Source organism: Orcinus orca, chromosome 21, assembly GCF_937001465.1.
Source record: "Orcinus orca chromosome 21, mOrcOrc1.1, whole genome shotgun sequence".
Lineage (NCBI taxonomy): Eukaryota > Metazoa > Chordata > Mammalia > Artiodactyla > Delphinidae > Orcinus > Orcinus orca.
In genome coordinates, this window is record NC_064579.1 from 23510895 (window position 1) to 23573189 (window position 62295).

At 41.7% G+C, this 62295-nt stretch overlaps 1 protein-coding gene, 1 long non-coding RNA gene and 1 pseudogene across 5 annotated transcripts; 2 read left to right on the plus strand and 1 right to left on the minus strand.

Moving 5' to 3' along the window:
- The first annotated feature begins 823 nt into the window (after positions 1 to 823).
- ZNF596 (zinc finger protein 596) lies at positions 824 to 14379 on the plus strand. 4 transcript variants are annotated; one of them, XM_004281747.4, is made up of 7 exons: positions 824 to 880; positions 7089 to 7321; positions 8855 to 8937; positions 10493 to 10619; positions 11340 to 11435; positions 12304 to 12395; positions 12865 to 14379. In XM_004281747.4, the coding sequence occupies exons 3-7, from the start codon at positions 8926 to 8928 to the stop codon at positions 14128 to 14130; spliced, it is 1593 nt and encodes a 530-aa protein (XP_004281795.2). In that variant the 5' UTR covers positions 824 to 880; positions 7089 to 7321; positions 8855 to 8925; the 3' UTR covers positions 14131 to 14379. The 4 variants fall into 4 exon arrangements, with proteins under 4 accessions (XP_004281795.2, XP_049560266.1, XP_033265099.1 ...); XM_049704309.1 differs by lacking the exon at positions 824 to 880 and adding an exon at positions 1876 to 2641 and having other exon boundaries at positions 12868 to 14379; XM_033409208.2 differs by lacking the exon at positions 824 to 880 and adding an exon at positions 1877 to 2641.
- A 1796-nt stretch (positions 14380 to 16175) lies between these two features.
- LOC117197407 (uncharacterized) lies at positions 16176 to 30594 on the plus strand. Its single transcript, XR_007474677.1, has 3 exons — positions 16176 to 17266; positions 18414 to 22949; positions 29463 to 30594. It is a non-coding gene; the product is annotated as an uncharacterized LOC117197407 (long non-coding RNA).
- Positions 30595 to 58050: 27456 nt separating this feature from the next.
- LOC101274378 (ubiquitin carboxyl-terminal hydrolase 17-like protein 6) lies at positions 58051 to 58995 on the minus strand (annotated as a pseudogene).
- Positions 58996 to 62295: the final 3300 nt, after the last annotated feature.

Genomic DNA, 62295 nt, shown 5'->3' on the forward strand with positions numbered 1-62295 from the left:
AGGAGCTCTGGTTAACACGTAATGCAGATGCACACAGCACGTTATGGAGGGAGGAGGTCCAAACACAGAAAATTTTATGTTTAATTTTTTTCTTGTCCCGCCTTAAAATATAAATTTATTTCATCAGCTTTAACAAGTATTACTGAAGTTTTTTCTTTAACACTAACATTCTTTCGGATAGCTGTGGGAATATAGATAAGGAAAATCGGAAAATATTTAGAAATTAACAACAAATTATGTGATGCCATCCACGCTTGGCCCCATGAAGTCCCCGATACTGAGCCCAGGGCTGCGTCTCTGGTGAACCGGGAGCAGAAATGGAAATCATGGTCGCTCTGGTTTCCATCGCCAGCACAGACAATTCCAGCCCTTACTAAACTGAATAACCCATTCCAAGCGCAGGAACCACAGACGTTGTTCGGGATCCCACCACGGCCCACTTGGACCCAGCGAGGTCCCCGCCCGAGGCCGAGTCGCGCCCCGAGCACTCGCAGGACACGAGTCTCCAGGCGCGAAAGGGGATTTCGACCTAAACCGTTTGCAACATGTTACCAGGGAAACATCCCAGCATTCACCACGAAAGGGCTCACAGCTCTAAGCTCGTACCTAGAGTTGTCCGAAACACTTAACTTGAAGCCCCGAGGAAGCAGCCCGGCTCCCCGGACACCAGCCGAATCAAACGCACCCAAACGCTGAGGATGGAGGTGTGTTCGGCCGGGGTAGGGGCTGACCCGGAAACGGCCGGGAGCTGGGCGGGAAGGCTCAGGCCTCGCCCACGCCCACGCTGCTCCGCCCCGCCTCTCCCCGACTAAGGCCCCGCCCTGATTGCGTAATTTCCTGCCGACGCGGAAGCGGATTTCGGGAGCGAAGGTCCCCTCGGGTGAGTGAGCCCCTCGGCTCTGAGAATCAGAGCCGCGCTCCACAGCCCCCTCCCGACCGCATCCTTCACACGCAGGTTCTGGGGGTCCCCGTTCTTGCCTCTCCGGCCTGCGTCGCCCTGAGAGTCGGGATGCGGGGCGCTCGGCTGCCGGGTCCGAGTCCGCGTCCGTTTCCGGTCAAAATCGCTCCGAGGCCGTCCCCGTCAGGCCTTTCTGCCTTCGGCCTCTTCACCGTCTCTAGGCCCGACCCGCATCGTGTCAGGTCCCCACTCGCGACGTGGACTCTCGCCCTTCGCGCCCGCATCGCCCCTCTCGGCCCCTCGGGGCAGCCCGGGACGCCGCGCCCTCCCGCGGCCCTGGGACTCCACAGACCCCTGTGTTCTCCTGAGACCACCTGCCCATCCTGGGCCTCCTGCGGCCTGGCCGTGCCAATCGCTGCGCTTCGCGGTCACCGCCTCAGAAAGGCCCTAGAGCCCCGGGCTGGGGGCAGGGGATCAGTCCTGTGAAGTGACACCCCGTGTCCTTCTGTCCCAAATCCTATCAGCTGGCGATACCGACCAACGTGTGTCCACATTCCCGATGTCTCACGGGAAAGTGTGCTCTTCTGGGCAGAGCATCTTTGTTCCACCCCTGTGGATGGCGAGTGGGCGGGGGAGGATGAGACAGAACAAGGAGACAACTTTTTAATTTATTGGTCTGTGAGCTAGTTTCCAACTAAGTATATGCTCTTTTCAAATTCCCTTTGTTTTTGTGTTTGTTTTGCAAATATTGAATGATAGGCTGGATGGTTCTAGAACTTTGTTCTCACAGACCTCATTTGTTTATGATGAATACATTATTCAGAGCTATTTCCACAGCTGAACTTTTGTGTTTTCCAATGCCGATAATTAAGTGTTCTTAATGTTATATTTTTTGATATACTCATGGAAATGTATATTTTGATATTTATTATGGAAAAGAGAAATTATTTTAATCAGTATGAGTAAAAACATGACAGAGAACTTGCTCTTGCTCGGGAGAATTAAATATGATCTGGAATCTTTAGGGGCAGGGGTGAGAATGGTAAACCTTGCCACTATCCAGTCCAGACCACCCCATGCCTGTGAGGCCAGTAATGGTTACTCTCTCCTGTTCACATCTCTTTCTGCCCCCAAACATACACACATAGTACAAAGGCAGCTGGTAGGGAAAGACCAAGAGTTTTTAAACTAAGCACAGAGCAAAGTTATTTCTCCAATGAGGAGATGACACTTGGCTCTGGGAAGGGAGCTGGAGGAGAAAGGGCAATGCAGTTTGGATGTTAAGGAATGGAAGAGAGCCTGGGAAGCTCAGGAATAGGAGAAAAGGAGACCTCTGCCCATCCTTACTTGGGGGTCCTTTGTCTAGCAGGTACTAGAAGACACTGTGAGGATGGTGACTTGAAAGGTAGGGTCACACCAACTCACATTCCCATATCTGCCATGTGATGTGTGGGCTTTACAGGGTAGAAGGGTGTATGGAGTAAAGGGCAGAGAAACTTAGCTGTTGGTCTCCATGTAGGAGTTTATCGTCCCTGCTCCCTGATAGTTCAGCAGACAGCAGAGGACTATTTTTTCCAAATGTTGAATTTCTCCCTACATATGTGGTTGTGGCCAGGAAGGGGATAAGTTATTTGAAGACCTGAATGGCACATTCTCAACACTCAGGAGTGACATCTTGCCTGAGAGAGACACTCGGAGGAGGAAGAAGATGAGGAGTCAGGAATAAATCTTTATCTGGAAAAGGTCATCTTATCTGTTGATTGTTCTGTCCTCTCCTTCCTGAAATGCTGTTTTTAGGATGTGCTAAAATTTGACTCTCAGATATCCTGCCTAACACATTTACTCACTCACTGATGGCCTCTCCTATCTCCAGACCAATTCTATCTCACTGTCAACCAGTGACATGGAACTTGTGAAGTGGCTCCATTTGGGGGATCGTTATGAGAAATGCTGCATACCCAGACATTGATTAGAGACAAGGACTGGGCATCATAGTGTCAGTAAGATTTGCCAGTAGGGATTGCATAGTGACCAGATCTGGATGTACTATAGACCAAGATTAAAGAAACTGCACACATTAGTACTGAATTAATGTCAGGAATACCTAAAAAATCATGGAGAAGAGGAAATTTGTTCTACCTGATTTTGTAATATATCTGAAGCTTAACAAAGTGAATCTGTGTATTTGGCCTCAAAATATTAATGATTTGCAATAGAAGGGAGAGATTAGAAACTTAGCCATGACAAATTAAGGTGGCATTTCATCCACATAATGTGTATATTTTATTCCGTAATTGTTTAAAAATAGAATCAACCCAAATGTTTAACAGTAAGAGGATTTTAACACTGTTCACATCACATCCGTCCCAGGGAGACTTTGGTGTTCATGGATTTGTAAAGAATTGACTTTTCTACAGATATTTGAGGGTTCCTCCTCTTTGGGTATTTGGGGTTTCATTGCTGGGCCAAGAGATGGTACGTTTCATTTTGTAATAGATTCTGGCACGATTCCCCAAACACACATAATACACAACAAGAAATCCTCATCCATCATCAACTCCTGAGGTTAACCAGGAGTTAACCAGGATTCATTTTAAATGTATTTATTTATTTATTTTTTGATTTATTTTTGGCTGCGTTGGGTCTTCATTGCTGTGTGCGGGCTTTCTCTAGTTGCGGCGAGCGGGGGCTACTCTTTGTTGCACTGCGCGGGCTTCTCATTGTGGTGGCTTCTCTCGTTGCGGAGCACAGGCTCTGGGAGCACGGGCTTCAGTAGTTGCGGCACAGAGGCTCAGTAGTTGTGGCTTATGGGCTCTAGACGCAGGCTCAGTAGTTGTAGTGCACGGGATTAGTTGCTCCGCGGCATGTGGGATCTTCCCAGACCAGGGCTCAAACCCGTGTCCCCTGCATTGGCAGGCGGATTCTTAACCACTGCGCCACCAGGGAAGCTCCTCATTTTATATATATATATATATATATACATATATTTCTTTATATACATATATATATATGGTTATAGATTTGGATAAAATGACAACTCTGTTTTTAATTTCCATTTTACTAATTACTTAAGAGACTGAATGATTGTTGCTTTTTATAGACATATATACGTAAAATGAATTTTTCTACTTATTTTCTGCTTATATTTTATAGTTTATAGTTTAATTATACACACACACATATGTGCACACTCTGGTCTGATAACATTGATGAAGTGAAACCAAAATCCTTCCTTCATGTCCTTTGCTTTTTTTCTTTCCTTTGCAAGGTGTCACCTATTTCATAGTATAAAATATTATGTTCATTTAGTCATAATATATTGTTCGTTTCAACTATTTAATTTGAATTATTTTAAAGTTTCACATAATATAGGTTCAGATGTAATTTGACCTGTCTCTATTTTTTTTTCCCTTTTCACAATTATTTTGGCTGTATCCTCATCCCAAATCAAAATTGAGACAAAATTGACTTTTAGGATAATTCTCATTTTTTAATGTGAAATATCACATATGACTTTGGGGGTGGTGTATACTTGATTTACAATGTTGTGTTTCAGATGTACAGGAAAGCGGTTCAGTTATACATATACATTCTTTTTTAGATTCTGCACATATACATTCTTTTTTAGATTCTGCATATGACTTTTAAATTTGAGTTGCACCAAATTTCTGCAGTTATTGAGACTTTTTTTGTCACCATGTCCTCTAGTCTAAGAATTTGGTTTGGCAGGCTTTATTCATGTCGTATTTATGTCCTCAAAAAGTTTTAAAATTTCTTTACATGGGTTTGCAAATTTATTTCAAGTGAGAGTCATAATATTTTGCTGTTGTACATAGAGACTGGCTTTTGTGTGTTTACTTAGTTTTTAAATTATTGTTACTAAACAGGAAATATTGATTTCAGTATATTAAGATTGGATTTGTTCTCTTTAAAAAATATTAGGTATGATAGTTAAAATGGATTCCCCAATTCCTTTTTTTGTTTAAAATCATATCTTCTGAGAATCAATACAGTTTCAGCTCTTTGATGCTGTTTTTGAATTTCCTCTCCTTTCCCCTCTTTTCTTGGCTCTGATTCAAGCACCCAGTGCACTGATTTCTAGGATACTTCCTACTTCTATTTCCTTCTGATAATAAGTTTAGTTCTCTGGTAACCTGTCTTTAGGTTTATATAGAAACACCGTATTGTAACTTAATATTTATGTTTATTAAATTGTAAATGCATTAAGTGGAGGCAATAATCATGTCATTGTTTTGCTTTACTGTATGCCCAGCCCGTAGCACTAAGTCTGACTTGTAATTGGTGCCCAACAGTATCTGAGAAACAACAAAAAATCGTTTTGTTTATGTTTCCTTTTCTTTTTGTCTCATATCCTTCCACCTCCCCCACCATAATTTCACTACCCACACCCTGTGCCAGACAAACATCATCCAGTTCTTAAAACTCATTAAACCTTTCTGAATTACTTAACTCCATTCTTCAACAAAAGGCTCATTTACAAACACAAGTCTTCCTGTCACTTTCTTGCTTTCATTTCTCCAGTGAATTCCCATTAGCTTTAGAAGAAGGACCAATCCAATTACAGTGGCCTTTGGGCCCTGAAATCTACTTGCCTGACACCCTCTCCAGGTCTTCCTGTCACTCACCTGCCTTCCAATGTGTTCTCATTTCCTGGGGTACAGCACATTCTATGATGTGTCCATGATTTTATACTTGTTCCTAAATCAGAAAGAAAAAACAAACTTCTGAACCTATTTCCATTTCTGCAAAACTGCCTCAAACTTTTTGCCCAACTGAATTTTTAAGGTGTCATAAATAATGTGTGCATTTCTAGAGAGCTTCCCCACCTCCACAAATGAAACACTTTAGTATATGTTCACAGAGTATCCTTGTCATTATTTCTTTTTTTTTCTTATTTCTTTAATCTGTTCTAAGCTAGTATTTTAACTCCATAAGGACAAGTGATCTCTCTGCTTTATTCATCAGTATGATTTCACTCCCTGCTATGGTCTTGGCTCTGAGTTGACATGAAACATTCATTTTTGGCAAAGGGAGATCATCACTTACCTCAAATATGTTGCAGTAAATGGGCTGAAAAGACATAGACCATCTCAGAAATACATGAAAATCAAATGGTTGATAAAAAGTAATACATACTAAATCCTTTTTTTTACTGTCAGAAGAGTATAATTTTAAAAAAGAAAATTACAAAGAATTTCTTATGGGATCAAGTATTTCTTATGCCTATATCTAAAATGAAAATATATTGCTTGATTTTCCTTCAGAAATAATATCCTTCTATAAAGTAATGTCTTAAGATTTTTAAGTGTTTAATTTCCTTTTTAATATCAGTTTTTTTTAAAATATGCTACTTAGATGAGAATTCCTGGTGGTCTAGTGGTTAGAATTCAGGCTCTCACTGCCATGGTCCGGGTTCAATCCCTGGTCGGGGAACTGAGATCCTGCAAGTCCCACAGCACAGCCCCACCCCCCAAAACAAATCCTATTTAGAGACAGAAAGTAGAATGGTGGTTTCCAGGCATTGGGAGGAGGGGGGAATAGGGAGTAGTTGTTTAATGGGTAGAGAGTTTCCATTTTACAAGATGAAGAGAGTGTTGGAGATGGATGGCAGTGATGGTTGCACAATATTATGAATGTATTTAACACCACTGAACTATACACTTAAAAATGACTAAGATGGTAAATGTTATGTGTATTTTACCACAATAAAAATAATTAAATTTTGTCTACAATAAAATCAGTCCTGAAACTGATCATTTATTCTGGAAATCCTTAATATTATGAGGATTGTAGGGTTTTGCAGTTTTTAGGACATGAGCTAGATCTGACTTGAAGAGACCTAACACTGGATGAGCTTTTTCTCACTTGGTAGTAAAAACGAAAGATATTTTCCTTCGGTAGATATTTGTTCAGCACAAACACTTACACTTCTGTAGAGTCACACTTATGTCCACAGCCTGAGAAAATGATGGTAGATTACAAATCCTCCTACAAATAAAAATAAAGAGCAGGAAGGGGTCTCTTGGCTGCAGATTCTTAGTACTGACCAGAACAACCAAAATCCATAAAACCCTGAAATCTCTGAGGAAAGGCATGAAGTTTGCTTTTGAGACTTTTAGAAGAAGCAGAATTAAAGGATATAATTTGTTGTCCTTAATTTCATCTACAGGGTTTATCTAAAGAGGCATTTCTTGATACATTTATCTTGATTGGGACCCAAGTTAATCAGATTTGTCCTTTGGATTACAACACTGATGAGGTTGCCAACTGCATTAAAAGAGAGTTCACCATCAAAATGATGCATTTTCTAGAAAGAGAAAGAAGCTCTGAACTCTGGAATGTTGTGTCAGCATCCTTGATAAATATTTGGTTTCACTGGATTTTCCATCTGTTTGGGTTCTGGTGAGTACTGGAGATCATTTTCACTAGGAGGGATAGTCCTCCTTTATTTTGTAAATGATTTTTTGTGAAGAGAAGTGTTCATTTTGGTAAGAATTCAGTGACAGGATCTCTGAGGAACTGACATTCAAACAGATTGAAGGAAATAAGTATGGGGTAGGAAATTGTGTTTGTGGATCTGAGTAGAAATGAAGGATAATAGTGAACAGTGTAGAAGTAGTACCAATGCTAAATTGTATTTGTGATGTTCTGAGAGAGCATATAAAATGTCAACCCAGGCTTCCCCAGTGGCGCAGGGCTTCCCTGGTGGCGCAGTGGTTGAGAGTCCCCCTGCCGATGCAGGGGACACAGGTTCGTGCCCCAGTCTGGGAAGATTCCACATGCCACAGAGCGGCTGGGCCTGTGAGCCATGGCCGCTGAGCCTATGCGTCTGGAGCCTGTGCTCCACAACAGGAGAGGCCACAACAGTAAGAGGCCCACGTACCGCAAAAAAAAAAAAAAAAGTCAACCCTTGGATGTCTGATGGAGACATTGAAAAGTTTAGAGACTAGATAAAGAGTAATATTTGGGGAAAGTGGGAGATAATGTCCTGAGATCTATTTCCTTTCTAGTGTATGTTAGTTTCAAAAAAAAAAAGCAAACTCAGAAATGGAATTCAGATATGAGTTTTGTCACTTTCAATTTAGAAAAAGTAATGGAAGAAATTGAAGCAATTGAATAAATATGTGGGCATACCTGGGCAGTGTACGTAAGTAGAGAAGGATGAAGGAGTAGGATGGAGTCTTGAGGTCTTTCAACAATATTGTTTGAGAAGTTCTTGGCAAGTGATAAGGAGTTAGAATGACAAGATTCCTTTGAAGACTGTAGACTGAGATGTTAGAGAAACCTAGGAAAAAGTATATTCCCAAAAAGAGGTCATGTTATACTTTTTATTAAGCTCTAGGTAAAAGCCTGAGGCACATACGTTGGATTTATTTATGCAGATATTATCGGTACGATAAGTCAAGTGGTGACTGGGATGTGAGGATTTGGCAACTGCACCGTCATCTTTTAGTTTGATTGTAAAGGCAAGAAGGGAAAAGTAGGGATGGATTGAGGCACCAGAGGGCTGGAACGGAGCTGGAGAAACTGCTAGTGCACAGAGTAAGAATGATTCAACCTAAGAAGTTCCACAGTGGTTACTAGAGGTGGGGACACATGTGACATGAATCAGGGATCCCTATGGTTCGGAATTCGGAGGGGATTGGACAGTTCTGAACACCAGGGTTTAATTAGCATACAAAACTCAATGGTTTTTCACATTCTGCTCTCTAAATTGAAGGTATTTATATCTTCTTTACTAGCAACAATAGTCATAGCCTTCTTGCGTTTGATCCTGGTAGAGGAGAGCTCTAGCCCTATTTCTCTTAGAGCACATTGCATGTTTCTTGTGGTTGTCCAGGGGGCTACTTCCAGGTGAAGCATTGGGGCTTCATGACAAGTGAATATGGAGGTTGTGAACAGCTAGAGTCTAATGACTTTTTTCTTCTTCCTCAGCCTTGCCTCCTGTTGCTTGGGCTGTGTGTAAGTGAAAACCCAGAAGTCAGCTGGCAGCTGAGCTAGTTACGATGGAATCACAGGTAAGTAGGAAATTACTCTTTCTACTGAAATTGCATCTCTATTTTCAGTATATGGACATATTTCTCCTACAGGCACACATGTTCTAAGCACACTCGAGAGATTTTTCAAGGATCTGAGCTTCAGTTAAGTTTCCCCAGAATTCTGGAATGGTCATGTTGGATCAAGGACTCATCAAGTGGTAACTCCTTCCCAACATCACACTAAGATATTCCAGTCTCTACTAATGCTGTGTATTCATAGAAGAGATGAGAGAGGTTTTCTTTTTCTCATCAAGACCATGGCCTAGTTGGCAAAAAAAACAAAAGTTAGTCATTAACCACTTTATTAACTGTAATGAACTTAGGATTGAAGTGAATACTGGTGATGAAGATGAGTGAGGAGGAAAACATTACAAACCAATAGAGAGTCAGATGTTTCCACAGGTGAGGTCAGTCAATCCAGTGTTACAGGTGCTGGGGGGAGTCTCAGAGCCTCTGGCTTGAGCTGCTGAATCAGTTATCCTTTATAATGAACACCTAAGTTCTGTAGTGATAAAAGCCTACACCTGCTGATCCCAAGACCTGTATGAATTCTAGTCAGTTGTGCAGAATCCTGGATGTTGCTTCAGTATTCTCTGCCATTTCATGAATAATAAACCTAAAAGTTATATTTAAGAAATATTTGCTAGATAGTTAGTACTTTACACATTTGCTCATTAGATCTTTCAAAACTCATGAAGATTATTAAACCATTTCACTGATGAAGAAACTGAGACCATAAAGGGGAATAATCTAACCATAGCCATGCTTTTTTTTTTTTAATATATTTTTGGCTGTGTTGGATCTTCGTTGCTGCACATGGGCTTTCTCTAGTTGCAGCGAGCAGGGGCCACTCTTCATTGTGGTGCGCGGGCTTCTCATTGCAGTGGCTACTCTTGTTGTAGAGCATGGGTTCTAGGTGCACAGGCTTCAGTAGTTGTGGCATGCAGGCTCAGTAGTTGTGGCACACGGGCTCTAGAGCACAGGCTCAGTAGTTGTGGCGCACGGGCTAGGTTGCTCCGCAGCATGTGGGATCTTCCCAGACCAGGAATCAAACCTGTGTCCCTTGCATTGGCAAGCAGATTCTTAACCACTGCGCCACCAGGGAAATCCCACCATAGTTGTGCTTTAAAAGTGGCATATCGTGGATACTTCATCCCTTGTGAGAAGCCTTTAAAAGATTTACTTGAAATTGGTTGAGAAGACGGTTTTCGATACAAGTTTTCAAGTGGAAATGTTATAATCACGATCTGGAAGCTGTAATCACAAATTTATTGGGAAATCTCCAGGGTATATTACACCACACATCATGTGTTATCTCTTTATAATGAAGTTTTATGTATCTAGAGTGTGTATGTATCTGTAGGTATATCCGAAAGTCAGATGTTCATGTCAACACTGAGAATGATGTGATTGGACCCAAAATACCGTTTGAGATTTCTGTACACTCGACCCTCACCTCCTTAGTGCTTGACATCTGTACCATCCTTCCCTGGCAGAGATGGCCCTATCTGAAACAATGTCCGTAATATTTTAGGAATCAGTGACCTTCAAGGATGTAGCTGTAGACTTCACCCAGGAAGAGTGGGCCCTACTGGACACATCCCAGAGGAAACTATTCAGAGATGTGATGCTAGAGAACATCAGTCATCTGGTCTCAGTTGGTGAGTCTCTTACTCTTTATTATGTATGTATTCATTCATTCAACAATTATGCAGAAAAACTTTCCCATTTCTTACTCTAAACTCTGTCTTGATCCTTTCATAACTCTCACAACTACCTTATCACAGTTTTCTTTACTTCTTACTTACATTTAGTTTGACAATCCCACTACAGTATTATCTTCCTAACATAATTTTGTGTCTTTCTTGCTACTCAATCTCTAATGCTCAAACAGTGGTGGGAATTATTTTTGTATGGGTGAGTAAATGTATTGATTTTTTAAAATGTATTTCACAGCAAGGACTGGTTTGATCAGATCACAGTGTTAAAAATAACAGATATATTGTTTTCCACACAGAACTTAGAATTTTGTGGTGTATTTATTGGAAGTTGTATTTATTGGATTGTTTTTGGAGGCTGTATTTTTTGAATTCTTTTTGAATATAATATTAAAACACCATAGAATGAAAATATTGCAGATTCCACAATCTGTCTTTGAACTTGGGCATGGGCATTAACTGTGATAGGTTCTTAATGTCCTTGGGAACAAGTTCAAGAGCTATCATTTTGCTGCTCAAAGAGTATACATGTTGTTTTCAACGTACTCTTCTCTGTGCTGACCCTCAGAGGTTATTAAATTCTTCCTCATTAGTCTGCCCTGTACTGATGCACTGTTAATGAGCACAGAACTCAAAATCCACATATCTTTCTCCTACAAACAGGCAATCAGCTCTACAAATCAGATGTGATTTCCCATTTGGAGCAAGGAGAGCAACTTTCAAGAGAAGAGTTAGGTTTTCTGCAAGGCCAGAGTCCAGGTGAGATCCAAGAAGCTGTGCTTCAATAGGAGGAGGAGCCTGGTCAGTGAGTGAATAGGCCCTAAGAAATATCACATGAAGATATCTAAGTTTAGTGATATTTTTAAAATTTAGACAATATCATAGAAAAATTTTTCAGATGATGTCATACCTTGCAGGTATCAATTTTCTATTCACGTGTTTTTCTGCCTTTGCCTTTGGCTTTAGGCAAGGTGAAATTTATATACTCACTGGAGCTAATAAACATTCACAGAAAGTCCCTTTTCATGGTCCTGTTTTATGAATAGGATCTTCTCTTTTCCTCCTCAACTTGCCATCTTCTTTTTTTTTCTTCCTCTTAAGTGTTTGTTTATTTATTGGCTGCCCTGGGTCTTCGTTGTGGCACATGAGCTCTTCATTGTGGTGTGTGGGCTTCTCTAGTTGTGGCACATGGGCTCAGTAGTTGTGGCTCCCAGGCTCTCTAGTTGTAGTGTGGGCTCTAGAGTGCGTGGGCTCAGTAGTTGCAGCACACAGGCTTAGTTGCCCTGTGGCATGTGAGATCTTAGTTCCCCAACCAGGGATCAAACCTGCATCCCCTGCGTTGGAAGGCAGATTCTTAACCACTGGACCACAAGGGAAGTCCCCACCATCTTCATTTTATTTTTCTCATATTTCAGTCCTGAGAATGACAATTGTTATAGTCCTATAATGTGTTTCTTGTCTTTAGAATATTCCTTAATTTGATGTGCTTTCGTTTTTTTCTTTTCAGACTATTCCTTAATTTGACAATGTCATCTGTGTGTCAGTATTTGAAACATACACAAATGGGCATTGGGTCTCTTCACCATTTTAATTCCTAATACCACTATAGAGATTTATTTTTTTCCAGTCATTTCAGGTAGAGAAGATGATCTGAGAAAACAGGAAATGATATCCATGCAACATATCTACAAGAAAGACACATCTGTAATCAGTGCAATGGTAAGCTTCACGGGTGTAAATGTGTTCTTCCAAATGAAGACCTAGGAATTGAATAAGTTGGGAATTTGGCACACTTACCTGATTTAATTAAAGTTGGGATCATGGGCTCCCACAGGAGAAAATTTTAGTTAGTTTGGTTTTAGGGAAGAAACATTAACCTGTAGTCAAAACCATAACTTGAGGTCTTATATAAACAGACAATTATGTAATCATGGTTTATATTCCTAATCACTGAAACATAATAATGTCTTAAACATCCGTATAAACAGATGTCTCTGCAGTTGGGTTACTACAAAAGATAAAATCTATGCTTGCAAGAGAGTAATAGCCCATGTTTATGTAAATAACATAGGGACAATTTTAACTGGAGTCTGTCACTGAATGATTAGAATTTGTATGTAGAGGAATGAATGAAGGAATGAATAAATGTGGGCAAACCTGTAACAGTCTCTCATTTCCTTTCAAAAAGCAGAGATCTCACAGTCAAGAGGATCTTTTGGAATGCAATGATTTCAGAGAAAAATTTACTGAAATCTTAACATTGACTCAATATGTGATACCTCAAGTGGGAAAGAAACCTTTTATCAGCCAAGATTTTGGAAAAGCCATCAGTTACTTGTCATCCTTTAATATACATAAGCAAATTCATGCTAGAAGTAAATCATATGAATGTCATCAACGTACGAATGCCTTTATTCAGAGTTCTGCCCTTAGGCAGCACGATAATACTCAAACTGGAGAGAAAACATTTGAATGTCATGTATGTAGGAAAGCCTTCAGTAAAAGTTCTAACCTTAGACGACATGAGATGATTCATACTGGAGTGAAACCACATGGATGTCATCTGTGTGGGAAATCCTTTACTCATTGTTCTGACCTTAGAAAACATGAAAGAATTCACACTGGAGAGAAATTATATGGATGTCATCTGTGTGGGAAAGCCTTCAGTAAAAGTTATAACCTTAGGCGACATGAGATAATTCACACTAGAGAGAAACCAAATGAATGTCATGTGTGTGGGAAAGCCTTCACTCATTGCTCTGACCTTAGAAAACATGAGAGAACTCACTTTGGAGAGAAACCATATGGATGCCATCTATGTGGGAAGACATTCAGTAAAACTTCTTACCTTAGACAACATGAGAGAACTCACAATGGAGAGAAACCGTATGAATGTCATCTATGTGGGAAGGCCTTCACTCATTGTTCTCACCTTAGAAAACATGAGAGAACTCACACTGGAGAGAAACCATATGAATGTCATCTGTGTGGAAAAGCCTTCACTGAGTCTTCTGTCCTTAGACGACATGAGAGAACTCACACTGGAGAGAAACCATATGAATGTCATCTGTGTTGGAAAGCCTTCACTGATTCCTCTGTCCTTAAGCGACATGAGAGAACTCACACTGGAGAAAAACCATATGAATGTCACCTATGTGGGAAAGCCTTCAATCACTCTTCTGTCCTTAGACGACATGAAAGAACTCACACTGGTGAGAAGCCATATGAATGCAATATATGTGGTAAAGCCTTCAATAGAAGTTATAACTTTAGATTGCATAAGAGAATTCACACTGGAGAGAAACCGCATAAATGTTATCTATGTGGGAAAGCCTTCAGTAAATATTTTAACCTTAGACAACACGAGAGAACTCATGCTGTAAAGGTAGTAAACGTGGAAGATTCACCACCCATAGCTTCAAAGTATAAACACTATTGTGGACTCCCACAGTGAAGAAATACTATGTTTATATTCAGTGTATAAGAGCCTTTATTCATCCTTATTACTCCACTCAAAGTTAATACAAAGTGGAGAGAATCCATATGTATGTTACCTATGTAACAAAACATTTAGCAGTGGACCCAGGTGGGAGAACTGAAACTGCAAATGGAATGAATGTGGGAGAATCTTTATCCTCAGCTGTAACTGTTAAACTAAATGGATAAATCACATGTCAGAGAAATTCTATGTCTGTAATCAGTGTGGAAATGCCTTGAGTTATAAATTATCCTTTAAATAAATAAGTAAACTGCACAAGAGAGAAATTCTAGACCTGTAATCACTGTGCACTCTCGTTTAACTTAGCACCACCCTTAGCATTCATGAGAAGATTCAGTGTCGGGTAACTGCTAAGAAAAGAAATAAGTGGAAATAAATTAGTACATGAAGGAGATTGAAGACATTTGGAATATCCCATTTCTGGAATGCCTAACATGTTTACACTTATTGATGTAATGACAAAGTACTGCCCCTCCTAGTGATTCATAAAACACCCAGAAAGCTGGGAGAGCAGAAAGAAGCCAAGATAATCTGATCTTGCCCATATTCCCCTGTTACAACAGCCATGAATCCACAAATCACCAACTGGGAATGATACCCATGAGTCCCAGCCCCTCCCATATACAAATACAGAAGGCTAAGAGAGAAAAAGTTGGAGCTTCTCTGCTGCCAGGGTAACAGAAGGGCTGGTTCTTGGTATTCATTTGAACATGACTAATATTCGTGTTTCACAGGTGGCAAAACTGAGAACACAGATGCTTATAATTCATTTATCCTATGTTTTTCTGGGGGATACATATGGACTCAAAGTGAAGGGATGGGAAAACATATTCCACATAAATGGAAATCATAAAAGCAGAGCTAGCTACACTTTTATCAGACAGAATGGACTAATTCAAAAACTGAGTTCATGAAGAGGATGTAACATTTGTAAATATGTTATACAATATAATACCAAGACTAAGTGCACAAAATATTTTATAACGATGGAATAGAGGAGGTCTTCCAAAATAAAAGGAGACAACATGAAGGAAAGATTTATATTTTATCATATAAAAATTATAACTAAAATGGATCAAAGTGCAGGCATGTGTACATGTATAAGTCTGTGTGTGCACAATGAAACTACAGAATATAAAAAAGTATGTAAAATTACATGAAAAATTGGCCAAGTAAGAAATTTGACTTACATGTACATGTCTATGAAATAAAATGCATTGATAAATTTTATTCAGTAATCAGTGATGTGGAAAGAGACAAACAATACTCATTTTTCCACATACATAAAAAAATAATGTAGTATCAAGTCCTATTTAAAGCTGAGTGAAAAGCCCACATTCTGGTTGTGGGTGAGGATATTGCAGCTTTAGGTAGGGGGTAGCTTGCCAAAATCTGTCAAAATATGAATGCACCATAACTTGAACCAGCAACCAAACTCCAACTTGCCCAAATCAGGGAACACTCTGACATCTGCAGATAAGTCATTATGCTCAGAAACAGCCACAAAAAAATTCTTTACAAATCAAGGAACATCAAGGTCTCCTTAGGATAGATGTAGTGTGAGCTATTTTAGACATTTAGGTTGATTGAATTTTTAAAAAGCAGGGAATAAAACCCACCCCATCATGTGGATAAAATGCAGTCTTAATTTTCACTGTTACCAGTTTCTGAATTCTCCATTTTATTCTAAACAATATTTTGTGGCCAAATTCACACTGATTCACGTTGTTAAGGGTGGGATGTGTTATAAATTTAGGTAGATCAAGTTTTCCATTATCAATCTTGTTTTCCATCTATTCCTGCAGATTAATAAAAAGTTTGCAGTTCCTTTAATACCTTATCCATAGAGAATTGACAGTGCATCCAGATGTGACCCCTGCTGTGCTATCTCATTTAAACTATAGTGCTCATTCCCCATTCAGGTCACTTCTGAGTGTGAAGTCCTTCCTATGATTATTCCCCAAATGGAGCCAGTTCACAAGTCATGGTAAGATAGAATCTATCCTGAGATGGAAGAGGGCTCAGGGAAGGCCATGAGTGACTGTGAGCAAATGTGTTGGTAAGATACATGAGAGAGATTAGCAGGTACTGGAGAAAAAAAAAAAAAGTGTTTTAGGAAGAGAAGGTAACAACCAACAGAGAGGATGATTCCTAAGAAGCATTCCTGACTCCTCATTTCAAACGAGCTTTCTAAGGCAAGATCTAAGTCACTCCTGGGTGTTTGAAAATATGCCTTTCAGCATACCCCCTTCCTGTGACACAACCATACAGATAAGGAGGAATTCACTTGTGGATATGACAGTCGTCTGCTGTCCACTAAAACACTGGGAATTCAGGGTCAGTAAGCTATGTGGAGCCTGCAGTTTGGTTTTCCCATCCTTCAGAAAGTCCTCCTATCCTGATGAAACCCACATATTTCTTGGCATATTTCTTGGCATATATTCTTGGAGGGACTGACCTACCCTTGAAGTTGGAGACATCGAAGACACTTCTAGTACCTGATGACCATAGGATTTCCAGGAAAGGATGGGCAAAGATTTTCATTTATCCTAATTCTAAGCTTCCCAGTGTCCCACCCATTCCTAGCTCCTTCATCCCCTATAGCATTCTTTTCATTCTCCAAGCTCAGTTCACATAGCCACGTGTCCCTTCCAAATGGGAGAGGTATTTATGTTCTATGCTTAGTTTTAAAAGTCTTGGTCCTCCCCTACCCAACTGACCAGGAACTCTGTGCATGTGTTGGACAGGCAAGCAAGTCAGTGGGAGAAGCCAGTAGAATGTAGAAACCACTAGCCTCAGAGGAATAATGTAGCCTGAACAGAATAGGGCAAGGTTTACTTTATCACTCCTACATCTAAAGATTATAGACCATATTTCATACTCTCAAACAAGAGTAATTTCTATGGTTTTAATCATAATTATCTCAAGTATTTAACATCTCTTTTCTAGAACATTACATTAAACTATCAGAAAATATACAATTAAGAACAAACTACCATCACTGGAAATCAAGAAGGAAAGTCAGCTATGTAAACACCTCTATGCAGTGTATTCATCCTGAACAGATGGGCGTTGTTGGAACAAAATTCAGGTACAATTCAGTCAGTCTTTGAACATTTACAAAGAAAGGATAAAGGGCGCTTACAGACTTAGTGGGAAACTTTAGTTTACAGACCACTAAGTTAAAAGATCGCATAAGGGAATTGATGAAAATTATTATTAGACAAATTGGTTAAACAAGATTTTGACTGTTAATACAAAAAAAGTTTTGTCGATACGCTTACCAAGTGCATATTGAAATAGAATAATATTTAGTAAGCTCAAAAGAATATTTTCAGCATACAATAAAGAGTGGAAAATGATTGACATAATCTGAAAGTGACACAATAAATTTAAGAGAAATAATTTTTAAAACACTGTAATGAATTTGAGATCTATCATTCTTTTACTCTCTTCCTATTCTGTCTTACTCCATCTCTCTGCTGATAACCCTTTTTGTCTGTTTTCATTTAACACACTGCCTCTGGCCCAGGTCACCGTCTGACTCTTCTCGTATCTAGAAAGTCCATCGGACCAACCTGTTCCTCCATCTTCTATGTTACCCTCTCATTTTCTCCCTCCCTGACTCACTGTCTCCCTGGTTCTCCCTTTGTCTCTCTTCCCCCTTCCCCCTCCCCTGCCCTTCACCTCCACATTCACAAGGATGGAATAAAGATGCCACCTGTGCAGGAAGAGTTCACATCAGGAATGTAAACATACCCTGGCAGGCACTGCCAGTGAGATGGGATCTGGGACAGAGGACACGGGTGTCACAGGACAGGACCAGTCACCTTTCCTAGCCAGGGCTCAGGAGTGCCAACTAAAAATTGGCACATGTCATCTGCCTCTATAAGGACTAAGTCACAGACCTCTACAGCTGCTGACCTTCAACACCCCCTGAAAGGAGATCAGGATGGAGATGAGGAAGAAGGCACTCTGTGTTCTGGGGAAAACTGGCAGAACAGGTCTTCAGATAGCTGTTCCGCTCCTCGTGATGAGCAGCGAGCCGCTGCCAGAAGGTGTGCTTGACTGCACATACCGCCTTCACTGCAATCCTTTATAACACTGACCTTCCCCTACTTCTCTGGAGCGGTTTCTCAGAGCTATCTGAAGTGCTGTCTCCCGGGCTATTGTCCTAATTTTGCCCCAAATAACACAGCTCACAACTCTCACCTTGTGCATTTTTTTTCAGTCGACAGGGGCTACCCAGAGGCAGTGACCACAAAGGGGAGACCTGTGGAGGTACAGGGCCCAGCTCCATGAAGACAAGGAGGATGAGGTTAGTCCTCTCCCAAGGACTGAGGTCTGCAGAATCCCAGGGCCAGGGAGGGCGTGGCATCCTGGGGCTGCGTTGAGGGCCAGGATGGGTGATGGGAGGCGAAGGGTGAGAGTCCACGTCCTGAGTGGGGACCTGTCACAGCACGAGGCAGGAGACGGTAAAGAGACCAAATGCGGAAAGGTTGGCAGGGACCTTTGAGTGCTTTTAAGCAGGAAAGGAAATGACCCAAACTCTGCTGCCTGGCCTCCGTGCGTTTCAGGATGAGGCATTCTCCCTGAGGGCGGGACAAGGGGGTGCAGTGCCTGTGACAACTGCAGGGACCCACAGACCCAGGGGTTAGACACTTCAGACACGCCTCTTGTCATAGGAGTCAAGCAGTATACTTCTGCCTCTACAAATTGTCCATTCCCCCAACCCGCCTGCCATGTCAAAGCTCCTGTGTTCATGTTTACATGCAGTGGGTGTCTGAGTGACGACAGTGTCTCCCCACCACATCTCTGAGACTCTATTTCCTTATGTGGGAATAAAGTCCAATGAAAGCTGAAGGGTAAAAGGAAGTGACAGTGCTTTGAAGTATAATTTAATTGGTTTTCTTTACTGTTACTAGAATTAAATTTTTTTTCCAGGTATTCCTTTGCAAAGCCCCCTCATTAAAGAACTACTCCTTTGTAGGGAGAGATTCAGCCATACCTAACACATCTTGGTGAGAGTCAGTCGGATGGCCTGAAAAAGATACGGCCTCTCTAAAACATAATTCAGTGCACATAAGGGAACCTATTTCCACATTCCTGGGGTGGCGGGGGAACTTTCCTCCTCAAGGTACCCCTGGTCCTAGTACATGTGACCATCAAGTGACCTGAGGGTACTCACATGTTAGGGACCCTCAGCTTGAGATGTTTGCTGTGAGTTAAAGTACAGAACCCTGGTGAAATGAAGCAGTTCATATGTTTGGTTTAGACAGATACAATAAGGGAGATTCCAATTCCCCTTCATGGGGACATGAGCACATTAGGGGAGTTAGTGAATAGGGTGTTTCCCAGTGTTGAAAATGTTTGCAAGGCTTTTGTCCTACTGAGATTCTGCTGAGATCATCAGGATGCTTATGCAGCAACTCTTGTCTCATTTTTTTCATGATGAATTGTATGTTTATTTTAATATTCTAACGATGCCATGTTGGAAGTGAAGAAAACACAGCCATCCAGGAGTGGAAAGTGGGGAATGAAGAACATAAACACAATGAGTGTTGGCTGATAACCTTCACATCCAGCCTCAGATACACACTTTAGAGGTCCCAGAGCTCCCATCATAGGGAATCCCAAGTCATTTCCAAAGACAGACCTTCATGAACAGGGCAACACAGAAATACCCACATACCCCATATTGCTGTGGTTCTCCACCACCACATCTGTCCAGGGGTCTCTGAGAAAGGATCAGAATGTCTAGTTCTTTGTGAGGGAAGTTCACAGTCAATATTTGAAGTTGGCTCCTTCATACTCAATCAGGAGCCCTTTCCTTCTACTATTCGTAGAGGAAGAATGAGTTTTCCAGATGAAGGAAAGAATGGTGGATGGCTTTTGAGTCATCTTAAGTGTCATAATTCCAAAAAGCATGTACTGGGTTCTGAGTCTTTCCTGTTGTGGATGTTAGGCCACTGTTTCTCATAAGATGCCTTCCTGTCAGAATGAGTACTGAGGACTAAGGGCAGCTGGGGGTGTGGGGATCAACAGGCCCTGAGAGCCGAGTCTTTAGTAACCTCACCTTTACTCAAGGTCCCTGCAGCGCCCACTCCTGTGCACAGGGTACCAACTTGCCTCCACAGAACCAGACACTACCCCAGAGACAGGCTCCCCACAGCACCTGTCTGACTGCGGTTCCTGCTCAACAGGCTGCACACGTGGGGAGGATCTCCAATTAGCACTCTCCCCTCACAGGTTCAGTATCTGCAGCAGCAACCTGGTTCTTTCCCTGACTCTAGACTCTAGACCCCTGGACCAGTGACAAGGTCTCAGAACACAGCAGAATTTGTAGCACAGTATCATTCTTCCACCAACTCTGAAATTTCCCCTAGATGTCCTTGCTTGCCTTCCACCCCCCATTTCCACTTCTTCCTTCCTTGCATGCAATGAATATTACTAACTGCCAGGATGTTGAGGATTAAATTACATAATGTATCGAGGTCCCCAGCACAGTGCCTTGTACACATTGGAGCCTAACAAACCTGAGAGCACACAGGAGATGCTCAGTAAAGCTTGTTTTAGTGAATTGATGCATGTTGTTTCTCAAATACTGTCTTGCTCAGACACTGCTGATTTCTCTGTTCTCTCAATTTGATAAGGTCAACAAATAATATAATTTGGGGGAGGGGGAGGTAATGGGTGATATTGCTGGAACCAAATCTGTTTGTGCTTAGAAATGATGTTGTGACCCAGCATTTCCATTTTTAAGTTAAAAATAAAATTTTGGGGGTTTCCCTGGTGACGCAGTGGTTAAGAATCCGCCTGCCAATGCAGGGGACACGGGTTCGAGCCCAGGTCCGGGAAGATCCCACATGCCGCAGAGCAACCAAGCCCATGTGCCAGAACTACTGAGCCTGCGCTCTAGAGCCCACCAGCCACAACTGCTGAGCCTACATGCCACAACTACTTAAGCCCGCACACCTAGAGCCCATGCTCCGCAACAAGAGAAGCCACTGCAATGAGAAGTGGGCACCGCAACAAAGAGTAGCCCCCGCTCGCCACAACTAGAGAAAGCCCTCATGCAGCAACGAAGACCCAACGCAGCCAAAAATAAATTTATAAAATAAAATAAAATTTCATCGGTCCCTCCCAAACTTCCTGAATCATAATTTCCTAATGTTGAACCCCTGATCTCCAAGAGATTTGCATGTATATTACAGCTTAAAAATCAATATTGACTTAAATAATTCTCAACACTGCTTTCCCATTGGGAAACCTTAGGTAATTGTAAGAAATACCATCACTCCAGAAATTATTTCAGTTGTTCTGAGGATGAGCCTAGCATCAATACTATTTTAACAAAACCTTCATGACCCCTTTATTTGCAGATCAAAGAACATTTATTAACCCTCAGGTGATTCAAATATCAGGTTGCTATCTATATTAGATCTTAAAATTCTTTGACTCTTGTGGTCATCAGAGGATTCCAGAAAGGAGAAGTTTTTCTGTGCTTCTCTAGACTTTCAATTGCCAGAAATTAAGACCCACGACACTCTGTTTCTGTTGTCGTTGTTTCAAAATTCATGACACAGTGATGAGGCAGGAGTACCGCTATCGCCACTGCTGGAAATGAAGATGCAAAAAGGTTGTCTTAGGCTGCTCTGAGCCCCTGACTCTAAGCTAAATCCCCAAGGATGTCCCGGAACAGGTGGTACTAGAATGGAAAGCAGGAAGACAGCAACACACCAGCAGGAACAAACGTAAAATTTTCTCAACACACCAGCAGGAACAAACGTAAAATTTTCTAAGTCCTCCAGGAAGCCCTGCAAGGTTCGTGTAGGCATGTGTTACCCTCTGCTGGCCTGGGCACATTGAAAATGGGATCTACCAACAGCCCCTCTGAGATATGAAAACCAAGATGTCAGACCTCAAAGGAGCTGATCAGAGCAGAAGGTAGAAGGGCACCCAGATGGCAAGGGCTGAGACTGTGCTGGACATATAAGGTATGTTGTAGGTGAGGCTTCTCCTTGCTGGGTACGGATCTGGTTCCTGTCTTTGTAGAGGTTGGCGTAACTCCAGTGTCCAGGGATGGGCAAACCCTGGACCAAGGCCTCTTTTCCTCTCTCTGGTAGTTCTCTTCTCCTAAGTGTCTCACAAGTTCCCAGGTTCTCCCATGCTCTCCTCAGGTTGGTTTTCTTTTCCCTCCTGATGTTCGTCTTTGCCTTGCAGAGCAAGTTTCCTAGCACAAACCTAGAACTAAGACTTCAAACTACCCAATGGGCCCAATGTCATTATCTTGTTATTCAGTTAGAGATGTCTGTATTCTTTTATCTCCTTAGGTGTATTATTATTATACTTCCTCATATTAATGTCATAAGGATAATAATCACTATAGTTATTTATTATTAAGTTTCTTATTATGGATTTTCGTGTGTGGTTATAGCTACACAGCATTGACTAGTGATTCTCTACTTAAGAAAGATGTCTGATTTTCAGAAGATGATTGCCAAGGGTTCTCAAACAGACACACATTCACAGTCTCCCATGCTCCTTGCCATACCACTTAGTATCTTTTCAATAAGCAAAACCCTTATTTTTCAATTCCAGCTCCAGAAGCAGGGACAAACCTGTGAGTAGGTGAGTTCCAGATGAGGATTCCATTGATCTTAGTGAGGCCCTGCTCACTTTACAACAGCTCTTCAGGGACCAGGAATCTCTTTTTCCATCTGAAGAGACCCAGGGAAGTAGTCCTTGACCTGCTAGAGAAACCACAAAGATTTGTAAGTCAACTCAGGGATGCAGAAACCATTTTTATCTTCCTGAAAATGTTGTAGAAGGTATCTCAACCTGACAGAGCATTGTCAGAATTTTCTGTCACTTCAGGAGGTCCAAAGTACCATTGCTGAAAACTGAAGAGCACAGAGGATGAGCCACACCTGCCAGAGCCTCTGCAAATATTCTAAGTCCTCTTGGGTGCCCAGAAAAGCCAGGGGCTGAAATGGAAGGCAGGGAGAGTGAAACACACCAGAACAATCAATTGAAGAACTTTATAAGTTCTATGTGGCTACAAGGAACCTCTAGTGCCTGCTCGTGTCACACCTTGCCAGCTGGGAGCTCCAATAGTAACATCCTCCAAGAGCCCCAGAATGATATATATGAACACAGATGTCTGGACCTCAAGGGGCCTGGGTTGATCAGATGGCAGAAAGAAAGCTAGGCACTGAGAACTGAGATAGCACTGGGAGCTTAATGTATGTTACTGGTGGGGTTACTGTATCCTGGATGTAAATCTGGGGTCAAGTTTTATCAGCCCATTGACCTGAATCCTGATATCTGGTGGGAATACTTTTCTTTAAAGTATTTATTTATTTATATATTTGGCTGTGCTGGGTCTTAGTTGCGGCACGTGGGATCCTTGTTGCGACATGCAGGATCTTTTAGTTGCAGCATGCAGGATCTTTAGTTGCGGCATGCAGACACTTAGTTGCGGCATGTGGGATCTAGTTCCCTGACCAGGGATCGAACCCGGGCCCCCTGCATTGGGAGTGTGGAGTTTTAGCCCATGGACCACCAGGGAAGTCCCTCTGGTGGGAATCCTGTGACTGGTAGGCTCCAGACCTGCGTCCTCCACCTCTGCTGGGGAGATCCCTCTTCCCAGGGTTGGTACAGGAGATCCCTCATTGGCCCATATTCCCCTCCTTTGGTTTTTACTTCCCTCCTGTTCTCATCCATGACTTTCAAAACACATTTTATTGTGCAGACCTAGGGTTCCAACTCCAAAATATTCCATGATGTCCAATAACAGTATCTGGTCACTTAGGTAGGAGAGTCTGTATTCTAGTCTACAATCTCCCTAGGTTTCTAATTATTATCATTTTTATAGTTACTACTTTTATTATAATTAGGATAATCATCATCAATGTTGTTAATCATTATGATTTTTATTATTATGTTTTTTTATTATGCATTATTTTTGTGGTGGTAGTTATACAGCACTGAGCAGAGTTTCTCTTTTCACCTAGGTGTCAGGTTGACTGAAGATAAGGGAAGGTCCCTCAACATACCTACATACCTACACATTCACAGTTCTCCCAGGTTCCTGCAGTAGCCTTTTTTTTTTTTTAAGTGAAACACCTTCATCAGTTTGTTTTTAATAGTATTTTTAAATTAATTATTTTTGGTTGCATTGGGTCTTCATTGCTGTGCATGGGCTCTCTCTAGTTGCGCTGAGTGGGGGCTACTCTTCGTCACGGTACACGGGCCTCTCACTGCGGTGGCTTCTCTTGTTGCAGAGCAGGGGCTCCAGGTGCACGGGCTTCCGTAGTTGTGGCACGCAGGCTCAGTAGTTGTGGCTCACGGGCTCCAAAGCACAGGCTCAGCGCACGGGCTTAGTTGTTCCACGGCATGTGGGATCTTCCTGGACCAGGGATTGAACACATGTCCCCTGCATTGGCAGGCGGACTCCCAACCACTGTGCAGGCAGAGAAGTCCCCCTGCAGTAGCCCTTGAGGCCTGTTTGTCAGATGAGCCTTTTGAAATATTAGAAGTCTCCTTCCAGAGGCAAACCCCGCCTGGACATCTGGAAAATTTTACAAGTCTTATTGAGGGCCCCCAAACTGTTTTGCTGGCCTTAAGGACCCAGAAGGCTGTCTTAGACTAGCCAGAGCCTTCACATAATTTTCTAAGACAATTCAAAGGCACAGGAGGTGCTGTTACCTTCCTGGAAAAGCTGCAGAGAGCATCCTTGCCCACATGAGCCTCCTCAGAATTCTAAAAGTCAGCACAGAGGCTGGAAATCTGGCTTTAAAAACAACTGAGGCTCAAGGAAGGCATCCTAGGCCCCCCTGAACCTCTGGGAATGTTCTATATCCCCTTCAGTGTCCAAGAAAGGCTGGTGCTGGACTGGATGGCAAGGAGGGGACAAGCTGTCATGTGATCTACCATCAAATTTTCTAAATTACTCAGTGAACTCAGTAACAGCTCAGGCTGCTACTGTCGCCCCTGCTGGTTGAGGAGCACTGGCTGAGACATGTGAACTGAAATTTCTGGACCTGAAGAAGCTAGGTAAAGAACAAGAAAGGCAACCAGGCCATCATGAGGACTTAAAGTGCCTAGTAGAGGGGGCCTTTGAGCAGCAGGTGGATCTGGGCCCTGCCTTCTTTGCAGGGCCATCAGAAAATTGGCTCAACCCCTGAAATTCCATGAGGTTCCTGTGGCTGGTTGGTTCTAAAACAGGGTCTCTCTATGTCTGCCCTATAGGGATCTCTTCCTGGGGTTGGCACGGGAGTTCCCAAGATTGCCCATGTCCTGAATATTATTACAATAATTCCTTATCATTATTGTTGTTGTTGTTATAAAACATTGAATAAAGTTTCTTGATCCGTGAAGAACTGTCTCATTTCCTGAAGATGACAGAGGGTTCCCAAAGCACACACCACTGCTCTCTGGCTCCCAGGTTAGCTCCACAGTCACTTCCCCCAGGGAACTTCCAGAAACTTTCCAAATACACTGCCAGATGCCTGGACTGGCCTTCTTTTTTTTTTTTCCTCAGGAGAAACTCAGGGAGGGCATCTTGCCTGTCTGAGGCCCTGGAAAATATTCTAAGTCACCGTAGGTCCAGCTTTGAAGTGGTTGCCTATTTGAAGTGGATGCCTCAACCATCAAAGCTTAATTCAGGCACTTGTATTACAAAAAAGAAAAACCAACTGTCACAATATACATTACAGACATTTAAATGAACAAAAATAAGAGTTGTCTCGAATGACAGATTGTTTTCCAGATGAATATTTATGCCCTATCTTGCTTTTACTTATTTCAAAACCAGCATTTCAGAATAATGACTACATATAAATAACAGTGCATTTCATGTTTTAAATAAGAAAAATTAATATTGTTACTATGACTTAGTTGGATTATACAAGAAATCAACATGACTAGCTAGTCTAAAACATCATTCTTGAAATAAGCAATATTTACAATAAACAAAAAATACACCATTGGCAAACCATTAATTTAATTTAATTTAAACCTCAATTAACGGATATCTACATTAAATTTGATAGTTTCCTTACATTATTTCTCCTGTTTGACAGAAACTATTAGCTCAATGAAAGTGGGTTCTGCTGCCCCCCAGTGATCTCTTTCTGTCATAGAACCTCCAGATGTAGCATGGGCCTACTTACACCTTGGTTTTGATGTAGCATAAGTGATTTAGGACTTCCGGGTACAGAGTTGTAAGGGACTAATTTTGTGTTACTTTAAGTCACCGAGTCTGTGGTCATTTTAGAGTAACAGTAGGACATTATCCATGGAAGAATATCAATACAATCAACATTTAGATGGAATACAGTATGACCATGAGCAAGGCGCCTTGCTTTAAAACGGGTTAGGGAGCTACAAGCAGAATTGGGAAGAGCATAAACAAATAAATCAAATCACATACATTGCTCTCTTTATGTTTATTTGTTTCTGATTGTTACAGATTATGATTTTGATAAGAATAAATAAAGTAGTCCTTTAATAACTTGGTTCTATTTTAAAAAGTGTATTGGTGCAGACATCTTCTATCAGAATTACTGTATGTTATATTGTGTACAAGTTCACAGAAAATGAATTTGTCAAAACTCAGTTTACCAAATATAGCAAATTTCCCACTCACCAACCTCACTGATTTACCAAAACGTAATTTGTGTCAAACATAAATACATTTTAAGGAGATTTCTATTTGGAAGGGATGATTTTTTAACACAATTTAAGGTCAGCTAGGTATTTCATTTGACCAGTTACCACTGGATTTAATAGATCCAGTAAAATGAATTTGTTGAGTTTCAGTGTGGTTTAGTCTTCTAATGAGTTAACATTCATTTAGAGATGTATACATTAAGATGTTGTGTACATGTATACATACATTCACAATATTATTCAGCCTTTCAAAAGAAGGAAATATTGCCATTTCAACAATGTGGATGAACATAGCTGATGTTATGCTGAATGAAATAAGCCAGACACAGAAAGACAAATACTGCATAATATCACTTACATGTGGAATTTAAGAAAGTGGAACTTACAAAGACACAGAGTAAAATGATGGTTTTCGTGGGCTTGAGGTGGAGGAAATGTGGGACTTTTTTAGTTGTAAGATGAATAACTTTTGGAGGTCTAATGTAGAGCATAGTGATTATAGTTTAAAATACTGTATACATGAAATTTGCTAAATGAGTAGATCTCAACACACACAAAACAGTAAATCTGTGAGGTGATGGATAGGTTAATTAGCTTGATTGAGGGAATCATTTCACAATGTGTATGTATATCAGAACATCACATTGTACACTTTTAGTATATACAGTGTTTGTCAATCACACCTCAATAAAGGTGGAACAAATAGTTTGAAAAAAGGAAAAAAGGAAATAGAGAACAGTATGGATCCTCTTGCTGCAGATTCTGTGCTGTAGTAATAATAACAATGAAAAACCTCAAAAACAGTGAAACCTCTGGGAAAGAACAGGAAGTTTTCTTCTGAGACCTTTAGAAGACGTGCAGAAGTAAAGGACTTGGTCAGTTTTTAAAAGTTGTATCTACATGATTTACCTAAGCAGGGGGATATATTTTGTTACTGGGAATGCTTGATTGGATTTATCTTGACAGACACTCAAGTTATTTAGGGTGTGTCCTTTGGGTTACATGGTGAGAGAGGTTAGATGGTTGATGGGATTATAGTTTATGAGGTTATATGATTGATGAGGTTATCAACTGCATAAAAAGAGAACTCACATCAGAGCAGTGTTTTGTGTAGAGAAGTTCTGAGCTCTGGAGTGTGGTGACAGCAACCTCAGGAAAGACCTGGCTTCATTGGATTTTCCATCCATTTGATTTCTGGTAAATAATGAAGATAATTTTCACAAGAAGCGACAAATGTCATTTATTTTAAAAATGAATTTTAATTGAAAAATGATCACATAATCTGTCTACAAGAATTTGGGGTAGGCCCCTTGAGGGTTGGTTCGGTTGTTATGGACATGGAAGTTTTCTAGATTAATCATTTCTACGTCGTGGTCACAGGGAATTGTACCTAACCTTAGAATTCAGGTAATATTTTTTTGCAGTTATACCAGTGGAGAGCACAGTAAATAAATAAACAAGTTGCCTAAATGAATAGTAGAATTATATTTAACACAAAGGGGAGGGAAAGAGGAAGGCTAACTGTGGTTGAGAGTTAGAAAAGGGATCCTTGGGGAGTTAACATTTAAACCAAGACCAAAAGAAACCGTGTATGGTGTGAGGGTGTATGTGTGGATGAAGAATGCTAATAGGTCTCCGTGTAGGGATGAGAGCAATACCTAATTGTATTTGTGTGGTTCTCTGAGGGCATGTAAAAGATCAACCCCTTGGGCTTCCCTGGTGGTGCAGTGGTTGAGAGTCCGCCTGCCGATGCAGGGGACACGGGTTCGTGCCCTGGTCCGGGAAAATCCCACATGCCGCGGAGCGGCTGGGCCCGTGAGCCATGGCCGCTGAGCCTGCGCGTCCGGAGCCTGTGCTCCGCAACGGGAGAGGCCACAACAGTGAGAGGCCCGCGTAAAAAAAAAAAGATAAACCCCTAAATGTCTGGTAGAACCATTAATTAACAATGCCAAATAGAGGAGTCTGATTTACATCTTCGTTTCGGTAGGGGAGGTAATGTCCTAAGACATATTTAATTTTAGTAGCACATGACTATGCAATTAGAGTTGGTAGGTCAGGATTCCATAATCCCTGGATCAGTGTCTTGATCAGCAGAGATAGTAAAAGTTCAGACAGACATGAGAATCCCTGGTCTTTCTACTGAATTGAGTAAATGTGGATTAAACAGGCAGGTATAGCGAGGAAGGTGGGGCTGAATACAAAGTGGATAGGTGGACGGCAGGTTCCCAGGTGGTAGAACCTAGGTAGGGAGTGATTCTGTGAGATGAGCTGAAAGGGGAGAGGCTGGGATTCCAGGGTGGGGCCTCTGAGTCCTTCCCTGAGAGGTGATGATTCCTGGTGAAACCTAGGTATGGCATGTACCCCTCACGACAATCCTGCTGAGAAATTTGAGTTTGGAAACAGACCAAAATTGTAAGGCCAGATGACCCATTTCCAAGCCGTGCAATTTTGTCACGTTACTAAAGCTCTGTAAACCCCTGTTCACAACACTGGTTCCCTCAGTAAAGGATTCAAAATCAGCAGGGTTATCGTGAGGCTCAATGAAGCCTCTCTATGGAACTCTGCAAGCAGGGATCTCATTTAATAAAACTTTTCTTTTTCTTTTTCTCTAGACCTAGGAACAAGGAGGTGTGTTGAAACTCCTGCAGAGAGGACCATGAGAAGGGTGCACAGATCTCACACCCAGGCCTGAAAGATGGGGAACTGCCTCAAATCCAGCATCTTGGATGACAGCTCTGTTCCTGAGTCTCCATCCCGCTGGGTGGGCCCAGGCGGGAGGAGACGCTGGGATCAGGAACCACATCCGGAACAAGTTCCAAATCCCATCCATCTTCCAACACCCAGCTCGCTTCACCAAGCAGCACAGCTGATGGAAGAGGAACAAGTGAGGTTAGCTCAAAGAATCAGCTTTAAAGAGCACCTGCCTCAAGGAGTGTACAGAACAGATGGATTTGAAGAAAAGATCCAGGAGGAGTGTGTGATTTGTTGGTTGGAGTTTGTGCGTGGGGACTCCATCAGATTTCTGCCCTGCGCACACTTCTATCACCTGAACTGCATCAATGAGTGGTTGACCAGGTCCTTCACCTGCCCCTACTGTCGCAGGCCCATGGATGTCACACAGCCTTCATCCCAGGACATTAATTGAGCCAGGATCCCTTGTTTGATTTCAAGTGTCCCATCATTTTTAGTGATTTTGATATTTTGTCATCGTGTCTAAGTAGCCAGGGATTAGGAATTAAAATCATGCACAAAGATTTCCTAAAAATTCCTGTCATGTTGCAGATGATGGCAAACAATTTATAATGTTTTAGAAACTTAGGGAGATAATAGCATGTAAAGCCTTGACCAAGTGTTCAGAAGTGTAATTATATCTTAGCATTTTTCCAGTACATGGGATGTGTACCATGTTGCAGCAGCTATACATGTTGTATTGTGTCTGTTGAAGATTAGGGAAAAGAAAGTGGTTACTTTTCCTAAGTGATATAACTTTCTTCTCCCCAATCCAAACTGGCATTTGGACCAAGGTTTTATGAAAAACTACAATTTATACAACTGAACTAAAATGAAATCCAATTATATATGAGTGAATAAATGAAGAATCTTATTTTCAAATAACCCTCCTAAATGGTCTTATCTTTTTTTTCTCCATCATTTTGAGACATTTAACTTTTTGTCTTGTAAGTCCAACCAAGGGGAACAGTGTCCCAGGGAAGAACAGTCGTGAGTAGGTTTATTAGCTGTGTAATTACGGTGCGTTCATGTAATTTAGCTGTGTTTGTGTAAAGGGATAATAAAATAGTTTTCCATCTAAAAGTCAGAGTTGAGGGAGTGATATTGCTGGAGACCCCAGGTGGAGGAGGGCGTTAGAATGATTCAGGATGAGTGTATGCAGAGGTTTGACTTGGATTTGCAATCATGATTTGGAATCATGGAGTGAACTGAACTTCTGATCACTGTGGGCTAAAAAGCATACACACCTCCGTGTTTTCCACATTTTTATCTCTCAAATGGAGGTGTTCATATATTATTAATTAGCAATAATAGTCATAGTCATCTTCCTTGTGACCATAGGCAAGGAAAGCCCTCCCCTTCTTTCTCTTAGAGCATACTGCATGTTCCCAGTGATTAGGGCCACATCCTTATGAAGGACTGATGTTTATGAGATGTGGGTCTGGAAATTGGAAAACTGGGGTCCCATGGCTTCTTTGTCCTTCCTCAGCTTTGCCTTCTTGATGCTTGTACTGGCGACCCCTCCCCTTTCACCCTCTCTCCTAGTTCAGAAGAACTTGTGAGTCCCACCCAAACCACCCAGACCCAGGGTAAATGCCTGCCACAGCTCTCAGTGCTCCATCTTGTGCAAACTGGTCCCCTCAATTCTCTTCCTCCTCTCTCTTGGACCCCGACCCTGTGGAAGCAGAGGGAGGTTAGGTGACTAGACACCCACTGGGCACACAGAATCCTCTAGTCCACCCTGAGCCATATATGTGGGACATTCTCTCCACTGAGGCTGTCCAACCAGTGCTGAGAGTGAACAAGAGGAATCTGGCTCCAGGGGATAATTGCACGACTTTCTCAGACCTCCTAGGACTATAAGCCGTTTGTGATCTCCTGTTCCAAATACACCCAGACAAAGGCACTTTAGGTTTGATTTCCCATAGCAATCCTCCCAGGATCGGCACAAACATTACAACTCCCTATCCAATCTTTGGGGATAAATCTCTGATGACTGTGTACGGAGTGTCTTCTCTTTTCTCTTCTTTAAAATTTCTTTTTTCTTAATTTAACTATACTTGATTTACAATATTGTGTTAGTTTCAGATGTACAGCTTCACATTCTTTTCCATTATAGGTCATTACAAGATATTGAATATAGTTCCCTGTGCTATACAGTAAATCCTTGTTGTTTATCTATTTTACATATACTGTAGTGGTGTGGGTCCTCTACTCCTAATTTTATCCCATACTCCTAATTTATCACTCCCCCTCCCCTTTCCCCTTTGGTAACCATAAGCTTGTTTTCTATGTCTGAGGTTGTTTCTGTTTTGTAAATAAATTGATCTGTATTATTTTTTAGATTCCACATATAAGTGATATCATATAATATTTGTCTTTTTCTACCTGACTTAATTCACTTAGTATGATAATCTCTAGGTCCATCCATGTAGCTGCAAACTTCACTATTTCATTCTTTTTTATGGCTGAATTTTATTCCTTTGCATATATGTACCACATCTTATTTATCCATTCATCTGTTGATGGACACTGAGGTTGCTTCCATATCTTGGCTATTGTAAATAGTGCTGCTATGAATATTAGTGTGCATGTATCTTTTCAAATTAGTGGTTTGGGGTTTTTTGGACATATACACTAGAGTGGAATTGCCGGGTCATATGGTAGTCGTTAGTTTTTTGAGAAACTGCCATACTGTTTTCCACAGTGGCTGCACAAATTTACATTCCTACCAACAGTGTACTAGGGTTCCCTTTTCTCCACATCCTCGCCAACATTTGTTATTTGTGTTCCTTTAGATGAAAACCATTTTGATAGGTGTGAGGTGACATCTCATCGTGGGTTTGATTTGCATTTCCCTGATGATTAGCGATGTTGAGTAGCTTTTCTTGTGCCTGATGGCTATCTGTATGTCTTCTTTGGAAAAATGTCTATTCAGGTCTTCTGCCCACTTTTTAATCAAGTTGGGTATTTTTTTTGATGTTGAGTTCCATGAGCTGTTCATATATGTTGAATATTAACCCCTTATCAGACATATTATTTGCAAATGATTTTTCTCACTCAGTAGGTTGTCTTTCATTTTGTCGATGGTTTCCTTTCCTTGCAAAAGCTTTTAAGTTTACTTAGATCCCATTTGTTTACTTTTGCTTTTGTTTCCTTTGTTTTAGGAGGTATGATATGATATCAAAAACTGTAATTGTGAGGGGAGGAAAGTATATATGAAGGATTTTTTTTTTAAAGTCATAATGCTCATTTATTAAAGGATTATGATGTCAGGTTCTGTACAAGAATAGAAAGATAGACATAAAGCCCCAAATCTTAGTGGTTTAATACGATAGAAATTCATTTCTCACTCATGTGAAGTTTCCAGCAGTTATTCCCAGTTGGTTGGTAATCCTCCCATGATTATCCACAGAACTGGGCTTCTTGTGTCTCATAGCTCTGTTCTCTGAGTCCTCAGATGTCTCTGTATTGAGCCAACAGATGGAGAAAGAGTATGGAGGATCTCCAATGGGGAATCTGAAAAGGCCAGGCCTGGAAAGAGTACACATCATTTCTACTTACAGTTCATTGGCTAGAACTCAGTCATGTGGCAACATTTAACTTCAGCTCTCTGCCCAGGGAGAAGAGAAAATGGGTTTTGGTGAACAGATAGCAGTCAAATATATAGAGCTACCTTTGGGAAGAGTGTGTGTGTGTGTGTATACCTGTCTGCCTTCCTATCTATCTACCTACCTATTTTTCTATCATCTATCGATCTATCTATCTAAGTGGATTTTATTATTCTCATTTTACAGGTAAGAAAACTGGAACCTGGGAAGATTAAGTCACTTGCTGGGGTAAGTGCAGGTGCTTGAATGTGACCCACGATTGTCTGGGTTTACAGCTACCACACTATATTTGCTTATTAACCTGATTTATTCTACTATTACATTGTTCTCTATTTCCCCTGTCACCATTCTTTTTTTTTTTTTTTCATTTTAACATCTTTATTGGAGTATATTTGCTTTACAATGGTATGTTAGTTTCAGCTTCACAACAAAATGAATCATATATGAAGGATTTTAAAAATGCATTTGGAATTAAGAGATCAGCAACTTAAAATAATCACGAATATATATAGACTGATATCATATACCTATTATTTATTATCAGTATTATAATTATTTATATTTATACCATTCTGATTATTGTCAAGTAAAATCAAATCCAGAGTTCTATAGGGAGAGACTTTAAATAGAAAGAAAGGTTATTGCAGGAATTCCCTGGTGGTCCAGTGGTTAGGACCCTTCACTTTCACTGCCATGGCTCCTCAGGTTCAATCCCTGGTTGGGGAACTAAGATCTCGCAAGCTGTGCTGCACGGCCCAAAAAAGGGAAGAAAGAAAGAAAAGCTATTGCAATAGGGATAACTATCTGATTGCAGAGATCAGCAAGCATCTCAAAGTCAAACCAAAAAAAGATTTTCTTTCACATGGTAAAGGGGGTAAGTGGTAAGGGGAAGTTGGGCACTAGGCTGAGCTTAAGCCAACTGCGTGACCAGTGTGGTGTGGAGGGAAATATGTCTTGCCATAGCCCATCTATCCAGGCTTCCCATGTCTCCAACCCCCTCTTCTTGCTTTCCATGTCTGTCCTCAAGTATCTCTACCCACTGTGCCATAGTTTGGTTATAAGTTTGCCTACTGAAGGGCATCTTGGCTCCTCATTGATTTTGGTCATTGTGCATAACGCTGCTGAATATATTGCATGCTGTTTATTCTGTGGACACAAATTTTCAAACCAGTTGGGCAAATATACAGGGACACAAATGATGCATCGTATGCTGAGACCATGCTTACGTTTCTAGGAACCTACCAAAATGTCTTTCAAAGTGGCTGTACATTATGCATTCCCACCAGCAATGAATCAAATTTCCTGGTGTTCCCCATCCTCCTTTGTGACTCACATTATCAGTTTTTTCAGTGTTAGCTATTGTAGTAAGTGTGCAGGGTATCTTGTTGCTCTTTTAATTGGCTGTTTCCTAACGACAAGTAATATTGAGCATGATTTTGTATGTTTGTTTCCTATCTGTATATCTTGCATGATGACCTTTCTGTTCAGATACTCAACCATTTTTTAATTGGGTAGTTTGTTTTCTCTATGTTGAGTTTTACAAGTTCCTTGTATATTTTCGGTACAAGTCCTAAGCATTTATGTTTTGCAAATATTTTCTCCCAGTCTGGGACTTGTGTTTTCATTGCTTGAATTGTTTCTTTTGTAGAATGAAAAATTTTAACTTAATAAGGTCCATATTATCAATTTTTTTCTCATAGATTGTTTTGATTTTGTACATTAAGCTAATTAATGTATATTAAAATTCATGTATATTTTCTGTTTTCTTATGTCACTTTTTGTTTTAAATTTTACGTTTAAGTATATGAACTATTTTGAGTGAACATACATATAAGTTTTGTGTCTTTGTTCATTTCATTGCATATGGTCATCCACTTGTGCCATCATCTTTTGTTGAGAGACTGTATTTCCCATTGAGTTGCCTTTTCTTCTTTTACTATGATCATTTGACTGTATTTTCCTGGGTCTGTTTGTACACTCTCTGTTCTGTTCTTTTTATCTATCTGTCTATTATTTCTCCAATGTCAGGCACTCTTGTTTACTGAAGATTTATAATAAAGTTTGGATTAGGAAGTATGGTTCATCAACTTTGTTCTTCAATATTACCTAGTCTACTCCAAGTTTTAATAGAGTTAGCTGATAGCTTCAAAATAGCTTGATTTGTACTGGGATTGCACCGAATTTATAGGTCAAGTTGGGAATAATTAACATCATAACAATATTGTGTCTTTCAATCATGATCAAGGGATACCTCTCCCCTGATTTACATTTTCTTTGTGTTTTTTTTTCAACAATGTTTTTTTTTCTACACACAGACTTGTACATATTTTGTTGGAGTTATACTTGAGGATTATTTGGGGGGATGCATTGAAAATTGCATTGTTTTTCTTTCCAATTCCAATCATTAAGTGTTAGTGTATGGGAATGCAGTTGACATACTTTTCTTCTTGTTATCTCCGTCCATTCCAATCAAAGCACGGTGTGGTAGACTCCATTTGGTGTTAACTTTCAAAATCGTGGCCTTGAATAATCCAACACTGGATTTCAGTTACTCAGACAGAGACTAGGAGAGGGCGCCAGGAAGCACCGAACAGCGAGCTCCGCGCGTCTTCTACTGCCCCACGGCCCCTCAGACTGCAGGCGGCGCGAACCCTCCTGCGGGGACCCTCCTGGCGCGCGTGCGCATTCCGCCTGCTGACGTCACGGCGTCCTCGGTGAGGAAAGCTTTTCCTTCTCCGATGACTCACCAGAGCGCGCCGCCAACTTTCGGACGACATGGGACCGCGTCGCCGTGAGGAGAACGCTCCCTGTCCACGCCAAGGGCTAAAGGGGCTGTGGGCGCGTCTCCCCGACGACTTCCTTAAACTGCAGCAGAGCCCCTTGATTTCCTGGACGGTCCTGCGTGGTTTATTCTCTACTTTCGCAGGTAGTATTTCAGCAGGACTGACTCTTCAAAAACAAAACCCAAGAACAACCGTCGTTGAGAGTTTGGATGGATAATCACAGAATGCTGTGGTGTTTGCCATGGATTCAGGCTTGTTTTGAGGCAGGAGCCCCTACACAGATTCGGAGAGAGGGAAACACGTGGACACTCGTGACGGGAATACGCGAACTGTCGGGCCCTTCTGGGGGGACGAGGGTGCGGGCAGTGCGGGTCTGGCCGTGAGAGAAAGGGAAGTGGGGCGTCCACCCCCGGGCTTCTGTTAATTTTCAGTGGTTAGTTCCCCCACAACTGTAACGTACTTGAACAATATCAGACGGTTGCAGAGTGTATGTCTTCTAACGCTCACGTTATTTTAAGTCCATACGTTATTTATACCAAAACCATAACTTATCACACTTTGAAATGAGACTACTGTCAGCTGTCTTTCTCCCAGGTCTTTATGAGATGACGTAATTTGATACAAAGAGTGGAAATTTCGGGAGAAATCTTTTAAAATGGATCAGAAAGGGGTAGTGCTTTGTGACAGCGAGAATTAGAATACGCATACCCCTCTCGTATGATTCGAGGCTTTCTGAAAGTTGGGCCCTCTTCACATCTGCGGTGATCTTCCACCTCATTCTCTGAGGGAGCTCTGCATTTTGTGGCAAAGGCCAGTGGGAGAAGATTTTTAATATGACCCTTTGCCTGACCCACGATTCTGGGGTTGTTTACTCTCCAGGTAACCAAAACCTTCAGGACTGACCACATCATTTTAATATTAAGATACAGTGAACTTTAATTTGATTTTAAGTTTTGAGAGCAATAATGGCAATTTTTTTTTCTTCCTTACTAGATCTTTTTTTTTTTTTTTAACATCTTTATTGGAGTATAATTGCTTTACAATGGTGTGTTAGTTTCTGCTTTACAACAAAATGAATCAGTTATATATATACATATGTTCCCATATCTCTTCCCTCTTGTGTCTCCCTCCCTTCCACCCTCCCTATCCCACCCCTCCAGGCGGTCACAAAGCACCGAGCTGATCTCCCTGTGCTGTGCGGCTGCTTCCCACTAGCTATCTACCTTAGGTGACCGGGGGTGTCAGGTCCCCTGCGGGGCCCTTAGCATATGCAGGCCTCACATCTCCCTAGAGTTAAAACTAAGGAGCAGACTTCAGAGGATGCTGCCACAACTTTACTTTTTGTTTTTCGTTGAGGTATAACTAACATAGAACACGATATTAGTTTCAGGTGTACAACATAATGGTTCAGTGTTTGTATATTTTGTGAACTGATCACTATAAATCTAGTTAACATCCATCACCACACACAGTTACACAGATTTGTTTCTTGTGATGAGAACTTGTAAGACTTACTCTCTTAGCAACTTTCAAAGATGCAGCACAGTTTTAATAACTATAGTCACCATGCTGTGCATGACATCCCCGTGACTTATTTACTTTATAACAGACAGTTTGTAGCTTTTGAACCCCGTCACCCATTTTGTGCACCCCACACTCCCCACCTCTGGCAACTGCAGCTATTCTTGGTTATCTGTGAGCTAAATTTATTTATTTATTTATTTTTGGCTGCGTTGGGTCTTCGTTGCTGCACACAGGCTTTCTCTAGTTGCGGCGAGCGGGGGCTACTCTTCCTTGCGGTGCACGGGCTTCTCATTGCGGTGGCTTCTCGTTGCAGAGTACGGGCTCTAGGTGCACGAGCTTCAGTAGTTGTGGCACTCGGGCTCAGTAGTTGTGGCTCGAGGGCTGTAGAGCACAGGCTCATTAGTTGTGGCACACGGGCTTAGTTGCTCCGTGGCATGTGGGATCCTCCCGGACCAGGGCTTGAACCCACGTCCCCTGCATTGGCAGGCAGATTCCCAACCACTGCACCACGAGGGAAGTCCCTATGAGCTAAATTTTTAAAAGATTCCTCATGTAAGTGAGATCTTCCTCTGTCTGACTTATTTCACTTAGAATAATGCACTAAAGGACCATCCATGTGGTCACAAATGGTGAGGCTTCCTTCTTTCTTATGGCTGAATTAAAGCAAGGAAACAGTTGGTCAGGAAACGCAGAACATTTTTACCGTGTTGCTTACTTGAATTGGCTCCAAAAATGTTTGACTTTTTCCCTTAATGAAACAATCATAATAGGTAGGACTTAACTCTCTCTGTATTTTGATCCATAATGTCCCCTAAAATAAATTGGAAACATAAAATCATATATGTTGCTGATGAGTTAGTATGTAAACACATGGCTCTAAATTTACCATGAGCTGAAAAGGACTGGGTGTCATTGGGTCCACCTGGGCCCATGTCCACGTGGACACCCACACCAGGGCAGCCTTTCTGGGCCTGAAATACTGCTGGGCAGAACCAGGAGACCAGGGAGAAACAGGAGAGGAAGATGGGAGGAGGCTGAGGGAAGAATCAGCTCCTCAACCCCTGTTCCAGGTGCCTGAGGAGTGAGTCCTGTGCAAGGTAGGATGTCCTTGGGCACTGCAGGGCATCGTGAGGGATGGAAGGGTGGAAGTCCTGTGGTCCTGGGCAGTTGTCAGCACTCCTCCAAGTCACCTGCAGACCGTCCGTTGTTATGAAGGCCTGTGAGACAGGCATGCACAGCCCCCTCCAGACACAGACTTCCTACTGGAAAGTGCTTGTGGCTCAACTAAGTCTGCATTTTATGGCCTTTTCCTCTTCGTGGCCTGCTACTAGTTGCACAATTTAACCTTCATATAGTGTTCTAAACGGAAAACGACAAACTCACAGAAGCAGAGATAGAATGGTGGTTGCCGGGGGATGGGGTGGGAAAATGGAGAAAAGGTACAAACTTCTAGTTCCAAGTTCCAAGCCTCCAGCTTAAGATTACTACGGCTATTCAGGATCTTCTGTGCTTCCATACAAATTTTAGGATTGTTTGTTCTGTTTCTGTTTTTATAAAGAAAGCCATTGGGGTTTTGATAGGAATCAATTGAATTTGCATATTACTTTGGGTTGTATGGACATTTTTGAACAATATTCTCTCAATCCCTGAGCACAGAATAATTTCCATTTATTTGTTTTCAATTTCTTTCATCAATGTCTTAGTTTTTCATTGTCTAGGTCCTTTACCACCTTGGTTAAATTTATTTCTAGACATTCTTTTTGATTCAGTTGTAAATGGGATTATTTTTTATTGTTTGTTAATGTGTAGAAATGGAACAGATATTTGTATATGGATTTTTGTATCCTGCAACTTTACTGAATATATTTATTCTAACAGTTTTTTTGAGTCCTCAGGGTTTTCTGTATATAATATGTCATCTGCAAATAGTGACATTTGACTTCTTTTCCATGTTGGATGCCTTTTTTCTTGCTTAATTGTTCTGGCTAGGACTTCCAATACTACACTGAATAAAAGTGGTGAGAGTGGGCACTCTTGTCTGTTCCTGATCTTAAAAGCTTTCAGCTTTTCACCATTGAGTATGATATTAACTGTGGGCTTGTTATATATGGCCTTTATTATGTTGAGGTGTGTTCTTTCTGTACCCATATTGAGTTTTTATCATAAATTGGTGTTCAATCTTGTTAAATGCTTTTCTGCATCTACTAATCATATGGGTTTTGTTCTTCAGTTTGTTAATGTGGCCTATCACATTGATTTTGTGGATGTTGAAACATCCTTGCTTCCCTGGAATAAATCCCACTTGATCATGGTGTATGTCTTTTTAATGTATTGATGAAATTGACTTGCTAATATTTTGTTGAAGATTTTTGCATCTATATTAATCAGTACTTGTCTGGTTTTTGCTATCAGGGTAGCGCTAGCTGGTAAAATGAGTTTAGAAGTGTTCCCTCCTATTCTATTTTTTTGTAGAGTTTGAGGATTGGTATTAATTCTCCTTTAAATGTGTTGTAGACTTCATTAGGACCTTCTGGTCCTGGACTTTTGTTTGTTGGGAGGTTTTTGATTACTGATTCAATCTCCTTACTAGTAATCAATCTGTTCAGATTTTGTTTCTTCGAGTCAGTGATGGTAGGTTGTATGTTGCTAGAAATTTGTCCATTTCTTCTAGGGTGTCCAATTTGATGGAGTATAATTGTTCAAAGCAATCTCATGGTCTTTTCTGTGGTATCAACTGAGACCTCGTTTTTTCTTGGTGAATCTAGCTACAGGTTTGTCAATACTATTTATATTATTATACTATTTATATTATTCAAAGAACCAGCTCTTGGTTTCATTGATCTTTTCTATTGTCTTTTTAGTCTCTATTTCATTTATTTTCCCTCTGATGTTTATCTCTTTTCTTCTACTAACCTTGGGTTTCATTTGTTCTTTTCCTAATTCCTTTCTAGTTTGTATTGCTATAAACTTCCCTCTTACTGTAGCTTTTGCTGCATTGCATAGATTTTAATATGTCATATTTTCATTTTTGTCTTCCAGTAATTTTTGATTTCTCCTTTGGTTTCTTCATTGACCCAGTAGCTGTTCAGTATCATATTGTTCAGTTTCCACACATTTGTGACTTTTCCAGCTTTCTTCTGGTAGTTTATTTCTAGTTTCATACCATTGTGATTGAAATTATAACAAGCATCTTTTCCAGTCTTCTTAAATTTATTGAAACTTGTGTACCAAAATATGGTTTATTCTTGAGAAAGTTCCACATGCCCTTTAGAAGAATGTGTATTCTGTTGCATTTGGATGAAATGTTCTGTACAAATCTATCAAATCCACCTGGCCTAATGTTTCATTTAAGGCCACGATTTTCTTTTTGACTCTGTCTACATGTTTTATCCATTGATGAAAGTGGGGCATTAAAGTCGGCTACTGTTATTATATTGATGTGTATTTCACTCTTTAGGTCTCTTAATATTTGCTTTATTTTACTGAGGTGCTCCTGTGTTGGGTGCATAAATATGTACAGCCATTCTATCCTCTTTTTGAATTGACCCCTTTATCATAATGTTATGCCTTTCTTTGTCTCAATAACGGTATTTTTAAAAGAAATGTTATGCACCAGCAGACTTCATTCACAAATTATCTATTTATTGACCTTTAATTCATCATTGTGATGTATGTATATATTAACAGTATAGTAATAACACATCATCCTGTGTTCTACATTTTCCAGTTAATATTCAAAGTTACTTTCTGGTTGAATGTATTCATCATGATTATGATTATTGCTGCATGAAAAGTTGAAACTGACCAACATGGTAGTTTTTTCAGCAACAACTTTGATTCATTAAAAAAATTATTGCTTATTGTTACAAAATTCTGCATTCGGAATTCCCAGATGATGTCACAATCCTGGATATTTATCCTAAATTTTTGTAATAATAGGCCATTGGGCAATATTATAAATTAATGTTTAAATTGTATGGCAAAAATATTGATAGGTGTTTTTCCCAGTCAGGGATTTCTGATGCAAACTCCAATCTTTTATTTGATTTTTAGCACTGGTATATACAGTGTTTGAAATTGAATGTCAACTAAGGAATTAAAAATCATTGAAGACATCCTTTAATTCATTACAGTGAAAGTGTTTTGTACATAGTGTGGAATCTTACATCTACAATAGTATCTCTTCAAGTAAAAGTTTCTTCCAGGCATATTACACTGAATATGTTCTCCAGCACTAATTTTCTGTTATTACCCTAGCATGCACTCCTCCGGGTAAAGAGTTTCCTGTCTAATTTCCCATTTTAGGGAAATTAGAATATTATTCATAGTGAGTTTTGTGCACCCCACAACTAGAAATCAGCTTAAGTCTCTTCCACCTTGATTATAAATATAGGGCTCCTCCAAGTGGATTTCACTCATGTTGTTTAAGGATAAATTATAAATGAAGGTATTTCCATAATGAATATAGTCTTAGAATTTCTTCCATGTAGCGTTCTGATTTGTTTCAGTTTAGAGCTGTGGCTGAAGACTCATCAACCTTCATAACATTTACAGAGTGAGTTCTCTCATGTCTTCTAAAGCAAGAGCTTGTAACAAAGGCTTTCTCATACAAATGACATCCAAATGATTTTTCTCCAGTATGAGTTCTCTCATATTCTCTAAGACAACAGCTTTGAATAAAGACTTTCCCACAGAGATGGCATCCAAATGGCTTCTCTCTAGAGTGAGTTCTCTCATGTCGCCTAAGGCAAGTGCTCTGAACAAAGGTTTTCCCACATAGATGATATTCATATGGCTTCTCTCCAGTATGAATTCTCCTATATCTATTTAAAGATGAAGAATGACTGAAGGCCCTTCCACACTGATTACAGACATATGGATTCTCTCCTGTGTGAGTTATTTTGTGGAAATGAAGATGAGAGTTTTGGCTAAAGTGTTTCCCACATTCATTCTTAATTCATTCTTCAGCATGAATTAAGACATCTTGGGTCAGTGTGCATCTGTGAGTGAAAACTTCATTGTTCCTTTTTTCTTACAATGACACCAATCCCTTCGTGGGAGACCCACTCTCATGACCTCATCTAAACCTAATTACCTCCTATAGGCCCCACCTCCAAATACCATTATATGGGGGATTAGGGCTTCAACATATGAATTTGCTTGGGGGAGGGTGGGGGGGACACAGATGTTCAGTCGATAATAGTAAATAAACCAAAATCAGCAGGGTTTTTATGAGGATTAATTAAGCAAATATGTTTAAATCTCTTAAGCAGAAAGTAATGTTTAATACAATTTCTGTTTTCCTTATTTTCTGAACTTTAGGTACAAGGAGGTGTGTTAAATCTACTTTTTTGTGATATATCATTTTTCCATGAAACACATTTAATTTTGGTGAAAATTTCAAGTTCACCAATACTTTCAAATATTGGGTTGGCCAAAAAGTTTGTTTGGGATTTTCCGTAATGGACCGCAGCTCTTTCTTTCTACCATATCAAGACACAGTGAGAAGGCAGCCTTCTGCAAACCAAGAACAGGTCCATCACCAGGAACCAAATCTGCTGACACCTTGACCTTGTACTTTTCAGCCTCCAGAACTATGAGAAATAAATGTGTGTTGTTTAAGCTACCAAGTCTGTGGTATTTTGTTATAGCAGCCCGGGATGACCAAGACATTTACCTGTCTAACAAATGACATAAACATGGTTTCAGAAAGCTCGAGACACATCTGTTAGATGGGAATAACATGCATGGTGCCAGCAAGATAAATTTATTGGGTTATCGTTGGTGATTTTAGTAAGTCAAAGCATGAGGAAATGTAAGGAAATGGTAACAACACTTTCAGCTTTCAGTTTGATTGGGAAGGAACAGCAGAGCAGAAACTAGAGAGAAGATAGGTTCAGATGAAGATTTTATTCCAAAGTGGAAGACTCTTAATAGGTTAATATTGAGTAGAGAGATCAAGGAGAATAGGACATATGTCTGGTAAAGTAGATTTAGTATAGAAGCAATAGCATAAAGTTCCTAAGATAGCAAGAAAGACAAGGACTTAATTGGAGAAATTGGAATGTCCCAGGGCAGAGAGGACACTTCAATTTACAGGAGAGCACTAGTAATGGATGGGTATGAATGCAGGGATAACTGTAGACTTCCAGGCAGTCATCTGAGGTATGACTTACAGTTTCTCAAACGATCTAATTTATCAGTGTAGTAGAGGGCAATCCCTTCTGTGGAGACTAGTAAAAGTGTGTGCATGTACGTCTGAGTGTGTGTGTGTGATGAATAAGCTTTGAAGTGCTTATGGAGCTGGAAGGATACTTTTGTTGGCAGGATTTCCAGATATATATGAAAGTTTCTGGGAGTTGGCTGTATTTAAACCAGTATCAATATCCTAGTCATGTGTTTGTCAGATGCAGCCACTGAGTAGTGAGGAATTTGGAGTCACCAGGATTGGTGTGTTGATTAACAAATGTAGTAGAAGTTCCAATAGACATAACTGTTTTGGAAAATTATATTTAAAGCCTAAATAAATTACTATTAAATTATCAACTGCGTTAGTATATGAAATATACCTTAAAGTATAAGTTACTAGATGATACTTTATATTTTGGTGAGGATGGCATAGAAAAGCCTGTCTGAGGAAGAATTACCTAAAAATTACCAGATTGATGAAGAGTAGGAATTAGCCTGGAAACCGGTGCTGGGTAATAGAGGAGGGAGACAGAGAACATTCTCCATAGAAGGAACAACCCTTATTGGTAAGTTGGTTAGACTGATGATTATCAGGGGGAGAGGAAGAAGTCTGTGCCATGCATGCTCCAAGGCTGCTTTTCTGATGCCTGAGTCCTACCCCCATAGATACATATTTTGGTGAGGTTGGCATAAGGCTTAACACTCTCCAGATAATGTTAATGTGCAGAAAAGTTTGAGGACCATTGGAGGTGGTGGGCAAAAATAATGTATCACTCATACAATCTTTTAGGTGATGTTCAAAGATTCACCCACAAAAACAGCCCATGTACAAATAAAAATTCACATGATTATGTTGAAATAGTGTATAAACTCGAGGAGAGTAGTTTAGGAATAATCTCCATTAAAATAAACACTGCTTACATAGGACTATATTTCCTCCTGAAAAAAGGGACTAGTTCTTTAGTGAGGTGGTTTTTCTAAGGAATCCCTGGAAACTCTTCTTTAAATAGTAATAATGACAATGAAAACATAAACTGAAGAAATTATTCTTCAGTGCAATGTCACTTCTTTTAACTTCTCAGCTTTCATTAGATCTAATCCCCAGCCAAGGAAACAGAGACTCAGATATGTGGTGTAAAGACTGGTTTACGCATAAGGTACCCATCTCATGGACTCAGCTTCTCCTAGGGAGATATGTATCCCATATGGACCCAAGAGGAATCACTACAGTCGATATGGAGACTCCCAAGCACATATTATGTCTAAACCTAAATGCAGAAGACTTGGTGGAGAAGGTGATTGGGAGGCTGAATGAGTTACACATGCAGATATATATCACTTGACTCTTTTGTAAGCCTCATCCTAACTTGACATAAAACATTGAGAAATAGAAAACAAAGAAATTAAAATATCTCACATTTTTTAAATTAAAAACTTTCAGATAGCTCTGTGATATAGAAAAAGAAAAATGTGAAATTACAATATATTTAGAAATGAATGATAAGCATCCACGCTTGTCCCAAAGGTCTTGCATTCATAAATCACCTCAAGATGAGTGAAACTGAACAAGTGAAATGTAAGGAGAAAAGAATTTACATCTACACACGCAGTACATTTTATTCTTGTAAAGCAATGCCTCAGCCCCTCAGCCTCGCAGCCCAGGTCCTAGCCCCATGAAGTCCCCGATACTGAGCCCAGGGCTGCGTCTCTGGTGAACCGGGAGCAGAAATGGAAATCATGGTCGCTCTGGTTTCCATCGCCAGCACAGACAATTCCAGCCCTTGCTAAACTGAATAACCCATTCCAAGCGCAGGAACCACAGACGTTGTTCGGGATCCCACCACGGCCCACTTGGACCCAGCGAGGTCCCCGCCCGAGGCCGAGTCGCGCCCCGAGCACTCGCAGGACACGAGTCTCCAGGCGCGAAAGGGGATTTCGACCTAAACCGTTTGCAACATGTTAACAGGGAAACATCCCAGCATTTACCACGAAAGGGCTCACAGCTCTAAGCTCGTACCTAGAGTTGTCCGAAACACTTAACTTGAAGCCCCGAGGAAGCAGCCCGGCTCCCCGGACACCAGCCGAATCAAACGCACCCAAACGCTGAGCATGGAGGTGTGTCCGGCCGGAGTAGGGGCTGACCCGGAAACGGCCGGGAGCTGGGCGGGAAGGCTCAGGCCTCGCCCACGCCCACGCTGCTCCGCCCCGCCTCTCCCCGACTAAGGCCCCGCCCTGATTGCGTAATTTCCTGCCGACGCGGAAGCGGATTTCGGGAGCGAAGGTCCCCTCGGGTGAGTGAGCCCCTCGGCTCTGAGAATCAGAGCCGCGCTCCACAGCCCCCTCCCGACCGCATCCTTCACACGCAGGTTCTGGGGGTCCCCGTTCTCGCCCCTCCGGCCTGCGTCACCCTGAGAGTCGGGATGCGGGGCGCTCGGCTGCCGGGTCCGAGTCCGCGTCCGTTTCCGGTCAAAATCGCTCCGAGGGCGTCCCCGTCAGGCCTTTCTGCCTTCGGTCTCTTCACCTTCTCCCGGCCCGACCCGCGCCGTGTCAGGTCCCCACTCGCGACGTGGACTCTCGCCCTTCGCGCCCCGCATCGCCCCTCTCGGCCCCTCGGGGCAGCCCGGGACGCCGCGCCCTCCCGCGGCCCTGGGACTCCACCGACCCCAGTGTTCTCCTGAGACCACCTGCCCATCCTGGGCCTCCTGCGGCCTGGCCGTGCCGCTCTCTGCCCTTCGCGGTCACCGCCTCAGAAAGGCCCTAGAGCCCCGGGCTGGGGGCAGGGGATCAGTCCTGTGAAGTGACACCCCGTGTCCTTCTGTCCCAAATCCTATCCGCTGGCGATACCGACCAACGTGTGTCCACATTCCCGATGTCTCACGGGAAAGTGTGCTCTTCTGGGCAGAGCATCTTTGTTCCACCCCTGTGGGTGTCGAGTGGGCGGGGGGTTGAGGAAAAAGGGACAAAGAGGGAGAGCCAGGGAGACAGCTCGCAAGGGAGAGTGAGGAAAAAGACTGCAAAGTAGATGATGGAGAGTGGGTGGATCCTGTGGACTTGGCAAAACAGTAAGAGTGGGAGAGAGTGAGCTAAGCAAGAAGCAGTGCGATCAATGAAAATAGACAACAGTGGAATCAGAGAGATGGAGGAGAGCAGAGTAGGAGGAGAGGGCCCTGATCAATAGCAATAGTAGGGGCAACAGGAGGGTGGATCCCATCCCATTCATTAGATGGCTTTCTAGTTTCCACATTATTTTCCTTTTGAAATGTATGGTCTCAGGTTTGGTTAGCGGCCTCAATGCTTTTCCAGTCTTTATTACATATTGAAAATATTATTTGGTACTTTACACTATTTTAACCTGTCCTTGGTAAGGATGTTGGTAATGTTTTTATTAACAGTCAAACCTAGTTAATCATTGTAGTATATAACAGTTTCCTTTCTTGCTTATATGATCTTTTGACTTAGTTGGTCTTGAGCTAAGGTTTCCAACTAAGTGAATGTTCTCTTCAAGTTCCTTTTGTCTTTCCTCTACAAATGTTCAAGGATCCAGTCATCCTTGCCGCTCCTAGCCACCAAGGGGGACAGGTACAAGTCTTTCCCTGGGTCCCCTGAGAACTTAAAGAATTTGTCATTTCTCAGTGTGTGCCCCCCTTAGTGCCTTCCAGTTCAGCACCAGCCTTTCCTGGGTATCTGAGGGGACTTAGAACATTTCCAAGCAGGCCTAGAATGCTTTCCATGGGACTGCATTTGGGTAGTGGCATTTCCCAGGCTCCTGAACTGACCTAGAAAATTCTGCAGCAAGGTTAACTGGCATAGGCACCTTCTCCATTCTTTCCAGGCAGACACTAGTGGCTCTTGGGTCCTCAGGGCCACTTAGAAAATCTTAAGAGTGCCAGGCAGGAGATAGATGAAGTTCACTGATGTTCCGTGTTAACAAAAGCAGTTCCTGGCTTGACAAACTTTTTTTTTTCCGGTGGCTCTTGTGGGCCAAAATGCCCTGCCTGTTGTTTTTACTTTTCCCATGTCCCACTGGAAAAAGAGGTTTAAATAGAGGAGGGAGGTGGTCTGATGCACTTGGAAAGACAGAGTGAAAGAGAGTGAATAAATACCGTAGTTTGGTGTTTAATTTTTGCTAGAGATATGCAGTGTCCATTTTTCCTCTTCAAATGTTTTTCATATGGTACAGTTTCACTGAGCTTGTTTCGATATTTTTAGAATGAAAATTAAAATGTGAAATTTATAAGGCTTCTCTTCAAGAAATGGTATCTATGAATTGCATAATATTTTGTTTGAAATTACAAAAGAGCAACAGTTGGCCTAAAGAATCTAAGTTCATGCTGTGTAAGGAGTCCTGCACACCTTGTTAGACAGTAGTCATACCTTATTTGGCAGCAGCCTTAGAAAGAGATGCATTTAGGGGCAGCAGGAACTCACTTTCATAGAGCTCATGGTTTTTGTCAACTAGGCCAAGTGATACATGGAAACTATCAAATTAAATGTAGAAAACTACTTGTATGGATTTTATTTAATTGCGATATGGTTTCCAAATGGTACGTTATATATTTATTATAAGTTTTGCTTATATGAAGGATGTTCTAGAATAGATGGTCATATTGATTTTTTTGTGTAATCCAACTCATAGGAGCAATACTCATTTTTCTTCTTTCTTTTAAAAAAATACTGAAATAGAAATTAGCAAAAATTATAGGGCATGAAAATTCTTTTGGAAAACAATTTGTCATTCAGAAACAACTCTTATTTTTGGTTCATTTAAATATGTTTGTGTGTATGTTTCCTCCAGGGAAGCTGGACTCAGGATCCATCTTTACTTCCCTCCAAAGCTCCACCTACACCAGATATTAAGGCCGCAGCACTCTCTCATTGCTGACCGCCTTGCTGCACTTTCTGCTGGCCACCTTCAGGTCAGACATTTGGGCTTGTACTTTTTGTTTAGAGCTGTTCATGGGCCATCGGATTGTTCCCTCGGCATCCTCAGAGTTTCCTGGCTGTGAGGCTGTGACCTGGTGTGGCATTAATGGTTCCCTGGTTCTAGGGTGTACTTAGAAATTTCTGCACAGGTGAGGACTTCTCTCAAGACTTCTGAACTTGCCTTGGTGGTTTGTTGGCCCTGAGAGGTCTCAGGAAATTTGAAGTGACTCTTGTGACCCAAAGATGGCCTCCAAGTAACTTCGGGCAGCCGTGGGCCCTTGCTGGACCCCAGATAACTTAGAATATTTTCCAGGGGCTGAGGCAGGACAGGATGCCCTTTTCAAGCTTCCCCTGTAGAAATGGCAGGTCTGAGCACCTGGAAGGGGACTTGAAAATTTCCAGGCACTCGTTGGGGAAAATGCCATCAGGAGGTACTGTGGTAGAGCAGGAAACCTGTGTGTGTGTGTATATGTTGGAAATAGTCATCCTAGCTGGTAAATCAGACCGTGACTGGATAGAGAAATGTTATTTAATGTCTTATAACAACAACAGCGACAATGATAAATAATACTGTCAGGAAATGGGAGAATAGAGTATAGACTACCCTGAATGAGTGACAGAGCGCCCAAATCAGTACTTATGGGGTGGTTTGAGTCGCAGTCGTACGTAGTTCTGTACCTTGAAACGTGTTCCTTGCAGGTGGAAGACCACGCCAGAAGGGAAAAGCAAACCATCAGAAGTCAGGCAGAGGTGTAATTGGGGGATTCCTGGGGGACACTAGGGGGGGTGATAGGCACTCACCCACTGCCCTAAACCCACCTGCTTTCTGGAGAGCAGCCAGCTAGCTGATGGGGCGCAGCTCCCTGCCAGGAAGGCAGGACTCCTGAGCCACTCCCACATTCCTGCAGTGTAGCAGCCCTGCCTATGTGAACATTAAGCCCCCAGCAGCATGTGATCCTCACCACCACACTGCCCTCTGCCCTCTGCTCTTGCTAGGCCCAGGAGGTCCAGACAGCTCTGTGTGCAAATCCCCAAGCCCTGGGCCATTGGAGGGCTTTGATCTCAGTGATCCAAAGCCAGCAGGTGAGACATGGGCTGGTCTTTGTCTGTTGGCAAACTCTGGACTTCATGTCTTCCTACGCCATCACTTAACCACCCTCATATATCTGTACCCCATTCACCTTTCATCAGCTCTTCCTAGAGAAATCGTTACTTTCTGTCTCTGAGACCTTTCTAGTAAGTGATTGAGCTCTACTGGATAAAATAACACCACATATTGTATTATGATACCATAAGCTTGAAACTAGTAACGTAACTACTACTAATGGTCATCCCCCAAACTGCATAGAAATCATTCACTAATTCCACATAAACATGCTAAGTGTCTTCTTTGTTTTTTGTTTGTTTGTTTAATTTATTTATTTTATTTGGCTGCGTTGGGTCTTCGTTGCTGTGCGTAGGCTTTCTCTAGTTGCAGTGAGCGGGGGCTACTGTTCAGTGCGGTGCGCAGGCTTCTGTTTGTTGTGGAGCACGGGCTCTAGGCACGTGGGCTTCAGTAGTTGTGGCATGTGGGCTCAGTAGTTGTGGCTTGTGGGCTCTAGAGCACAGGCTCAGTAGTTGTGGCATGCGGGCTTAGTTGCTCCACGGCACGTGGGATCTTCCTGGACCAGGGCTCAAACCCATGTCCCCTGCATTGGCAGGCGGATTCTTAACAACTGTGCCACCAGGGAAGCCCTAAGTGTCTTCTTTGTACTGTTAGAATACATCAGTGTGAAAAATAGAGTTCCTTGCTTTTTGGAGCTAACACCCAGATCTTTTCTGTAGTCAAACTTTTTCTATAAGTGGTCAGATATTAAATATTTTATGCTTTGCAGGTGTCTTTGTGACAAGGTCTCGGTTTTTCCATAGCTGTACAAAAGCAGCCATCAACCAGACATAAACAAATGAGTGTGGTTGTATTCCAGTGGACAAGGACATGGGAAAAGGATTAGAATTTCATATATAATTTTTACACGTGAATGTTCTTCTTTTGGTATTTTTCAAAATCGAAGAACCTGAAGACACCTCTTAACCTAGAACTGTTACGGTGCAGCAAGTAAGATTCACACATGGTCTGTAGTTCTAGGACCCCTGACTTGCATCATTGTTTGCATATCCAACTCTTTCATCCCGAACAACGTTATTTCAAATATTCTCCACTTCACCCACCTTCTGACCTAACTCACTCAATAGATGTGCTGGACCCCACTTCATAAAGAAATTAAAGTCCATCTCTTTGGAAGTTTTCGTCACCAAATCTTAAAAAAAAAAAAATCCCTTGTGGTACATCTATTCAATGGAATATTTACTCAGCCATAAAAAGAATGAAATAATGTCATTTGCAGCAACATGGATGGACCTAGAGATTGTCATTACTGAGTGAAGTCAGACAGAGAAAGACAAATACCATATGATATTGCTTATGTGTGGAATCTAAAAATGGTACAAATGTATTTATCTACAAAACAGAAATAGAGTCACAGATATAGAAAACAAACTTCTGGTTACCAGCGGGTAAGGGGAGGGAGGGATAAATTGGGAGACTGGGATTGACATATACACACTACTATATATTAAAATAGGTAACTAATAAGGCCCTACTGTATAGCACAGGGAACTCAATACTCTAATGGCTTATATGGAAAAAGAGTCTAAAAAAGAGTGGATGTATGTATCTGTATAACTGATTCACTTTGCTGTACACCTGAAACTAACACAACATTGTAAATCAACTATGCTCCAGTAAAATTTTTTTTAAATAAAAATTATAAATAAGTACAGGTTTTTGGTTTTATGCTAGTAGCACGTTATTGAGGTATAATTTAGATACAGTAAAATACACTAATTGTTGCAAAAAGAACAAAAACAAAAAAACCTTTGTGTTCCTAACTTCCTTTACTCCTTCCATCACGTTATAATAAAAAATATACCCTTACAAGAGTCTTCCTTGACCATTCCAAGCTGAGAAAGTTGCTTTTACTTGCCCAGACTTTTCACCTGGGTATGTCTTGGTTTAACATTCCATCTAAGGACATGTCCATCTCTCACTTGGAATCTCCCTTTCTTCCCCTTCTACTTCCATCCAGAGAAAGCTTCTTTTTTTTTTTTAATTAATTAATTTTATTTATGGCTGTGTTGGGTCTTTGTTGCTGCACGTGGGCTTTCTCTAGTTGCAGTGCACGGGCTTCTCATTGCGGTGGCTTCTCTTGTTGTGGAGCACGGGCTCTAGGTGCACAGGCTTCAGTAGTTGTGGCTCGCAGGCTCTAGAGCACAAGCTCAGTAGTTGTGGCGCACAGGCTTGGTTGGTCCGCGGCATGTGGGTTCTTCCCGGACCAGGGCTCGAACCCGTGTCCCCTGCATTGGCAGGTGGATTCTTAACCACTGCACCACCAGGGAAGCCCAGAGAAAGCTGCTTTTAAGGGTTCTTGTAATTAGATTAGATCTAACTGCATAATCTTTCAAGTTCAACCGATAGTGACCTTAATCACATCTGCCAGATCTCTTTTGCCTTGTAACATACCATAATCATGAGAGTAACATGAGGGGTGGTATCCTGGGGGCAGTTTTGGCCTAAAGCAACTTCTTGAAAATATTCAGACTGCTGGTATCCACCCCAGACCAGAGGGGAGTGACTGCTGGGTGATATTTCTCATTTCCACATTTCCCAAGGATTCCTAACCTGTGGGGATTACGGTTGGTGTGAGTCAAGAGCCCCGAAGTCTGGGGCTAGTGTTGGGATCTTCTTGTCTCCCTTCCGATTGTGTTCTGGCTACTTTAATTGTGCCCAAGAGATTGTAGCATGGAATTCTTAGCACATTTTTTGTAAAATGTAAGGCAATTTTTTATTTGCTTTGCTTTCTTTATCTTAACAGTTTGGTGTTATTTTCTGACACAGCTTCTCTAGGTGATACATCTAGTCAGGCAACTTAAGACAGGTTCAAATGGAGAGACCCACCCCCACAGAAGGCAACAGGGGTAACAAAATGGTCTTAGGGATCTGTGGAGATGGGTTCACCTTGAACTCTTGCCCTTCTGCTCACTTATCACCTGCAAACTGCCCTTGTCACCCCATATGTAAATAAGAACAGCCATGACTCATAATCTTCCAGGTTTCAGCACTTTACACTCACGAAACCATTTCCACCCCTTAACCCTGTGAGGACAAGGGCCATCTCCGTTTGTGCATCGCCCAGCATGTGGGGATCCTGGCTGGAATCCAGGCAGGCTGAGTCCAGACTCTGGGCCCTTGACTCCTGAGCCATCTGGGTTCAGTATTCTTCTGGCCTTGGGGCCCCCTGCCCTCCAGGATGATGGTGGTCACATGAATGATGAAGATGCCCATGGAGGTTGTGTGGATGCAGTAGGAAGAACAACTGCCGACACTGGTTGAGCACTTGTTATGAGACAGCTCAGGCAGGCATGTTTCAGATGAAATCATTTCCAAGCCTGGGGAAGTGGTGCCTGGTCATGTGAGCTCTTCTGGACGTCCCAGACCCAGCACAATCTGGAGCGACGGAGAGAGAGGGCCTGCGCCTCAGATGTCGTTCCTGAAGGATAACTGTTCCTTGACCCTCTGGTCCCTATACCCCAGAAGAGGTTCAGAATTGCTCACAATTGAGAGATGAACAGGAATAGGGACGAGGAATGGAGAAGGGGCTGCGCTGTGGCATGTAGTCGGCGGGGTGCGGGAGGGTGCGTTGACTCTGTGCAGAGCAGGCACGCTGTGCTTTCTTAGTGTGCTGTGCATTGGGCATAAAGATGGCCATGAAGCCCTCTCCAAGCCATCCCTTGGTTTCCTCTGTTTAGCAGTCGGAGAATCCCGTAACCAGCGTCCTGGCTGAAGAGAAGTGTGTTTCGCCTCAGTGAATTCTGGGGTACACAGTATGGTGGGAATAGGGGCTGCTTGACTGTCATCAGCTCCAGATCCCCATAAAAGCCTGGAGAGATTAAGGTTTGGAAATGCAAGCTACAAGGTACAGGCTTGGAATTTCCCTGTCTAGGCTTCTAGGAGGACCGGAAGGTGGATGGTATGTTGGGTGAGTGGAGTACATGTCCAGGCTCAGAGGAGAGGAGGCTGTGAGGCCCACAGAAGGAGGTAGGTCTCCTTCCCTCCACCCCAGAGTCCTCCAGTCCCAGTCAGCACGCGGGAGCCCCATGTGTATCCAGGACCTTTTCCTGGTAGTTTTCTTTTCCATCCTCCTACTTGTTCTTGTCCTCAGGGAACATGCCTCACCGTACAGACCTTGGTGTGGCTCCACTCCACCCCATGAGTGCTGATATGGTCACGTGGTCAGCGACTCTTAGAAGTCTTTATCTTTTCTACCATCTCCTTGGGCTTATTATCATCCTCAACCTCATTGTCATTGTTCTTGTTAATCATCAGTATTGAAGTTATTACCACTGTTATTATTTATCATTCTTGTTATAAAACATTGCATGAAATTCTCTGCCCCCAGAGAGCTTCTGATTTACTAAAGAGGCTGACAGAGGGTCCCCACAGTACCTCCCAGTAACTTCTAGGGAAGAGCATGTGGGAATTGTCAGAGGCTGGAAACAGTCCACGTGAGCAGGGATGGCGGTGGGAGGACATGCTCGTTCTGCCTGAGACCCTGAACATGTCCTAAGTGAGGAACAGCAACTGCTCGTGCCTGGCAAGAAAGGCTGGAGGGGTAGCCCCTGAACCCCAGAGCCTCTGTAATTTTCTGAATCCATGTGGAGGTGTTAATTAGATGTGTGTACATCTACCAAAATGTGGGTTCATACACTGTAACAGTTTAAACTGCACAATTTACATTGTAAACCATGTAAATGTGGGAGGTCTCACGTTTCTTTGTAAAACTTTTTTTTTCTTAAGATCCCACCCAGGTAAGAGATGACTAAATTATGCCACAATATAGACGAACATTCAGTTTCTCTTGCTTCAGGGAGTGTTTTCTTCACAAGCATGCTATTTATGCACAGCACTAGCCTGGATTGTGGAAATCCACATTTAACCTGAAATCCTGTTCATGGCTTAAGGGGCCAGTATTCAGAGACCAAGTTTCAAAACAGGCAGGCTCTGAAGTAACATTTTTGAAGGAAGCTGGAAATTATTTTATACTTGATGTTATTTTTATTCCATATTAGAGAAAGAGGCATGTTGGTAGCACTGCAATTTGTAGTGAATGAGGTTCCTGGAAGCACATAAAGTTTAGGAAGGAAAGACTTAAAATCTCTGTCCGTCGTGCTGAACACACAGAGGCCAAAAAATACATTCACATTCTCCATGCCTTAGTCACTGACTGTGCTTCTGAGGCGTTTCACCATTCACCTGCAACGGAGGCTGAAATGACGTCTGTCATGGGTTGAATCTGTGACCCCAAAAAGATAAGCCCAAGTCATAACCCCAGGGATCTGTGCATGTGAACTTATTTGGAAATAGAGTGTCTGCAGATACAGTTAAAGATCTCAAGATGAACAATGCGGTATCACCTCACACCAGTCAGAATGGCCATCATCAAAAAATCTACAAACAATAGATGCTGGAGAGAGTGTGGAGAAAAGGGAACCCTTTTGCACCGTTAGTGGGAGTGTAAATTGATACAGCCACTATGGAGAACAGTATGGACGTTCCTTAAAAACTAAAAATAGAATTACCATATGACCCAGCAATCCCACTACTGGGCATATACTCAGAGAAAACCATAATTCAAAGAGTCATGTACCAAAATGTTCATTGCAGCTCTGTTTACAATAGCCAGGACATGGAAGCAACCTAAGTGTCCATCGACAGATGAATGGATAAAGAAGATGTGGCACATATATACAATGGAATATTACTCAGCCATAAAAAGAAATGAAATTGAGTTATTTGTAGTGAGGTGGATGGACCTAGAGTCTGTCCTACGGAGTGAAGTAAGTCAGAAAGAGAAAAAAAAAATACTGTATGCTAACACATATATATGGAATCTAAAAAAAAAAAAAAAAAGGTTATGAAGAACCTAGGGGCAGGACAGGAATAAAGACGCAGATGCAGAGAATGGACTTGAGGACACGGGGAGGGGGAAGGGTAAGCTGGGACGAAGTGAGAGAGTGGCATGGACATATATACACTACCAAATGTAAAATAGATGGCTAGTGGGAAGCAGCCGCATAGCACAGGGAGATCAGCTCAGTGCTTTGTGACCACCTAGAGGGGTGGGATAGGGAGGGTGGGAGGGAGACACAAGAGGGAGGGGATATGGAGATATATGTATACGTATAGCTGATTCACTTTGTTATACAGCAGAAACTAACACAACCTTGTAAAGCAATTATACTCCAATAAAGATTTTAAAAAAAGATCTCAAGTTGTTTCCTTAATTTATTGTGGACCCTAAGTCCAGTGAGTGGTATCTTTGTCAGAGATGAGAGGGAGTGTGAGCCGCAGGGAGAGAGGCCATGTGGTGACGGAGACTGAGATGAGCCAGCAGAGGCCAGGAGCTGCCAGAAGCTGGAGGGCGGGGGGCTGGGGGGGCTCCCCAGAGTCTGTGGAGGGGATGTGGCCCTGCCAGCACATTTTGGGGGGCTTTGAGAGAATAAATTACTCTTGTTTTAAGCTCCCAAGTTTGTGGTAATTTGTTATGGGAACCCTAGGAAACTAATATAGTGTCCTTTGTGACATCTTCCATTTTTTCAAAATGCTTTCTCAAAATGACATCACTTTTATTGTTTATTTGATACTCTCAGATAAGATGCAAGTAATGCGTACAAGTATGAACCATAAGAAAAAAGCCACTGTACATCCAACAAATACGGTCCCCATGTGGAAGTTTACTATCTGACCCTTGGCTCCCATCCCACATGCACACTAACGCACACGTCCAGGCCTGTGTGTTTAGGAGGGTTTTTTTGGGAAGATGCTGCCTTTCAGTGACAGCGGGCTTATCTTTATAAAGTCAGTTCCCACAAACACTGGGGAACAGGCTCAGAATTTGTGTTTTTTAGTGTCATTGTCTTGGAATTATTCATATAATTGAAAGTAATTCCCATATCTGCTTTGTCCATAATTATTTGCCCCTTTTTTCGTCTGTGTTTTGTTTGTTTCTAGTATTACTCTTTTACATGATGTGCCCCATGTGAATTCAGGTTATAAATCTTTTCAAGAACAGCTTCTGTGACATCCTCTTTTTTGTTCTATATATATCGCTTGTATGCTTGTAATTTTTACTGTTCCTTTTTGCTCTTTTGGATGTTTGTCGCTGTTTTTCCAATACCCCATTGTTTTAAATACTCAGTTTTCCCAAGCCAACATGTTCTAACATGTAAGTGTATCTGTTAGGAAATGTTGAAAACTGGTGACATTGTCATTTTGTGCTGTAAATGTTTCTGAATTCCTCTGTACCCCACTATATATAAAAAAATTAATTGAGTTTTCAGGAAGTTCTTATATAACTTCTATTTTAATGAACTGAAGCAAGTAAACATAGCATATAGCATTTAGTTAGTTTTCCCTGTATTTATATCTTTATGGATTTGGACATTTGCTGTTTATAATTTAGTTTCAGTTTCATACGAGCTTTCTATTTATTGCGTGGAAAGATCATTGTTTTAGGGAAAGAGGATACATAACTTTTTTTTTTTTTTTTTTTTTTTTTCCGGTACGCGAGCCTCTCACTGTTGCGGCCTCTCCCATTGCAGAGCACAGGCTCCGGACGCGCAGGCCCAGTGGCCATGGCTCACGGGCCCAGCCGCTCTGTGGCATGTGGGATCTTCCTGGACCAGGGCATGAACCCGTGTCCCCTGCATCGGCAGGCGGACTCTCAACCACTGCGCCACCAGGGAAGCCCGAGGATACATAACTTTTAAAGATAGAGGTGGCAACCAGGAGAACTCTGTAAGATATTAATACTATGCAGCCAAAATACAGGGAAAAAAACTATTCCTAGAGCATTTACATGTCTCCATAAAAAGCTCCACCATTAAGGCAAAGTGCCTTCTACCCCCATTTTCAAATAAAACTTTCCCTGCTGTCTCTATAACCCCAAAAGTTTATGAATCTTCACATATAGAACGCCAACACACATTCCCCACATCTCTGAATTTTACAAAACATAAGCTCAAATACAAAATCCCATATCTGACCAAGGCAAGGTGATATGCAAAAAATACCTCTGTTCTCATACTTAGCTCTCATACACTAGCAGGTAGTTTTCCTCCTCTGGAGATTCTTCTCATCCCACCTCTTTATTTTGACTGCTGAATCACAACTGCACTGCAGCGCCCCGGGGTGAATTCTGTTTTCCTGAGGTTGAATTCAGGCTTTGGTCAGTTTTGTTCTTGGAGAAATTTCCCCTGGTCTAAGGTGACTCCTTTGGTTGGTGTTTCTTCCAAATTGTCCTGTAACTCAGGAACTTGGATGTAGGCATCTCCTTCAGGGCTTCCTAAATCTGCTCCCATGGCTGTGTCATCAACCCAAGGGCTGTTGATTCCCTACCTATTGCCAGACTCCCACTCTTTCTTTCCAGTTCGCTCTTCTGAGTGTTAAAGAGGACATAGGCAGTTTGGCTCAGGAAAGAAGTCATGTCACAGGTGGCTACCTTAGATCATCCATCATCCCACTCTTTTTTTCTCCCAGTTTTTACATATCAGAAGTAATGTCCATTGAGACAACTCAAAGCGGCATAGACCAGCACAGCCTAGAGTAAATAGACAAGTTGTCCTGCGTTCTGCTGAGACAGGAAGATTTGCACGTCAAGACACTCAGGATATGGTTACTCAGCAATTTTGTCACCTGTGAACTGTTTCAGTACAAGGATGAGGACCTTAGAGGGAGTGTGCAAAGTAAACATTGGCAGTAGGCACCTTCTTTAGACAAACACTACAATGACAGGAGTTTTCGTGGTCCAGCTCTTTGGGCTTCATCGACTATCCTGAAGCTTGGCTCTCACTCTCAGCTACCTTGATATCCAGCTTAATGTCCAGGTAAGGGTCAAAGGTGTTTAAAATGCCCTTGCAATGGAGACACTTGATTTAAGGTCTCCAGCACCCTCCAAATATTGGTCGTGTTAGGGTGGTGCCCTTGAAGTGACACTGTAACTACTTGTCACCTTGCAAACGTGCCTTCTGCATGGCTTTGACAGTGAACATCAGAAATTCATGGACATCTTCCTGCTTGTGTGTATGGAAGCCAGCAACTCACGGGTGTGATGGCTTGATAACATCACAATGATGATGGCTTGCCTAGTACATAGGATGCAGAATCCTTAATGCCGACAAATCTGAGAGTACCCCTGAGTCGGTGTAGAGTTGCCAAGGGATGGCGTATGTGTCAGATTTTGCAGCGCTGCATTCATGTAGCAGGCGGTCCCCATATTCCAGAGTCCCATAAAGTCTCTTTTAAGTCAGACAAGTTTCTCTGAAGGAGTGAGCACTGTTGCCACAGAAGCAAAACCATCATGCAGGTTATGGTGTCTGTGGTGATTGTGATGGTTTTTCTGCTAGAGTGAGACCCCAGTGGACTTCAGCACCAGCTGTGGGTGCCTGAGCAGGTTTGCGTTTTGGAAAGATAATGAACTGAGCCTCACCTCCCCAGTGGAGAAAAGTAGCTTCAGTGTCTCAAACTGGCTGTATCATTTTACATTCCCAGCAGGAGTGAGCGAGAGCACCTGTTGTCCCACATCCTTGTTTACATTTGGTGTTGTCAGCGTTCTGTGTTTTAGCCATGCTAACAGGTCTTTTAATTTGCAGTTCCCTTATGACATGTTGGATCTTTGCCATCTGTATGTCTTTAGTCAGGTGTCTGCTCAGATAGTTTGTGCATTTTTAATTGGGTTGAACTTTTAAAATTTCTTTTAAGATTTATTATTATTTATTTTTGACTGCGTCAGGTCTTAGTTGCGGCATGCGGGATCTTTGTTGAGGTGTGCAGGATCTTTTGTTGCGGCATGCGGGCTCTTCGTTGTGGTGCATGGGCTTCTCTCTAGTTGTGGCGTGCGGGTTTTCTCTTCTCTAGTGGTGTGCAAGCTCCAGGGCGTGTGGGCTGTGTAGTTTACAGCACACAGGCTCGCTAGTTGAGGCACGCAAGCTCAGTAGTTGTGGCCCGAGGGGCTTAGTTGTGGCATGTGGGATCTTAGTTCCCTGACCAGGGATCGAACCTGAGTCCCCTGAATTGTAAGGTGGATTTTTTACCACTGGACTACCAGGGAAGTACCTTAAATTTTAATGAAGTCCAGTTTATCAATTTTTTTCTGACATGAATCATGGCTTTGGCACTGCACCTAAAATGTCATCTCCAAACCCAGAGTCATCTAGACTTTCTCTTATGTTTTCTTCTAGGAGTTTTATATTTTACATTTAAGTCTATGATGCACTTTCAGTTGATTTTTATGAAGGGTGTAATATCTGCATCTAAATTCATTATTTTGCTTGTGGCTGTCCAGTTGTTCCAACACCATTTGTTCAAAAGACTGTTGTTTCCTCATTGAATTGCCTGTGTGCCTTTGTCAGAGATCAGTCCAGTATATTTGTATGACTCTCTTTCTGTGCTTTCTATTCTGTTCTATTAAACTGTTTGTCTATTCTTTTGTTAATACCACAGTGTCTTGATCACTGTAGCTTTATGGTAACTTTAAGTATTAAAGTTGGGTGGTGTCAGTGTTCCAACTTTGTTTTTCTCCTTCAATGTTAAGTTAGTTTTTGGTCTTCTGTCTTTTCATATAAACTTTAAAATCAATTTGTTGATACCCCCAAAATAATTTGCTGGGATTTTGACTGCCATTCTATTGAATGTGCAGGTCAAAATCAGGAAGATCTGATATCGTGACAGAATTGTGTCTTCCTCACCATGTACATGGACTAGCTTTACTTTTATTTACATATTTATTGATTTCACTGAGTTTTGTACTTTTCTTCATATAAGTCTTATGTATCTTTTATTAGATTTATGCCTAAGGATTTCATTTTTTGGGTGCTAATATAAATAATTTATTTCAAATTCCAGTTGTTCATTGCTAACATATAAGAAAGTGGATAGCAGGGAAGCCTGTAGTCTGTTGTAAGGTACTTGCAAGTGGCATGGTGTCACTTTAAAGTAGACTTAGATTAGTTGTAAATGCATATTGCAAACTCAAGGACAGTGACAAACATTTTCTAGAAGTATGATTGATTAATTGATACAGTAGAACAAAGAATGGCATTATATAAATTATATAAAATGCTCAGTTAAAACCAGGTAAGGGAGAAAAAATTGGAAGACAAAAAAAATAATAAAGAACAAGGGCAATGAATAGAAAACAGTTACAAATAGGATAGATACCAATCCAATAGTAACAGTAACCACTTTAAACATCAGACGTTTAAATACATCAGTTAAAAGAAAGACTGGGAATTCCCTGGCAGTCCAGTGGTTAGGACTGTGCGCTCTCACTGCCGAGGGCCTGGTGCAATCCCTGGTCAGGGAGCTAAGATCCCACAAGCCTGTGGGGCACAGCCAAAAAAAAAGACCGTCAGAGGGGATTTTTTAAAAAAGACTCAACTATACGTTATGTAAAAGAAACCCACATTAAATATAAAGATACAGATATATTAGAAGTAAAAGGATGGAGAAGGTACATTTGTTAAAAATAAACAAAGAAAGCTGGACTATAGCTATGCAGAGTATAGTTAACACTCATATTCTACATATTTCCGTTAACACAGAAATTTATTTTCTAATTGACCCCAGTCATCTTAATTATATTTAGAGCTATGTAAAAAAACTGGAAAGTGACCAACATAATAGCTTTTCAGCTGCAACTTTTAATCTATATATTTATATATTACATTTTAAAATGTAATGTAATAATTTTCACAAAATTCTGCACTCAACATTCCCAAATTGTTCCATGTTCCTACATTTTATTTTATTTTATTTATTATATTCAATAATAAGTCATTAGGCAGAAGTTTGAATTTATGGATGAATTGTGTTGTAAAGCATTTATGATGGAGATTTTTCCAATTCTGAGACTTCTAACATGAATTTCCGCTGAAGGCTTTTTCACTTTGATTTTAGGATTGGTATCTCCTCAGTATGGGAACTTTAATATTACCTAAGGGGTTGGAAATCACTGAAGGCTTTCCTTAATTCATTACACTGAGTGTTTTATACAGTGTGCAGTCTCACATATTCTACAAGTAAAGGGCTTTTTACATTTCTTTCATTTAATAACTTCTCCAGCATGAGTTATGTGTTATTTCACTTCCAACTTGCTTCTCCTGGTAAAGACTTGTCTACTTTTCTAAAGATTTTCCTGTTTTTATAGTTCTTCCTACCCTGAATTTTCTTGTGCACACTAACGCTGAAGTTTAGATGAAGTCCCTGCTGCAGTGGGAACAGAGAGAGGCTTCCTCCCAAATGGAGGTCACTCGTGTTGTTTAAGGATAAGTTACGGGGGCTTCCCTGGTGGCGCAGTGGTTACGAATCCGCCTGCCAATACATGGATTCGAGCCCTGGTCCAGTAAGATCCCACATGCAGTGGAGCAACTAAGCCCGTGCGCTACAACTACTGAGCCTGTGTGCCACAACTACTGCAGCCCACGTGCCTAGAGCCCGTGCTCCGCAACAAGAGAAGCCACCGCAGTGAGAAGCCCACGCACCACAACAAAAGAGTAGTCCCCACTCGCCGCAACTAGAGAAAGTCCGCGCA

What these genes read in the sequence shown, in the direction of transcription:
- ZNF596 (XM_004281747.4), top strand. An exon ending in TCTGCAAGGCCAGAGTCCAG is followed by an intron (nt 11,436 to 12,303) that starts GTGAGATCCAAG and finishes ATTTTTTTCCAG; the next exon opens with TCATTTCAGGTAGAGAAGAT. An exon ending in CATCTGTAATCAGTGCAATG is followed by an intron (nt 12,396 to 12,864) that starts GTAAGCTTCACG and finishes CCTTTCAAAAAG; the next exon opens with CAGAGATCTCACAGTCAAGA.